This window comes from Lacerta agilis, chromosome 2 (genome assembly GCF_009819535.1).
Source record: "Lacerta agilis isolate rLacAgi1 chromosome 2, rLacAgi1.pri, whole genome shotgun sequence".
Taxonomy (NCBI): domain Eukaryota; kingdom Metazoa; phylum Chordata; class Lepidosauria; order Squamata; family Lacertidae; genus Lacerta; species Lacerta agilis.
The window spans coordinates 93,284,560-93,356,648 of record NC_046313.1 but is presented as its reverse complement, the minus strand read 5'-3'; the positions used below and the strand labels follow the sequence as shown (position 1 = coordinate 93,356,648).

Below are 72,089 nucleotides of genomic sequence, written 5' to 3'. Positions count from 1 at the left end.
AAGTAACTCTGGGGATATTTGCTACAGCCTCTTCTGCTTAGTTGGAAAGTTCCTGGCTGGAGAAGAATGGCACCACAACTCAAGGGCTCCAGCATCCCAGTATGGCCCACTGGCACTGATGTCCTTTGGTGGGGGTGGGGGTGGGGCTTTTAAATTGTTCAAAAGGATACACAGGGCACACTGAGGAAAATTCAAAATGGCACCAACCACTGGCACCATGTAGGGTCATAAGCAGAGGGCCAACTGACCAGGTAAAGGTAAAGGTAAAGGGACCCCTGACCATTAGGTCCAGTCACAGATGACTCTGGGGTTGTGGTGCTCTTCTCCCTTTACTGGCCGAGGGAGCCGGCGTACAGCTTCCGGGTCATGTGGCCAGCATGACTAAGCCACTTCTGGCGAACCACAGCAGCGCATGGAAACGCCGTTTACCTTCGCGCCGGAGTGGTACCTTTTTATCTACTTGTACTGCATGCTTTCGAACTACTAGGTTGGCAGGAGCAGGGACCGAGCAATGGGAGCTCACCCTGTCATGGGGATTCGAACTGCTAACCTTCTGATCGGCAAGCCCTAGGCTCTGTGGTTTAACCCACAGTGCCACCCGCATCCCTAATACAGATCTTAGGAGCAGTTAATAACTTTAATACCACTTCCAGATCTGTGTTTGGTACTAGATTCATTTAAATATAACCCAACAGGATAGTTTGAGAATCTTGTTTGTAGGCTTCCTGGAGGCACCTAGCTGGCTCCTGTCAGACTTGAATGCTGGACTAGAGGGGCTCTTAGTCAGAGCCTTATCAGATTCGAACCACCGACCTTCTGATCCGGAAGCCCTAGGCTCAGTGGTTTAGACCACAGCGCCAGAGGGCCCACCAAAAATCATTTTACTGGGAGGCCCCTCACCACTTGAGCTAGCCTTGCCCCTACCTCAGTCACCCAGTTAGGAGTCAATTGTGAACCCATGAGGGAACTGTGAACTGCGCTGAGGGAAAAGTGTGCTCACGTAAGATGTGAAATGCAAACACCAATAAACTATGCTGCAAGGGGGCATAATATGGAAATGTAATTGATGTGTTACTGTTAAAACTATCAACCAAATCACTCTGTCAACATGTTCTCTTAATATGTATACTCCCTGTCAGATTTCACACTTAATCTTGAGACCTGTAGACAGTTCAAGAGCAATGCTTTCAGAAGACGATTCTGCATCAATGTCTGCTTTGCTGTTATGTTCAGCTTACACATGTTTAGCCACAGAATACATGATAAATGACAGGAGCAACCATGAACATGCATCATTAAGAACTCTAATAAAATGCAATCGAAAAGGTAAGTAACACAGACTCTTGTGGCAGCCTTTGCCATTCTCTAGTCTTGAATTCCAGAAAGCATAACTGACATAATGAGGGCTGTGACATCTCACATACACACATCTATGGCTGTATCTATTAGCATTTTTCTTGGGGTGAATCTAACCCCAGGGAGTGTTGGAATACATTGCACAGACATCCAGCTGCTGTTGGACTCCAAGTCCCATCAGCCCTAGCCACCATGATGTCACTCAACCCTCATACAGACAAAAGAGAATGAAGAACTGCAAAGGAACAGGTCACCAGAGCCAGTGTGGTGTAGTGGTTAAGAGCAGTAGACTCGTTATCTGGGGAACCGGGTTCGCGTCTCCGCTCCTCCACATGCAGCTGCTGGGTGACCTTGGGCTAGTCACACTTCTCTGAAGTCTCTCAGCCCCACTCACCTCACAGAGTGTTTGTTGTGGGGGAGGAAGGGAAAGGAGAATGTTAGCCACTTTGAGACGCCTTCGGGTAGTGAAAAGCGGGATATCAAATCCAAACTCCTCCACCTCTTGCAAAAAGTTAGCTGTACAAATAGATACTATAAAAATGCATTTTGAGAAGTCAGTCTCCTTTAGTTTTCTGAGAGATTGCTTGGGGCATCTTCTCTTACCAATTTATTGATATTCTTTGGCTTAATAACATTCTGTGTTTTTCCATGGTTGACACATCAATTTGTGAACCAGCCCAATGTGTGCCTCCTATTAGGATTCTTAGGCTGCAATCCTAGAGACGCTTTTCTAAATATTGTTGACATCCATCTTCTCGAGAAACAACAGTGTGCACTGTGAAGTCAAACTGCTGTGTTAGCAGCACTGACGTGACCTCCCTGGGACACAAGCCTGGACAGTGTGTACAGAGGTCCTATGCTGCCCAGACAACAAAATCCCCCTCTTGGCCTTGCTGATGTGGTCCAAAGGAAAGCAGAGCAATAAATCCTGCTCTGAGGGAAAACCTGTACGCCTCCTTCTGGCTGCAGAAGGAGGCGTACGGGACTTCATCCACCTATCCTAGGGACTCCATTCTGGATTTGTGTAGGGTTTACTTCTTTTGCCTAGAGAGACATAGTGGATATAATTGATGTTAATAGTGTTTGCTTGCAATGTGCGTAGTTTTAAATTACTGAACACGCAAACTGTGGAGTCAAGGAAATAAAGCAGTTGCTTAAACTATGTTAAGTTTTATTTACTGGAAATACTCCTTCTAGTGCATTTCATCAGCCATTCTTTCAGATAAACAGAAATTAGCACTCAAACAAGGAATGTCTGTACCGAAGGAATAAGCAAAGGCTACATCCCTGCTGTGTAGCTCTTTGATCTTTAAAATCTGGGTGTTGCACTTCATGGGTACAGAGGTGGAATTCATTTAAGAATTTGCTAATATTGCTCTTATCCCTGGGTTTGAAGAATCACTTCAAGTTAGTAGGAGCCACAGAAACTATTGATTTTTGGACTATGGGATCATGAATATACAATACTGCTGGAGCTTAGAAAAGAACACATTCAAAGAAAGTTCTTTTTTCAAGAAGCAAATGAGAGTCTGAACAAGGAGAAATGTGTTGTGTCATGCTTAGTAAATAGGACCAGCTGGAAAAAGCTAAAGAAGACTCATGCTGTGTATATACGAATGCAGTGCAATTGATTTTTCAGAGGAAAGGTAAATTTATACAATTTGAGGCTTATAAACCTGACTCTGATGATAAGCGCTCTCTCTCTCTCTCTCTCTCTCTCTCTCTCTCTCTCTCTCTCTGTGTGTGTGTGTGTGTTTCTTACAGTTTCTGGGTCACTGATTTAATGAGATTATAGGAGATTTACAATATTATGAGAATTCACTAGGTTTGGCATGAAACTGATTAAAATATCATAGGAATACATAATACTCACTGATCTCTTTACGATGAGAATGATTTTTTCATGGTTCAGCACTAAACATACGGAAGAATGGTTGAATCTCTTAATTGTTGATTTTAAGGTGCCTTTAAGATTATTGTCATTTTAATGTAGAATTAAGGAATGATCAAATGCCGATATTCATTTCCCCTTTATGTGACAAGTTTAGTCAAACTGAAAGAATCACACTTTCAATTAATCCAATGGCTCCATCTCGACTGAAAGTTTAGGAAGGCTGTGATAAGGCTCTGACTAAGAGCCCCTCTAGTCCAGCATTTAAGTCTGACAGGAGCCAGCTAGGTGCCTCCAGGAAGCCTACAAACAAGATTCTCAAACTATCCTGTTGGGTTATATTTAAATGAATCTAGTACCAAACACAGATCTGGAAGTGGTATTAAAGTTATTAACTGCTCCTAAGGTCTGTATTAGGGACGCGGGTGGCACTTTGGGTTAAACCACAGAGCCTAGGGCTTGCCGATCAGAAGGTCGGCGGTTTGAATCCCCACGACAGGGTGAGCTCCCGTTGCTCAGTCCCTGCTCCTGCCAACCTAGCAGTTCGAAAGCACATCAAAGTGCAAGTAAATAAATAGGTACTGCTGTGGCGGGAATGTAAACGGCATTTCCATGCTCTGCTCTGGTTCGCCAGAAGCAGCTTAGTTATGCTGGCCACATGACCCGGAAGCTGTACGCCGGCTCCCTCGGCCAATAAAGCGAGATGAGCACCGCAACCCCAGAGTCGTCCGCGACTGGACCTAACGGTCATGGGGCCCATTACCTTTACCTTTAAGGTCTGTATTGCAAAAAGAAAGAAAGGAAGGAAGGAAGGAAGGAAGGAAGGAAGGAAGGAAGGAAGGAAGAAGCAGCGAACTTCCATGATTTAAAAAATGCCTGGTCTGATAGAATTTGGTCAATCATCACAATGATAAAATTAATGTATTTTAGGAGAGCTACTAATCAATAATCTAATGCATTTATGGAATATTGGTCATTGTATGTGTGTCCTCATGAAAACCCACCAGCATTTTCATGTACATGTCTAGTACTTTTCCCTATTATAATGCATTTTCAATGCTATTTTCACTAATATAGTCATTTTTATGCAGGCTTTCCTCAAATACCTGCATTTTGTGCTCATTTTTTGGGTTGGAGAACGACACTGACAAAGTTAAGAGAAGTGTCAATTTAGAAGGATAGCTGCATTTTGTTTTGCATATTTTTTCAGGAAGTGCCATTTGCTGTCTGTTCTTCCATTTTGGAGAGGTCCTTTTGGAACTTGTCAAATACTTCTTGAGTTTTCACCATCCATAATGATTTGGTGTTATCTGTAAACTTGGCTCCTGCAGTATCCAGAATTCCAGAAATTCACAAATAATTTAAACAGCACTAAGTTAAATCCTTTGGGGACAACATTGCTTACTCCCCTCCATTGTGAGAAAGAGCTATGATCCCTAACCTCTGTTTCCTGTTCTTTAACCATATAAGAGGTCTTTATCTTTTACCCAAGGATTATTCACCCTGAACACTTCGGTTCGGCACTTTGTTGAAAGCTTTCTGGAAGTCCAAATATACAATGTATACCAGATGACCCCAGCTACTTGTTTTGGTGGCGTGTTCAGAGAATTCTACAAGGTTAGCAAGGCAGGACTCCCCTTTGGAGAAGCCATGCTGATTCTTCCACAGCAAGAGTTGTTCTTCTATACGTTTAACAGTTGTTCCTTTGCAGAAAGATCAGTGCTTTCTTCTTTGCTTATAGCACATTGTGATCAAGTTTGTGGTGGAAAATGTACCTATGGATGATCCAGCCTGGGGCCAATACTGGTTTATGCTTTCCATTATAGCTTTGGCTCAATCATTCTGATAATTGCAGAAAATAATTTACTCCCTAACAAAATGCTGGCAGTATACAGCATTCATGCCAGCTTAAAAGTAAGCTTGGCAGAGCAGGCTAATAAATTTAGTTAAGATAGTTTTGGAAAAGTGGAGCTAGAGTGGCCTGCATTTAATAGGAGCAGAAACCTAGAGGCTCTTATTGCTTTGCAGGGCTTTGATTAGATAGGTTATTGACTTTGGCTACATAGAGAACAGTTCAGGTTCAGAAAACATCAAACTTACATTGTATAATACATTTAAGAGCAGTTGTGGTGTGTTGGCTGATTATGACATTCTTTAAAACTCTGGAAACAAGTTGTATGTATTGAATACTGGGATAACTTGATATTTTAAATGCTTCCGTGCTCAAAGTAAAATGCCTGAGTAGACTACTGGGAGTTTCATTATTTTTGTAACCAAATCAGTGAATTGACTGAGATCTACGCCTTTTGACCACTAAAACCTGAGTTTAATTGGGAAAATGGACCTAATGAGTATAGACATGTTTTGTGCAGATGTTGGAAACATATTATTTACCACTCATCTGAAATGAATTGGTTAGTTTCTTATGATGTAACCCTTGAAATAAAGTGCGAGTTGACTTTTCATTTGAATTTATGACCCATCCCAAACTCTTTAAAAAGCAAACCGTGTTAACTTTCAGCTAAAATCCAGTTGCATGACAAAATCATAGTGGCTAAAATGAAGCATAGGTGTTTCTTTACAAATGGGGCATGATCTAGACAAACGCAAACATTTAGGTCTCATTGGTTTCAATGGAAGGGTTAATTGCATAGGACCTACAAGTGCTTCAGTCTGGCTGGGCTGCACCCAAAGTGAATGAATAAAAAAGGTGGATGGGTAGACATGCTAGACATATAAATATATATGACAGATATATCTATATCTATATCTATCTCTGGCCTTGTTCGCACATGCCAGAAAGCCAAACTGTGGCTAAGCACAAACAAGCAAGCATAGTCAGAAATTTGTGGCTCATACACTCACCCTTCCCTTGCTGAACTACCAGGAATGAATCCATAGTTTGGCTTAGTCAGTGGCAGAGCATATCTAAATAGCGCCTGGGTCAGGCGTGCGGGGTGCCCCCCCAAAGGAGCTGGACAAAGAGGGAGTCTGCTGTGGCACCGGCGCACAGGCACACTCACACACCCCAGTTCAAGAGAGTCCAGCATTGCTGCCTACTTCCCTCTCTCCACCAGAGCTGCCAGCCAGCAGTGAGGAAGCAAGAGCTTCCTCACATGCCACAGCTTCTCTCGGCCCCTGAGTCAGGATTGACCCTGGGAAAGGAGGGCTGTGGCTGGGCATGCCAGGCAGGGGCAGGACACGTAGAGGGTAATCTTCAATCTCTGTGTTCTCCAGCCCCTACAACTGGCAAGGCATGAGAGGGGTCTTTGTGTCAGGATGTCCTACACACAAGTAGGAGCTTGGTAGAGACACATGCCTGACTGGCATGTTCCCTCCCTCCTAGGCGATCGTTCGGGAGCTTCAAAAGCATTCCTCAGCTCGAACATCACAGCGACTGATACCAGAAGACATCAGCACACTTATGGATCCGCAGAGTTTGCGCAGCTGCGTAACAGAATTCAGCAACTCAGCATTTAGGCTAATCTACTTTATTTACATATAAACACACACCAAGCTCTGCAACATGGCTCCTTCTCTCTCTAGCATCAGACAGCAAAGAGAAAGAACAAAGGACAATAGTCCCACTTCACAGAACACAGTAAGACAAACATCCTGTCTCCGTCACTTCCCATTCTGTGGAATGAAAACACATACCATCATGTGATAGACAACAAACCCATGACTGCACAAGGGGAATGAATCTCCAACACTGTGCAGGGGACATAGCTTCCTTTATAGACAACAATGCACACTCTGAGATTTGAATGATGCCTTGCATTCTTTTTATTGCAAGCATCCTTTAAAAATGATTCTGGGAGATTTAGTCTTGTTGCCCTAAATAGCTTCTTGGTGAGTTCACGGCAGGGCAACAATTCTTAAAAGACTCTTGCCAGATAAAATGTTGGAATTAAATGGTGGATTGAAGCTGCAGTCTCCTTTCCTTGAGCTTGTATATGTACGAATATGCTGAGCTGCTTAATTTACCACTGGAGCCCTCCTCTGGGTGCCCTCACCTGAAAAGGTCTTTGGGTAGAGACTGAGAGCTTTTTCTGTGTTTATTCTCTGTGATTGTACATGTCTCTGTTTTTTTGTCTGTACCTGCATTACCAATCACTTGCACCCTAAACATCTTCAATAATCTACATGGGGTCAAATACCATGATGCCTCACTAATTACTTTCCTTTAATGAAATAGGTCTGAAAAAGAACATTCAACTTTCCATATAAAATGTAATATATCATCAGAAATGCCCACCCCCAAATACCTCTCCCAATTGGTTTTTGTAGTGCTTATGTTTTTGTAGCTAAAACTGTTTCATGATAGAGCACTGAAAAACCTGTCATTGACAATGATGGAACGAGCATGATTTTTCTATATGATTTGCATCTGCCATTAATGTCCTGCAGGAAGAAATGGCTCCCCTTAAAGGGAGGGGGCTCACCCCTTCCTTCCTTCTCCCCCACCACTGCCCCCACATCATCTTAGCAATATTTTACTACTCACACTAAACATTATGGTCCAAGCTATATCCCGGATCCACAATAGCCTTGCTATTATTTATGATACTTCTGTGCAAGGATTCAGATGCCTTAAGTACAAGTGCTAATGATAAACAATAAAGTGATAATCAATGAGTTTTTCATCTGTAGTAAAGCCGACGATAAAAATGGCTGCGCTCATATTGTTCACGAGCCACAGTCAATAGATTTTTATTTCACCCCTCATTACCTCGAGCAGTAAACTTCCGTAAATAAAATCCCATGTAGTATCCAGCTTATTAGAGGGGATTGAAATGAATGCTTTGCAACATGTCATGTTGTCAGGAAGGTGAAGGGCTAAAGCTCATGGCTGAGAATCGGAGCCAGTTTCACACACATATGTGTACATCACTCCGTGTGACTTGACTGATGAGCATGTAATGCACCTCTGTGGGGAAGCGTTCCAAGTGATGGCAGATGAGATGAAAGCTGTCTGTTGTATTTGACTGTGACAGCTGTATTTCATACCTGTGCAGTGCAGTTCTGTGTGCTGGGAGCGTGGCAGAGCTCAGGCTTTGCATGCAGGAGGTCTCAGGTTCAATCACTGACACGTCCCATCAAGAAAATCAGTTTTCAGGAGATGGGCTAGGCGTTCTGCTCAGGACCCCAAGAAAACTGCTGCCTGTAGGGACCAGTCCCTCAGTCGCTCAAACTATCTCACACAGATGTTTTGCTTGTGTATGATGATACCACAATGTTCTAATAGGTAATAATAATCCTAATACATCCTGACAGCTAGCTCTCGAACAGTGTGATCATCAACGTGCTTATTCGGAAGAAAGACCTGGTTTCAGTGGCTCTAACTCACCTGCAGACATGAATAGGATTGTAGCCTGAGTGGGTTACATTTCAAAAAAAAGGTTTCTTGTCAAAAGCTGCTTGCCCTTTCTTTGTGCGCAAAGTGGCAGGATGAAAAATAGCATCGCTTGCCTGTTGGCAGGTGATTTTGGTCGAAGTAATTTGGTAAATGTTACAGGAAGGGGGGGGCGTTCTCAACATGTTCATGAAGCTTCTTGTTAAACAAACTGCGGCTATCACAAAACCCTTACAAAGGCTAATGCACACAAGCACCCAGTATTTCCTCCAGTGAAGTTTTCATCTGCGCATGTGCCGTCACCTGCACGTGTGCAAATGCTGCCTGAACTGCTCTCACCACAGTTGAGCCAGAGGGAAGCTGGATTTAGAAGGAAAGGTTCAAAGAGGAGGGTTTCTCAAAAAGCTGAGAGACTTCAAAGAAGTGTGACTAGCCCATGGTCACCCAGCAGCTGCATGTGGAGGAGCAGAGACGCGAACCCGGTTCCCCAGATTACGAGTCTACCGCTATTAACCACTACACCACATATAATACCGATTTAGTTGGTTCTCATTCGGGAACTGAATTTACTAAACAGACTTTCTGGTAGTTTGTTCTTGGGTAGTTTCAGCCAACTTTTCATTAAGTGCATTTATGATAGAGGTCCAGGTAAAATATTTTTAATTAATTTCAAGCAATAGCCATTGGACCAGTTTCTGGAAAAAGAAAGACATTTTTTTTCTCTCTCTGTAGTTGCTATTTCATTTAATTACTGCTCTATTTTTAAAGTTGTGCCATTAGCCCTGCCAGCCGTGGTTCTCTGACTCATATAAGAAAGGTTTTATAGTTCCACCTGCATCCATCAGAAGGAAAGGGGAACACAAATTTATTTTTAACGTCATAATCATACCCTGTTCATTCCGTGAAAAGGAGCACAAATGGCATCTGTTTATTGCTGCAGGGTTACTGGGCCTATTTTAGGCCAACCTTCACAGTTTCGTGTTTTATTAGATAACAGAGATTTTGGAGCAGGACTATGGATAATCAGAGCTTTCGATTAAAATGTTAGCTATTGAAACCAACCACTTTGAGCACTTCAGGTACAAAATCTCTGTGCAATGACTGGAGATCAAGTCAGCTGTTCAGTTGAGGGTGCTTGTTTTGTATTTCCCTTTTCTTAAAACATGGTAGATTTTATTGGCTATGGTAATTATGGTTGTTGAAAACAGCAGCTCAACATGGGAGCTGCAACATTTTGAAAGGTACTTAGATGTATTTCAGGCACTTTTGTAACTGCTACAAAGGATAGTGCAAGTATGCCCACTTTAAGGTCTCTGGGCCATTATTGCTTATCAAATACACAATAATCCAGTGTTCCTTACCAAAATTCATCAACTGGATTACCCCTGACTCTTTATGCTAGTCCCAGGAGCTATCATAAGCATGTAGTTGTGGTTTAGAGGCTCTCCGTGTAATTGGTGCATGCTGTGGGAGGTAGGGTGGCTGTTCAAATTTCACATCCCATACATAGACGTGCCACATGCCTCTGTTTGCAACAGTCTCTTTATTGTGGCTGTTAACTTTTTTTTATTGGCTCGCTGGAAGTTTGAGAAATACAAAGCCATTGCATGAACAGGATGACATCTCTTTTTTTTTTCTGTGCATCCCACAAACCCAGATCTGATCTGGTGTTTTCCCCAACCCTCAAGAGTTGATTGGGCAGGGGGAAGAAATGGATCAAGCAGAGGAGCAGAAGGTGAAATTCTGTTGCACAAGTAGAATGGCTTGGTTGGATTCAACTGAATGTACTCAGTAACTCTACAATCCAAGGCTTACTTTCTCCCTCAAAGACTGTCATAGCTTTACTCCATTTTTTTTTACAGGCCCTTTTTCCCTAGCATCAGAAGGACAAATGATTAAGAATTCCTGTTTATTTCACTGTGTCATTTTTGTATTATTATGTCAGGATCTGTGCAAAACAATGGCCTGCAAATGCCATGGCGCCATTCCTATAGCGAGTTGTGATTTCTGCTTGATCTGTAGCATTTCTTATATTTATAAAGGGGTGGGGGAGCCCACTCCTGATTTAAAACTTTGCATGATTTAAAGACTCACTTAAAGATTGGGGGCTGTTATGGGGCTTATCTTACGTGATATTTTATGTAGAAGGATGTTACAAGCTAAGGTCTGAGTTGGCTTCTTGGCAAGGCCTAGTTGCACCAGTGGGCCAGCGCTTTCCTGAGCTTCCTGGAAATACTCTTAACAAAATATGCCCCTGACTGCCTGTATCAAAAAGAATACAGTCATCTTCATGTTTCCCCATTGTTGTAGTATCAGCATAAATCTAGCGGCTGTCTTGTATTTATAACAATCAGTGGTGAACAGACTAATACGTCAATGCTGGTATAGCCTGCAGTTGGCATAGTGGTGACATGTTGTTGCTTTTCTTAAGATGGATGTATAGAAGATCTAGAATATGTTACTAATGTTCTGGCAGGGCCTATCATGTTTTGACAACTTAGAGAGGTGCCAACGCTGAACATCAATATATTTCCGAGTGGAGAGCAGGAAGACTGTATTGGCAAGAAAGGTTTGGTCTCTATCCTCTGTGCTGAGTGTGCATTGACACCAAGACTTTAAACCAGTTTAAAACCCATTTAGATGCAATAGGGCCTCATACCCAACCATAAGAACAATAAATTAAAATAAAATAACATATCCACTAAGATGAATGGCACTGCCCCTTAAACACTTTGCAATATTTATCCTCCTTCCCCAAATGAGCTGAATTTTCCTTCCCACTACTCCTGCAAAGGAAGAATAATCCAATGAAATTTCCATCTCAGTTTGCATAAAACTAGCTCTATACAAGTGGATACTGAAGTGAAGTTTGAGGATGCAAGAAATCATAGCAATATGTTACATTTACCTCAGAAATGATGCTAATGTTAGCTAGCCATCTGGGAAGATGCAATATCTCAAACTTGTCTGTTGATTTCAATTCCCATAGCACACATGAGCTAGATGTTTACTGTTGTCAACCAAATTACCAATAAAACTCCCCTAATTTGTCCCAGCTGTGAATAAATACAAAGATAGCTGGCAAAACTTATAGGCATCTTTACATATAAATTAGCACATTCAATTTTGTTGTTGTTGCAGGTGTGCCTCCCAATACTTTTAAGTACCTAACAACACACCTTCCTATTTCTGGTGCTTTCTAATTTCTTGCACTAATTTATTTTGTTTGCTTTATATTTATTTCATGATGCTCGTGCCCATGATGGCATTTAGGTTGGCTTTGTTGTTGTTGATGATATTTTTAATCTTACCCTGTTGTATTTTGTATTTTTAACAAATTTGTAAACCACTTAACCGATGAGTGGTCTAGAAATGAATCAAGTAAGTAAGCTAATACTCTAATGCAGCCATCCCTAACCTGCTGTCCTCCAGACTACAACTCCCATCAGATGTAGTCAACATGGCCAATAGTCAGGAAAGATGGAAGTTGTAGTCCAGAACATCTAGAGGGCACCAGGTTGGAGTATGAGTGAGAATTCATGAGCCTGCTTTTATCTTTGTACCCAGGTATTTGGAGGTCTTTCAGATGAACATATTTACTGGTACTGAGAGAGGCAGTTACAAGTTCCAGATGCTGGTCCATTTTACTGGGATCACACAGATGTGTTCAGCATTGGCATGAAAAATAGTTTTGCCAAACAGTTTATCGCGCCCGTGTGTGTGTGTGTGTGTGTGTTTATAGGTCAGTTTCTCACTATGGCCAGTGTCTGTCCATACTTGGTCAATACCATCTTTCTTTGTTTGCACTTTCTACAAATTTCCAAAATCTCGCTATTAGCAGCTGTATCTTCCTAGTTCTTTATTGTTGCCATATGCATTGGGACCATTTCAGATTCCCAGAACAAGTTCAGGACCAACATACAATGGATTTACTTATAGCGCAGTAGGCATTAGCATGGTTGCCAGTATTTTTAAAGGGGAGTTTACAAGTGCCAGAGTTCCAATATTACTATAGTTTGCCCTAAAAACCCAACTCAATCAGCAAGTTCAGTTTAAAACTGCTAAAGTGTAAAGCTTGAAATGACGGAACAAGTGAGAGAGAATGACCTAATGCTGGGACTTTGATTGGGGGCCTAAATAGCTGTTTAAATAGGGAAAGGTGGCTCGTGTGAAAGGTGACTTACCCCACATAGTAAAGATTGTCTTTATGCTCTGAAGCTTAGAAAAGTTCCTTGGAGAAACAGAAAGTGCTAGAGAGAGAGGCAAGCATGCCTTTTGCTAAGCACTGCTCGTTAGCAGTTGTGCTCATTCCTGAACACATGCAAAATGAATTAGGAGAATTAAATAAAATGAGACGAAAGGGTTCCCTTTTACATGCTCTAGCCTTGCAGAAATAAGATGTAAAGTAGGTAGCTGTGGGGCGCCAGATCTCAGGTGTTAGGAATATGATCCTGATGGCTGCCTGTAGTACAGGCTACAGGTAGAAAAATACTGTTTCTACTCCCAAAACCACACTTTTGGGATTATTCCAATCTCTCACCTGTGAAAGAATGGACAGCCTCCAATGTTCACAGGATAATTATATAAAAAATACATTTAGTTTAGATTACATGCCAGTCTCTCTCCTTATATCAGGGGGAAATGGCATGGCTCTGCACTTGTCTGGGTGGCTGGCATCTTGTTCATGGCATTAATATACCATTGCTGAGCAGTAGACTTTTGGGGTGATTTCCAGGGGATGGGATGGGACTTCTTCCTCTCCTGCCTCCTGCAGTCCCCAATATCTGTATTGGCTGAGGCTGATGAGAGCCGTAGCCCAAAATATATGGAGGGCACCAAGTTGGGGAAAGCTGCTCTGCAGAAATGATTGCCTTCCGGTGGCCTACAAACAGAATACGGCTTCTGTATTCCACCTTTACTATTAGCGTGTGATGACCCCCAGGAGCTACCCCATAAATAATTATACACATTATACATAATTTAGTTTTAGGTTATTGCCATAATTTTGGCCACAACTTTATTGATTACAGTTAGTGAGTGGTTTGTTTAGGCATTGGTTCAACTAGGCTGACCTCAACAGGACTGATGACTGGGCCCCACCATATCGTCAGTGCATGGGGGAGCATTGGTATGGGCACCATGGGGGAGCATTGGTATGGGCACGTGACTCAAACTCACCCCAAAATGCTCCCAGGGACTCTTGCATGGTCCTACCCCCTGAAAGGGATTGATAAAAGCATGGCGAGTCCCTGGATTCCTTTAAAGGAATTCATTTTGCCATTGGAGGGGCCTGGTTCTCCGACCTCCCCTCCACACCACCATTTCACCAACGCCTAACTGCCAAACCTTACAAAGTTGTGACGATTTGCTGCACGGCAGGTGAAACCCAAGTGGCACCAGCCAATCAGCCAAATGGGAAAATTCCTACTGGGCCCCTGCCCCAATGGCAGGTGACCCGCGATGGCATAGCAAGGTCAAAGCAAGACCCTAAATATAGGGAAGGGTGGGCCAGATCTGCCCAACAACCGAGGGACCTCCAATCGGGTTGTTGTGGCTATCCAATCGCTCCCACCCACACAACAGTGAGGTCAGTCCTGATGATCTCACCGCAACATGTGCTCTCTGTGAGGAGGACCCGATTTATCAAGCTTCTTGGTCATTTTACACAAATAAATCAATTTACAAATAAGAGTGAACTACACAATGCAACAGTTTATCCAATGAAATTATTGCACGCGCAGAGTAACTTCTGCTTGTGCAATACAACTTCATCTTGCTCTTCTCCCAAGGTGCCCCTACACTGCCCCACAAAGCTCAAAGCTGCTATTGGATTCCACCAAACCTCCAGAACGAATGTGGGGTTGTGGGGGTGAGGTGGGCGTAACATGGAGAAGATGGAGGGGCCACCGGATGTTGTTCTGCTTATGCAATGACTCTGTTGGATAAAGCCTATTAGAATTAAAAAATAAAGCACAGTGTGAGGTATTCAGGTCACAAAGCATCCCTTAACATAGATCTAAGCACTACAGAAATATATATACCACCAACTGCAGCAATGGACACTGTAGCAGTGATATCTTTTTATGAGACTTGCTATGTTTTGAGTCTTGCATTTTGAGACTGCTGGTCTTTGAAAAAGATACAAATCATCTCCTGTTTTGCAGACCCTCAAAAATAGCTCCCACAATTGCAAGCATTTCCATCTGCTTGATACAAAGGTGACACCCCTGTCAGCTGAATAGGTACCAACCTGCAAGATGACTGAAAAAAGGCTCCCAGTGTGATTTTTTCCCCCAGCTGGAATCCGTTAGAGGGGTGGAAATCGGTTTGGACTATACTGCGTTCCACGCTAAACTCTGCATAGTATATCTTTCATAAAGGTAGAATACTTTTTGCATGACTTCAGTGCTTGTGGATCAGTGCTAGGCTATGGACTATTAGATTTAAACTCTCTGGAAGCTCAACGACCATTTAAGAGGACTCCGGTCTTTTGATCCAAAACTAGCTGTCGTCAAAGAGATGGAGAGGATTTTGGAATGGGTTTTGACGGACTTGTATGAAAATGTATGCGGCTAAGAATTGGATTGGAATATTATAGATTACTTTTTTATGTTGGAATTGCATAAGTGTGTGGAACTGCATATGACTGGCTTAATGTAGCTAAAAATATACCTTGCGCATATACGTTTGGAAGGTAGCTGGATCTTTCCAGTTCCCTTGTCACTTTATAATGGCTTTATGATGTGTACTGGTTACAAGAAACTCTCTTTTAATAATAGAAGTCTGGATTCAAACGTGGAATTATAAGTGGTGGTTATATCATAAGAAAAGGCACATTTGATTCACAAGATGAAACCTGTGAAGAACAGCCTACTCATTTCTATAAAATGAAGTCAGATTTCTGTCAGTTATTTGGTCTTTAGGTCTCTTCTGGACAGACTGGGGTAAATTTCATCCTACCAGTGATTTTTTCCGCACTTGTACAACGGATTTAGTTTCATTAGGCTCAATGAAGTGTCCTTAGCATTACGGGGACACACAATTTAACAAGTTGAGAAACAGGACAGAGACAGGTGGGCATCCATGAGAATTTGAGAAATACCTTGCTTTTCCCATTATGTATCAACACTATTTCCCATCCATTTGTACATTCCCAATACAACCTATTTACACACTCCTATGTTCACACTCATTCACACCAATCTCACGCACATCCCTATTTACAGCGTTTACACACACAGTCCAATGATTGATCCCTGAGGGATTAATATCCCTTCCTTACCTTTCTGCACCATTTCCACCAAAACATCAAAGCGTCTTCTGCTTCTTGGACCTTGAGCGTTACTATATATATGCCAAACAACCTTAAAATATCAATGACTTCCCTTCTTCTCTTTCCATGGTTCATTTTGAATAACATAAATCGCTGTATATTTTATATAAACTAAACCATTCACTATTCCATTATTACATCCATCAAAACTTATTTACACTGTTGAATTTATCTTAATGCTGCCCATGTTTTCAAATATACACAATTTTCCTCCATATATTCAATAAACATTTTCCAATCTTTTTTAAATGTATGTTCTTCTTGTTCTCTTATTTTATATGCTAGGTCCGCAAGATGTGCATATTCCATCAGTTTACGTTGTCATTCTTCTTTAGTTGGGACTTTGCTCATTTTCCATTTTTGGGTGTCAGGAGTCCAGGTTCCCAGCTTGATAACACAGTAGGTATTAACAAGGAGGATGTATTGCAAAGCAAACAGATAGCTCCGGACAGCTCTAACAAAGCATCCAGCATCACTACTCAAGAAGACCCTTTTGAAGACTCCTTCCGGCGTCTAAAGAAGATATTGAACTTACAACCTTTACATCTCTTGTTTTGCTTCCTATCTAGCAGCCCTCCCAATCGCCGACTCTTCAGACTTAATGGATCAGCTCCAACCTTTTCTTTTTCAGAGAGGCTGTCCCTGAGTTTGTTTGCTCCGTTTTGAGCTTCCTGTGAGCTTTGGCCGTGTTCTAGGCTGCTCTCAGTTACTGCCTTAACAGACTGCATGTCAAGGTCAGGAAAAGCCGAAGTCTGCAGCTGTTGGCTCTCCCCTGTCTGGCTAACAGCTAAGCCTCTCTGTTCCTGGCTGCTTTCTGCCATTGGCTGCAACCCTTCGCTTGGAGCTGGCTTATTCCTGACACTGGCTAGGGTGGTATCAAAGACTGCAGGATATATATACATTTGGTCCCCTTCACCCCCTTTGTTGAGTTTCTTCTTTAAAAAGTATATGAGGGGGAAATGACTTTCTCTTTATCATGCTATGGCAAATGCCTTAAAGCAGGACCAGACTGTGTGGGGAGATACTGAGAGAAAGTGGTGTTGCTGTAATTATACATGATAGTTACCCATATACCTCATCATACTCCACTAAGTCACATGGTGTAACCTCAAATTTATTATTTTAACTAAATGTGTATTTATTTGCTATTATTCACTTTTACGCAGTGTTGTGAAGTAAATGGATTGGAGCCTAGTACTGATTTTAATTTAGGAGAAGCAAAGCAATCCTATGCATACCTACTTAGAAGTAAGTCCCATTGTGCTCATTCCCAGGTAGGTGGATTTGCAGCTTTATAGTTTATTTGGAAAATCTATATTTACTCAAATAAAAAAGAGGGAGACAATGATAATTCACTGGAACAGAAATGAACAAAGGAGTTTACCGTAAGGCAGCTGTGCACAAATTGCTTAGCTTTCAATACAAAATACAAGTATTTTCAGCCACAAAGGGATAAATTCGGCACGTAATGAAGCATGGATTTTGAAAGTATAAACAAAAATTACAGCTGTTTTCCTGCACTGTTGTTAACAATTCTTAGCCTCTTCCAAAGTGGATGTTACTTTAACTGCACAATTTTATGATACTAATATTGGATGTAAATCCTTTCATTTCTCATCTGCTATATACTAATGGAATCCTTTTTATGCAGTTGATCTAATAATATCTGCTGCTCTCTCCCCTTCCATTATTTCTAAGTGGGGAAAATGCACAGCAAAGTTAGGGAGGGATATTCATTGTGAATATCTTTCTATTGTTGCCTATGGAAATTTTTCTTGTTTGCTTACAAAATCGCATCTCCATTTGTATTGTGATCACTTAAAATGAGTATGGGGACATGTTGTTTTGCCAAAGCATCTATTATATAACTTCTCCTTCCTCACTAACACTGCAAACCTATGCTCATCTCTTCATAAGTAAATACTTGAGTTCCTTTTAATCTATACAGATTAGAATTATGCCGTTAGTCTAAAATGCCCTTTCAAAATGTGAACATTTCAGATGCCTCAGAGCTGGGGTAGGTGTCCTTCAATATATTTTGAACGGGGGAAGTCACCATTTTAGATTTGAAATAAGATGTAACCAATAAGCATATTGTATTCCAGTGTTCGTGTGTTAGGTATGTATAAGTTTCCTTTCTTCTTTAATGTTTATTCTTTTTTTTTCTTTTTGTGTTGTGTTTTTTAAAAAAATTGTATTTGCAATATGTATTTGTTGTTTATCTGTTGTTTATTGTGGAAAAATCAATAAAAACTTTATAAAAAACAAAATGTGAACATTTCAGATGCCTCAGAGCTGGGGTAGGTGTCCTTCAATATATTTTGAACTACGCTGGCCATGACCATTGACCATGCTGGCTGTGGACTTGTAGTCCAAAACATCTGGCGAGTACTACATTCGTTACCCTTGCCTCAGAGAGTTGTGGGCGAGGCCCGCTCCCATTCATAGTTTTGGGACAATGATGGCCAAAGAATCTGTTGCATGGTGACATTTGGTGTAATTCAACTAAGGGGGCTTTATATACATAGACATATTTTGTTGCTAGCTTCAACTTGCTGATGAAACCAAAGGGAACCAGAGACTGGATTTTTTTTTAAAATAGAGAAGGTGTTATTATCTGCAAAAAATATCCCTCTGGCTTGTTCCAAAAGCACTACAGTTAAGAAAGAGAGGCTGTCAGTCTTCTCCAGAGCTTTTTGTAACTGAGTAGAACATTCACACAAACAAAGGAAGTTTGGCAAAAGCCACTTTAAGAATCCATTTCTGAGGAGGCCATTCCCACCCTTCACCCCTCCATAGCACATCTGACTCATACACAACTATCTTAAAACACTGTTTATTTATCTTTTAAGAAGAGACAATAGGATCTTTTTCACCTAATAAATAAATAAATACAGTTGAAGATCAATCCTATAAACATGTACTCAGAAGTAAGTCTCATTGAGGTTGATGGTGCTTACTCCCAGAATGGACAGAAGATCCATTTCATTTGTCTCCCCACCAAACTGCTAAAAGGGGGTGGGCTGTTCATGCGCTTATTCAAATCCCAACTGGAATGCATATCCCCCCCTATAGATTTTACATTTGAAAAAGGAAGAGCAATCATCTTCTTAATACCGCTTCCAAAAGATTTCACAATTAGCTTAACATGGCAACTACACTTAAAAAAATATCTTTGGAAAAGAAAATACATCTGTTTGTGTCAGGATATTGTACAGCTTAAATCGTTTCAAGTTGTGGGTTCCTCCGTGGCAATTCAACTCCATTACGAGAAACATGTAAGAAATCTAGCCCTGTATTCTTTGCCTAATATGCTCCCTTTTCCAGCTAGTTTTGCAATTTGGATGGGGGGCTCAAACGTCCCCAAAGTTGCCTGTCAGCTTGTAGCAAGGCCACAATTGCTGCTCACTTTGCCCCTGTTATGGGTTGGCCGCTAAATTTCAGTTAGCGCTTTTTAGGAGAATGGATTTGGATTAGGAGATTCCAGTTGCTGCCATATGCTTTTTATCAACCAGAGAATAGACTTCAGGTGTTTTATATGAACACAGGTTATATACTCTCAATGAAATCTAGATACCTGAAAAGCAAACAACATCTGCAAAGCAGTTTATAAATCTGCCTTCGGAACAACTAACTTTCGCATTTCTCTTTGCTTGGTATTTCACAGGATTTTAGCGTTTTAATTTGTGTGACTCTCGCAGGTTCATTTCTTTCGCAGCTCCAAGACCCATTGGGGGGGGGGGGAGAGAAATAAGAATTTCCATTAAATCTCTCCAGACTGCAGACTTATCATTTTTAACAACCAAAAAAGTAAACAAAATGTATTTTCTTCTGCTCATATCTGGAAACTTTTGTCTAATTCCCACCAATATGTTGGCACCCAGAATGCTGTTATTGTCTGTCATATGGTCATGGGGCGGGGGGGGGGGGCAGGACGGGGCGATACCTGGCGAAAGGTTTTAGAGCAGCCTCTTCTTCCCGAAATGTGGCTTCATTTTCTATTAAGGCCAATCTCCACTAAGAAGACACAAATAGGTATGATGACACGTTACAATACAGTGAAAACTTCTGATGTGAAAACACAGTTGAAACAAACCTGAACACATTCTTTAGAACTCACTTTAGAAGACACCTTTGCTGTAATGAGTACCTGGTTTCTAATTCATTTAGTTTTCCTTGTGACCCAAACAAAGCCTGTATGTGTGTGTGTGTGTGTGTGTGTGTGTGTGTGTTGTAAAAGGTCATATGAACAAATCTTTAATTATCAAAGGATGTAGCATCATCCATTATTGATAATAACCAACAATGTGGAATATGTCTTTATATATAAAATCCATTAGGAAGATAATCTGACTGCAGTCCTAAAAATAATGCTAGAATTTCTCCTGCATATGGGGGGAGGGGGAACGATTGTCGTCAAAAATAAGAAAACAATTTTTTTTTAAAAAAAAGTTATGGTTCTACAGCTAAAAAGTTATGTTAGAATTCATAGCCTGCCTGCATATCTTTGCTGAAATTCACACTGCTGCCACATCTAGTGTCAATTTACTGTTGAGCTGCTGTGTTTTATTAGGGGTTGAATTATTGTGTGTGTGTGTGTGTGTGTGTGTGTGTGTGTTTAATTATGCTTTAGTTGCTTTGGGTGGCGGGCTATGCTACAAAAGAAATAATTTTACGAATAAAGAAAGTGTTGGGTAAAGAACTATTTTATTTCGTCTACCCTAAAACAACAAGCAATTGGCCTCACTGTGTAACCCTGAGAAAAAGATGACTTCTAACCACTTGCCAGAATTCTTCATATACAGTACCTGAAAATTTACCTCCTGCTAAAGGCATGGGATGTTCATCGAAGGCTCTTCACCTCCCTAAAAAGGTGAGGCAGGTGGTTGCTGAAGAGGGGGCCTTTTCAGTGGTGGTACCCCCGTTATGGAATGCTGTCCTGAAAAAGACTCGCCTGGCACTACATTAAGATCTTTCTAGTGCCAATTGAAGAGCTTTTTATTTCACCAGCCCCTTAAGAGATGCCCCATCCGACTTCCTGTTAAGTACTAGCAATCTGTTATGCTGCCTGCACTGGTTTTTAGGCGGGAAATTGAACTGATTGTGTGTGTGTGTTTTTAGTAATGTTTTAGTACATTGTTTGAACACTTTGAGAACCCTGCAGAATGTACTGATTGGGCAGCCAAAAAATCATTCTAAATAAAACAAACAAACATACAATTCATAAAATCTGTTGCAAAACTCTGAAGGCAATTTCACGGCTTCCGTTCTCTCCTCCACGCCCCCCAAGCCCCACAGCTCCAGCAGTTAGGAAATCCTTTAAAAAAAACCAGAACCTCCTTTTTGCTGCTATACAGAATGTACAAGATTTATAACCAGATGCATTGACACAACCCTGGCTAGCAAACAGGATCTCTTCACACATGTTGTTTATTTATTATTTACTGCTATTATTCTGCTTTAAACGAGTATATCCTTCGGGGAGCTAGGTCTGTTTCAGCAGGGATGGTTCTTGGACATGCCGCCAGCTGTTTTACATTAGTGATAACAGACTTGAGAGATCTCCAGGGCCAGCTCCAGACACTCGCTGGTTTCATGGCAAGATTCAAGGATGCTGCAATCAATGTCACAATCACAGCTGCAGTCGCCGTTGTTTGGGTCGTCGCCTGAGGTTTGGTAATATCTATGGGAAGGGCAGCACACATTGGTCAACCAATTTTCACAGACATCGGGCAACATGAACAGAAAGTCCCAAAACTGGCAGAACAAGCAGGCCAAGATGAGTGTGGCACATTCATCTGTTTTCAAAAGGAGAAGAGCAAGGAGTGAGATTCACAGGAGGGAAAAATTCATGAACATTGTTGCCCATTCAGTGCATGATAAAGAGAGACTTCCTGCACTTTCCCGAACTCAACCAGAAACTAAATTAATATTGGCTCCAGATACCCAGAGCGTCTCTTGTGGGTGTTATTATGTATGCATGCACATACACCCCTTAATTATTCCAAATTAGGGATGCCCGAATCTATCCGTTCTGTGTTACTTTCACATATTTCTTACCCATAATGTGCTTCCGTTGCATTTCCAGATCTATCGCCTCTTTAAAGCAAAAAACCCTCTCAAACTTTTACAAATAGTAATACGCATTTAAAGGCATGTTTTACTAGCAACATTTCGGTATGTTAAAATGATCGCAACCTGATTAGTAACTATGCTGCACTCTGCACATGCATCTGAGAGGTGTGGATCAAGCAGGGATGGAGCAGAAAATCAGTACACTTTGCAGGTTAAATGGACCCATTAACTTTTTTTTTTTAAGGGCTGTGACTGATACGATGAGAAGGATTATCACGAAAGGAAGAAATAACCCCATCTTTGGCAGTCAAAGGTGACATCCAGGGCATAGTTAAGATAGCTTAATTTTGCTGAATTGTGCACTAAATTGCACCCACATCTGTTTGGTTCTCTCACTAGGGATGGATGAAGCGATCAGTTTTGATCTCTCTTCATTTCTCTTTTCCCCACTCTTCTTCAGTTTGCAAGATTTTGGCATTTGATTTTGAATTCCCCACAAAAGTCCTCACAAAAAAAAAACCATAAACATTTTAGTATGCGTTTCTCTTAACATACACATCTTTTTGCAAGCGATTTCCCCTAAGTTGCATTTTCCTGTTATTCTCACTAGTGTATGCATTTTAACCATGCTTCCCCCTCCCAATGGATGTATTTTGGTACATTTGTTTTGGTTTAAAAGCTGCATTACAAAATTTGGAGAGGTGCAGATTTCAAGAAAAGGTGTTTTCTGCAATTTAGGGAGTTTACGCATTTGGAATTTCTGCCAAAACCATCTAGCTTTTGTGCCTGGGTAGGCAGCTAGGGGTGGGATGAAATGGAAGCAGACCACTGTCATATTGTGGCTGCGATACTGTATGTATGTATGTATGTATGTATGTATGTATGTATGTATGTATGTATTTGTATGTATGTATGTATGTATGTGTTTGTTTGTTTGTTTGTTTGTTTAATATTCACTTACCCAGAAATAATTCCTATTGAACTGCATGGTACTTACTTTTGTATATAGGGAAGCGCTGTGTGTGCACAAGCAGATGAGTATCTTGCTTGTGCCATAGGCTCATGGGGGGAAAGCTGTCCCATGAGCCCTTGCAAAGGGGAGAGGAAAGCCTATAGAAGCCTGCTTCTCCTGGAGCTCAGACCCATTTTGCCTTGAGAGCTTCCTGCCTGCCCAGCCTCGGGTTAGAGCCTTCACCGAGCAATTTTGGGTCACTGGTTGACAGGGCCTGAAAGGATTTTCTTCTTGCTCAACCCGATTGGCACTTGGCTGGGTTTTTCCATCTTTCCCTCAATGAAATTATGGCCTTCCTTTGTTAGGCAGAAGAACATTGTTTGCATGAGGGAGTGTAGGATCAACATAGTACATGGGGGGGGGGAGTGCATAAGTGGCCTGAGAGCAGGATGGACCACGACACTCCCAAGCTCGGGTTGGGGTATTTGCCTGGTTGGAATCTGCACCCTGGTCACCCAGTGAGACCTTGCTTGCTTCACTTGCACCATGGCAAAGTTCAACACTGACCAACTCCCAAGTTACAGGTTTGGGGCTATCCAAACCCAGCAGATCCATTCTATCAACATGGGGCTTATGGAATGATGAACTGATCCTGGGACCCAATGCCATACCAACCCTTACCTTGCCCGCTGCTGTGAGTAAAGATTTGGCCTTATTTTATCCCATCACCGTTGTACAGTCTGCTTATTTTGCTGCTCTCATGGGTCACATAATGCACCTGCCTGGGCAATTGCATCCCACCTAATGTAAGGTGGCTTATATTGTGGCTCTTTTTTGGGGGGGGTGTTATTGGGTTAATGTTTTTAATCTGATTTTATAAATTGTGGTCTTGTTTGTGAACTGTCCTGAGACCTCCAGGTATAGGGAGGTGTAAAAATTCAATAAATAAATAAAATAAAATAGTTCTTCCCCCGCCCCATTATATCCTCACAATAACCTCATGAGGTAGGTAAGGCTCAACCTTACCTGTCCCAAGGTCACCCAATAAGGTTCATGGCTTGAGAGGGGATTTGAACTCTCGTTTCACAGGTCCTAGTATGCCGCTCTAACCACTACGCCACTGGCTCTACATAGACAGAGTGTGTATATATTGCATCTTCTCACATCTATGAGAAAATGTCAAGTCATCTTATTTATTTGTTTAGGAGTCAATAATGAGACCGCCATAATGGGCACATTAATGTTCTGTTAAATTGGCTAATCTGCACTATCCTGCAAAGTGGTTAGAAGAATTTTAAAACACACCTGCACCCTTGTGCAACTGAAGAAGCAGGCAAATGGTATAGCGTGTCCTCCCTAAAAGAGGGCACGTGTTGCGGTGAGACCTGGAGACCGACCCCTGGTTGTGGGTGGGTATATTGGTCAGCCACAACACCTGATTGGTAGGTCCCTCATTGCTGGGTGCAATCTGGCCAATGGGGTGCAGTCTAAACGGGCCAAGGGACCTATATAGGCCTATACACGTGGATAGGGATGGAAGAACGGTCTCACCATCCCTATCTGAAGGGTATTCCATTAAAGGAATCCAGGGACTCGACTTGGTTTGGTCAACCCCTGAGAGGGGGTTGTGCCCGTGCCTGAGTCCAGGGGAACATCTGGGGTGTGTGTGAACAGAGTCTGTTTCCAGCTTTCCACCTACCTCAGGTGTTCACCCTTGGCTGATCTGTGATAGGGCTCTGGGTCAGTGCTACCTGCAAGGGTGCAGGGAGCTGGTCGAACCAGAACCTATGCAACCACTCGCTTTCTGTAATCAATAAAGTTGTGGCCTAAATTTTGCCAAAAAGCAAAACTAAAATTTGAGTCAAATGTCTCTTTATTTAGTGGGGAGGTCTCTGGGTCAGAACATGCAAAGTCTCCTGCTTTTTGCAGGGATATATAGATTGCCAAGTGGCGATATGCACACTACACCGTCTTGCCACTTGGTTAATTGTGATCTGTAATCACACTTTGATGTGCATTTATGCATAGAAGGTCTCATTATACATCACAATCTCTTTAACGCAGCGAGCAGTATTAAAGAAGAATTTCATCCCTAAGTACTTAAAAAAATAATAAGAGCCATGCAAAAGCTTCCTTAAACACCCCAAATGTTATATTAAAATGTAGTTTTACAATATCAGGTAATAACCCTAGAAGCACAGCATTGAATTAATTTCTATTAGTAAGCTATCACCCATAATATTATCAATTTTAATAGTTATCTAAATTTGTCAGGGATCTATTTAAGTTCAGACAAGCAAAAGTAACTTCCAAGTCAGTCCCGGAGAATGAAAATGACTAGATTTGGGAGATACTTAGTAAATTCATGCTTGTATTTTTTCTGAGTAAATGAACTGAAATAATTATCAAATTGAAACATTTTATAAGGTGACAGTGCTGCATTTAATTGTATGAATTTACAGTGTAGAAAATGTAATCATTTTATCCAGTAGTCCATGGTGTAATTAAGGCTCTTCTCTTTTAGGTACTATATATTTATGAAATTCTTCCCTCCCCCACACCCTTTTGCACCAAGATAGAAGGAATATCAAATTTGAAATTACTCATCAATTAGGGATCTTTTCAGTTCTTACTTGAAATGTAAGCTCTGTTTTCCTAATAATATGCACGATCTTCAGTTTATTAACCTTGTTGGCATCTGCATAATTTTAATCAGAGAATGGATATTGCTCTTAAGACTTTGCCCATTATTCGGGGGAAAGTACCACACAAAAAGCACAACATTTTAATAATAAAGTAATGTTTTAGCACATAGACTGTGCCGTACACTAAAGATGCTTTTAAATCCCCATCAGAGCACACGCCATGAAACCGTGCTAATGGAGAGAACATATTTTGCAAAATCTGCATGTATGAGCCTTTTTGCTTCCCCCTTCCCCTCATTTTAAGTGGGCGATGTATAATAAATAAAAGATATTAGCAATTAAGCATTCATTTCTATGCATTCGTTTATATATATGTTTGAAAATAAATTAGCCACAAATTGCAGCAACGCAGATGCAACCCTTATGTTTTCTCTTCTGCTTTCCAGACTGCTCGCAAAAAAAGGAAGACGTTATTGCATTTATCTCAATAAGAACAATGACCTCACCTCTCCATTGGTAGATTAATTATTACAAAAAGAACTATATTTAATAATGCTGCTGGTCTGACTTCACCCTACATTTCCATGCTCTCAGTGGCTCCTGGCTGTCAATCCATGCTTGATTTGTGCTGCTATGTAACCTGATCCAAATGTACAACATTGATGTAGGATTTTTCCAGTGATGTTGCTGGGCTGGAAAGTGAGTTGCCTTCTTGCTTCCAATTGTAGTGCTGGGCTACGTGCCCGACTTCAACAAAAACGCACTATTTCGGCACTTGTGTTGTGTATTAAGTGCATTTTAGTGACTGTCTCTAAAACAAAGATTTAAGTTTTCTTTTCTTTTCTTTTATAGATAGCCTTCTGCATGCATTGCAATCTTGAAAGGTTTAACCCCGAGGTAATGTTTTATCTCAAGATAATTATCATTTATCCCCATGTTTCATTAAAGGTAGGCTAAATCTGCCTCCTGATCGATTTGTCACATGCCTCTGGTTAATGATTTCCACCCCACTTGCTGCAACTTAAAGTGAGAGCAGCTGAATGCAACCGAGAGCCTTATATAATTCTCCTGATCTAGAGTTACTTACACACGCACACACACACTTTGATGCTTTCCTAGTGCTTCTGTATAGGCGGATTTCACTAGTCATTGTTATTCAACGGTAAAGGTGCATGTCCATTAGTGGAACCATTTGTGTGTACGGAGTTGTCCCTTCAATTTAAGTTAAAGTGAAAGCTGCCGGGTGAAAGGCAGAGAAGCCTCCAAGCCCCCCCACCCCCTTGCAAAGTATCAGTGCTCGAAGCATGTGCACAAGCTCTCTCTGGAAATCAATAGGTGCTTTCGGGTATGTGTGAATTGCTGCAAGCATTCAGAGGCAACATGTTTTAGCCAGAGATCCACGTTTGATAAGCTGAACATGTTGAGAATTATCTTTGCTGTGGTTTAAATTAAGCGGTCCACGAGGCTATGTTTGGTAGAGGGCATCTACATTTGCTGAGCCCGTTCCCTTAATAGTTGCCACAACGGTTAAATGTTTTCCTGTTACGGGAGATAGGAGAATTCCAATTATTGCGAGAGATCAGTCATAAAATAGATGCGACCCTAATGGTTGCTTTGGAGCATTGTGGTTTATTGTGCTGATCTGTACTTAGTACTTCTTCGTTCAAGGATCATTAATATGATAGATGTGACAAGATCCATCTATTTGATGGCAATCCCTTCCTAGGCTGCTTTATAAATTGCAACATCAGCAACTTTGCATCCAAGGGCCAAACACATCCCAGATGTTATACTGGGGGCATTTTATGCCTCTGGACTGTGAATGTTTAAAATTAAGGAATTAGAGGGAGTATAAACAAAGGCACACCACTCTGCAGGAGCTAAGGAGCACCGAGCTTCCATAGCACAACAGACTTGCATCTTTATACCGTATTTACTCAAATGTAATGTGCACCCTTTGAGGGGGCCAAATTAGGTCACGAAAATCAGGGTGCACATTAGATTTGATGGCACATTAGATTCGATTGCAAGCTTGAAAAACACCGCTGACATAGTGTATGGGAAACGACCCGGAAGATATTGTCACGAGGAGATAGGGTGGCATTTCTTGGAGTTCTCCCCATATCCGAGCCGCGCCCCAAACTTAGCTTCTGTGTGGATGTTTCTTTAAGGAAAGAGAGCTTGGATGTTTGACCACAGATGTTGCTAATTAAGATCAAGCTCTCTATAAAAGGCAGGTATGTGGGATGGAAAAGAGAGCCTTGTCACGGACCCAGGGTGAGGGTGCCGTGAGTCTGTTTGTGTGTCCTCGCTACCCATTTGAGGGGCTCCTGGGAGCAGATTGGGGACATTTTGGGTATGTATGTTTTGTTTCCCTTAATAAAGCTGTTTTGGTTCCCCTTTCACCTGCTTTGTTTATTTGCCCTGGTATCCTTGGAAAGAACTGCTGCATTTGGCAGAACACATAGCAAATACTTTTTTGGTTTAAAGGTTTTGAAAATTGAGGTGCGCATTAAATTTGATGACACATTGGATTCACGTAAATACGGTAGGTGTCAGAAACACAGGGAGCTGACTTATGCTGAGTGAGGCCATGGGTCCATTTAGCTCAGTATTGCCTACACTGACTGGCAGAGGACTTCCAGGGGTCCAGACAAGGGTTTACATAATTTTGGGTGGCAACTCGGGGTATGGGTAAACAGTGAAAGTCAGATGGAAAGTTAGGAACAAGGCTGTCAGGATTGATGCCACTTCCTGGAGCAATCCAATACCCATGTTAAGACATAGATCACATAGTAATGGCCAACAGTAAATACAGTGAAATACTGGTGTTTGTTTGTTTGTTTTAAACTGTTAAATCAGTCTTAATACCTTTCCAAGCACAATTCGAAGCGTTGGTGCTCACCTTTAAAGCCCTAAACAGCCTCAGCCCAGTATACCTTAAGGAGCGTCCCCACCTCCATCATTCAGCCCTGACACTGAGGTCCAGTGCTTGAGGCCCTTCTGGCAGTTCCCTCACTGCGAGAAGTGAGGTTACAGGGAACCAGGCAGAGGGCCTTCTCAGTAGTGGCACCCTCCTTGTGGAATGCCCTCCCATCAAATGCCAAGGAAATAAACAACTATCTGACTTTTAGAAGACACCTGAAGGCAACCCTGTTTAGGGGAGTTTTTAATTTTTGGTGTTTTATCGTGCTTTTAATATTCTGTTGGCAGCCGCCCAGAGTGGCCGGTGAAACCCAGCCATATGGGTGGGGTATAAACTCAGCCCTTTCCTTCTGCCCCATTGCTACACCTGGTGGCAGGCTTGTTGAAGGTGGAAACGGGGCGGGGAGCATTTTGTAACCTTGGGCAGGAACTCCATGCCCCCTGCAAGCTCCAGGATTGTGAGCAAGGCTGAGCTCATCACTCACTCACCAGAGGATGGGAGCACAATTCTCACGGCTGAGCAAAAAGATGGAAACCCGATGTTCCCACACAACGTGCTTGTGAGAACATGAAGTACTGAAGAAGAACCTGGTGGGGAAATGTAGCCTCAGGAACCAGGGATGTAGGGCCAGCTAGGAGCAGTGGAAGGCAGATGCAGCCCCAACTCAGTATAGTATCACTTTTCTTTCCACAATGGAGAAGCCAGGAGATAGGATGATAACGTCTTAAGAAGGGGTGGAAACCATTTTGGCCTGGAGGTTTTCATGTGTTGGTGAGCAGCAGATGGAAAGCCTCTCTCTCTCTCTCTCTCTCTCTCTCTCTCTCTCTCTCACACACACACACACACACACGTATGCATGTTCCCTAAGCACTTGCCACCTAAGGTGGTTGCCTCGCTCTTTGTAATGGTGGAAAGAGTGGATCTATTATTAGGACATTTTAATGTATTTTAATATTTGTTGGAAGCCACCCAGAGTGGCTTGGGGGACCTAGCCAGATGGGCAGGGTACTACTACTACTGATGATAATAATAATAATGGGACAAAGCTGCAGCAATATCCTCCTGGCAGAAAGGGGAAAGGTAGCAGTGAGGTCAGGGCTGCCCAGCGCCCCAGCAGAAGCACTGCATTGGCTCTATGCAGCCCTGACGATCCAGCTGCCTCACCTCTCCCAGGAAGCAGTGGCAGCTTTGCTTATAAAATGTCATCGTTCACGATCCCTCTCACAATCTCAGTGTGTGTGTGTACAGAGCATTTAAATGGATTACGTCTAGGGCTCTGCACAGTTTTCAAAACGTACCATTACTGTCCCTCTCATGGACTGATGCATCATCTTCAAGGTAGCTGAACTGTGTCCTGCATTTCTCCAGGGATGACAGTGTAGATGCACTAGATTCTGATAGTTTTCTTTCGTTTTTGGTGTCCTTGGATGGCACATCCGTGATGCCGAATTCTGATACTGAGCTGAGGACAATACCTTTCATAGGCTTCTCATCCTTAATTGCTAGCTGATTTTCTAGAGTGGAGAAGATAATAAAAATGGTCAGGAAGCTTAGACATTGAGAGATTGCGCCAATATATAGCACACGTGTCGTATGCAGTGCCCCAATGCCATCGACGAAATGACAAGATTCAGGTAGTTGCTGCTGTAGCTAACATAATGTAATGAGCTCATATATATTTTTGTAATCCAGAAACATTTTAATGCAGCCCTTTTATTGAGAAAAAAATCAAGGCTGTTTATTTAAGTAATAGTCATCATCACAAAACACAACAGAACAATAATCTATAAATCTTGTTACTCAGTGACATATAGACAAAGATCATGAGGCTAGCAAACTTTCACTTAGAGATGTCCTGGGATTAGGAAACAGGGAATTGACTCAGAAGTTCAGGCTCTTAACCTGGCACCTCTTACAAATTAAGCAAGGAAGCTTCAACTAGATTTCCCCTCAGATCCATTTCATTTGCACACAGTCATATATCGCTCCTGTTCCTTTGAGGCCAAGTCCCAGAGACCCTTCCCGTCATTGTTTTCAGAAGATGTACAGGTAAGAACAATGTGGCTCTGGGAAAATTTAGCTACCCTCAATTTAAACTGTAACCCCCCCTTTTAAAGCACACCCTCAAATTCTGTGCAATATCCAGTGTTCTCAACTATGGCCCAAGAAATGCACTTAAGCATTCAATGGCACTAGACGGAGAGAATCAGAAGGCAATAATCAGTAAATGCTAGATTAGCATTTGCTGTATCCACAAGCTGCCCTGCGCATCAAGCTGAGTTTTATCCTTCAAGTGCTGTTGGAGAGGAAATCAAAATGAGAAGTATAAAAGGCATAGATTTAACCTGAATTCCCCATTACAACACCCTCAAAGAAAAAGGGTAAGAAAAAAAAGCTGTCATTCAAGGACTTTTGTTTGTTCAAGAATGAAAATAGAGTGCATTTTACTGTCAGGCTCTTATTCTGAAAAGCTTCCACTAAGTAATGTTATACGTGTCTTGTTACAGCAAGATCAAGTCCTAGTACAATCACCATAACAAGCAACTTGCTATGACAAGCAGGATCCTGTCTTCCAGAAAACATTGTAGTCGAGAGAAAGCATTGCACAATTATAGGTCTCCATTTCATTTTTTTTTTTTAAATGCAATTACCCTCAGCTCAGCCATGGGCCCCATCTACATTGTGTCTTTTATCAATCTAATGCTTGCAGAACGTGCCTACAGAAATATAAAGGAAGCAGGCCAGCATGAAATCACATGGTTACCTCTTTCATTTAGAGTCCAGTATTCTATGGCTATGATAATAGGTGCGGAGCTTTTTGGGGGTGGGGGTGGGGGATGAAATAAATGAAGTCTAATAAACATGCAAAATATATAATGCTTGGTTGCTATTATTAATGGACAGTTTAAATGTTAGCGCAACAACAATTTAAGTTACAATTAAATGTAGCCAGGATGTCCAATTCCATTCTAACAATCAGAGCACACAGTCCAGCTTAACTGATACATAGCAATAACGGTCTGCAAACTCAGGAGTCAGATCAGCTTCCCTTCAACTGCTATTGACAGGAGTCAGCAAAACAATACTTAAACTAAGTGGCACCTTGATATGACTTTAAGCATACTGGTATTTCAAAGCCTTCCTTACTGGGGCTCACATATCCCCCCCCTCTGGACTTTGAGGTCCGCTATGTCCAGCTGAAAGTAGAGTTAACCTATTTGCTAGAGAGGTTTGGTTGGTTTTAATTGGAATTATAGTTTTATGAATGGTATTATTGTCTATTTTAATTGTTGCTTTAATGTGACTGCTAAAATGAAGAGCCACGTAGAAATGAAGTAAATAAACAAATTAATATAAAGAGTTGTGAACTTAAAAATGGAAAGCGTGATGCTGGTGGTCAACAAAAGAGGTTTAAAGACTCTCTCAAGGCAAATCTTAAAAAAATGTAGTATAAACACCGACAACTGGGAAACACTGGCCTACGGGAGCTCCAATTGGAGAACAGCCTTTACCAACGGTGTCATGGACTTTGAAGACAAAAGGGAGTAATGTGCTAAGAGGAAGGCACTTTTGGCAAATCCTCACTGTGATCAACTCCCACCCGGAAACCAATGTCCCCACTGTGGAAGGATGTGTGGATCCAGAATTGGCCTCCACAGCCACTTACGGATTCACCTTTTAAACCGTGTTTAAAATCTTACTCGGCTACGAGTGATCGCCAAAGAAGAAGACAGCCTCCCCGCTCCCCTTCCTTTGGAAATTAAGACTATAGGAAACCAAGAACATCTATACCACTTAGTGTGTTTTCAGCTTCTGGTAGCCTAGTCTGCAAACCATTTTGCCGGAAGGACACTTTCTGAAGAGGATTAGGAGCTCATGCTCGATGGCCGTTAGCCCCATGCCTGAAAGGGATAATCACCTTATTTCTAAGTTGCTTTAAACTGTTTTTAACATTGTGTTTTAATTGTTGTGACCCACCCTGGGACCTTAGGGTGAAGAGAGGGTAGCTAACTACAGCTAAATACTTTCCTCATCTATGAGTTGAGAATTGGATGCAGGGAGGCAATGCACTTCATATCAGATATTGCTTCAAGGCCTCCAGTGACCACATGAACAGCCTCTGAGACAACTAAGCTTACAACATTTCTCAAAAAGATTCCACACTTTAGAAGTTTTGTTACTGTCTAACTGCAGGAGCAATATCATCTATCAATCTTTACTGAGAGTATGATTCTCTTCTGCCAGATATTTATCCAGAATGATGGTTACCTTCTTTGTAGTTAAAAAGCAGGAGGTATGAAAACAATCAACTGTTTCAATGATGGCCTAAGATTGATATAGATGCAGGCTTAGGCTATAGGTACTGTATGTATGAGTGATTAAGGATTTGATTAAGACACTTACAATTAACAAATATAAATAGAAAATATAAATATGAGGGTAAAATGTTAAGAATGTGTCAATAAGGTATGATTTCAATTTCAATATATAAAGTATAGAAAACTACACGCAGAAGAAATAAAATAAGTGATAAACCAAAAAGGAAAGTTGGGGGAAGCCGGGGGGGGGGGGGAGAGAATAGAAATGTAAAATGCAATTTGTGTTTGTTTTTTTATTTAGTATTGATTATGGTAAATTTTGTTGCAAATTTTAAATAAAAATATTTTTTAAAAAAAGGTATGTGTGGGTGACATTATTTGTGGGACAATGCTACACAATGCTACACAATTATTCGTGTGTTTCCACAAACAGAATCTTACCTGGATGATCTGCTGTATTCAGAATTACAATAGGGAGAACTTGCAGAGGAAGGGAGTTGGTGCAACTGTCTTGGTGGAAAATCAAACAAGGATACAATCAACAAATGCTATTCAGCGGTCATTCGTTAAGAACATAATACTTCAGAGTAGTAACTATTTGTAATAAGGCAGGGAGGGCTTATTGGGTGAAATATTATTTTTACATTTATTAATGTTCCTTTAGCACACTCATTTTGTTATTCTGGGGTAACTCTTCTTCCTCAAAGGGGAAGTACTTTTGGCCAGGGCAATAACAACCCCATGGCAACTTTTGTCTAGGGCAGAATTGGCTGCTCAGTAGCCCTCCAGATCTTGCTGAATCCATCATTCCTGAGCATTGGCTACACTGCTGGGAGTTGGAGTTCAACCAATGGGTTTACATTACAAGCAAGGAGATTCCAGCTAAACACCAGGAAGAACTTTCTGACAGTAAGAGCTATTCAACAGTGAAACAAACTCCTTCAGAAGGCTGTGGACTCTCCTTTGCTGGAGGTTTTTAAGCAGAGGTTGGATGGCCATGTGTCAGGGATACTTTAGTTGAGATTTCTGCATTGCAGGGGATTGGACGAGATAATCTTCATGGTCCTTTCCAACTCTACAATTCTATGATTCCTTGATTCTACAAAAATATAGATGGCCACAGGTTAGCCACCCCTGTTCTAGACTCTAGACCTTTCTGGATTATAGATGGGAGGTCTCATCTGATTTGATTCAGGTCTCATCTGTAGCTAAATCTATCAAAGTTGCAGTTCCTGAAACAGCAGGTGAATCAAAACACAGCTGTCCTTTGAAATTCACACTTACTTGAATTTTTCAACCACCAAAAGCCTGACCAATAGTGTTGTCCAAGGGCCTGATACCAATCAATCAATCAATCAATCAATATTGCCCAATAGCAGGGGTGATAAATCCTCCCTGGGAGAACATACTACAGTCGGGACCACCACGGAGAAGATCCATTATCTTGAGGCAGAGATACAGAGAAGGGCTTCAGATTTTCATCTCAGTGTCCAAGTAGCCGAATACAGGGAAAGGTGATCTGTGAGGTATTGTTTATAAGGCTTTATATGTCAAACCTAGCACTCTGAATTGGGCTCAAAATCACTTCTACTCGCACCTGCAAGTTTGCTTCCACCTGCTTCCACTTGTCAGGTTGCAACATATGTTCACAGAAAACCAGCAAACCACTGTGGATACACCAAATTTCCAGAAAATACTTGGCTGCAAATTACAATTCAAGTGTGTATGCATGTAGTGTGCATGTGTGAGAAAGAGATGAAAGACGTGTGTGTAAGCACATAAGCAATGCGCTGGTCTCATCTTCAGCCTAAATACCTGTGAAATTCTGTAAGCTACATATTTCACATGGTGCAAAGAAAATAGAATAACAAACTCCAACAGAAACTAGAAGACTGAAATAAAGATGTGGTTGTGATCTGAAATTGAAAACAAATCATGATTTGTTTTCATACACTCACAACCTTTCTGTTTCCTATATTGAGGCAAAAGGATGTTAGGGGGTTTGGAAAGTGTTTATTTTAGTAGCACAGAAGCAGGAAACTGTACGAGCCTATAAATATACTATGGGTTGCTTATGACATCATTAAGCCACGCAAGCCTCTTCTCTTTTGATTTATGATGATGTATGAGTAATTCACATTGGTTTGAGTTTACTGGATTTGCTAATGCAGTAACAGGGAAGAGCTGATGGTGTGATCTTTGAAAGGAACGTTTAATCAGAAGTGAATTTTTGATCTCATGTTTTAAGTTCATATATGAGTGACTGGGTAGACTAGAATGTTTTTGGTGGACTTTTAACTTTTATTTTTATTATTTATTAAATTTCTATAGTGCCCTTCATCCAGACATCATGGGGTGGTTTATTATAATATGTTGCCCAGGCACTCTGCCCCCATCCAAATCTCACATCCCATTTATTTCCATTAACGTCATTGTTATTAAACTATATCCTGTGCACATGAATATATCCTCAGAAACTACCTCCCCCCATATAAAACTTGGCCTTTCAAATTATTCCCATCTTTCTGATGAATAACCAAAGCATGCTTAGTTTCCAAAGAGAAAAGTTCCCAGCTTTTGTATGTGATAAGAGCACTATAGCCAATACTGACCCAAAAGGCAAAAATTGCTGTAGTAGAGACAACAAAATGCAGAAATGGAGAGACTGTTGAAATCAATCAAAGAAAAGGAAAAAGAATTAAGAGGACATCCCAGATGTGTTAAAATCCAAAAAGAAATCAAATATTTGCAATCCCAATATGCTAATATAATGAATCAGGACATCGAATGGAAAGTGAAAATGATGAAACAAAGAACATTTGAATCGGCTAATAAGTGTGGAAAACTACTAGCTTGGCAATTGAAAAAAAGACAAAAGGCAAATGTCATCAATAATTTGGTAGTAAACGGGAAAAATGTGGAGAAACCGGAGGAAATCAGATGGTGTTTTCAAAGATTCTACAAGCAACTGTACAAGGAGGAGAAGATAGATGAAGCAGAAATAGACCGATTTCTGGAAAAGAACGGATTGCAAAAAGTCCCAGAGGAAAAATTAGTTACTCTCAACCACCCAATATCGACACAGGAGATAGAAGATGCAATAAATAACATGCAATTAGGGAAGGCTCCAGGACCGGATGGATTAACAGCAAAATATTATAAGACATTGAAAGACTGGCTATTGCAGCCGCTAAGAGAAATCTGCAACAAAATACTAGAAGGAGATAGGGCACCAGAGACGTGGAAAGAAGCCTTTATCACACTGATTCCAAAACCAGATACTGATAAGACTCAAATGAAAAATTATCGTCCAATATCCCTTTTGAATGTGGATTATAAAATTTTTGCAAATGTATTGGCTACAAGGCTGAAAAGAGTGTTGAAAGATTATATACATAGAGATCAAGCAGGTTTCTTGCCAGGAAGACAAATTAGTAATAATACGAGAATTATTGTGGACATTTTAGAAAAACTGGAGAGAAACATAAACACAGAGGCGGCACTACTGTTTGTTGATGCAGAGAAAGCATTTGATAAAGTTTCTTGGATATTTATGAAAAAGAATCTGGAAAGGATGGGAGTTGGAGAAAAATTCTTGAATGGCATTAAGGCCATCTACACAGAACAAAGAGCTAAAGTAATAGTAAACAGTGTGATATCGGAGGAGTTTGAAGTTGAAAAGGGAACAAGACAAGGGTGCCCTATTTCCCCTTTACTTTTTATTACGGTCCTGGAAGTCCTTCTAAATATGATACGAAAAGACAAACAGATAAAAGGAATTCGTGTGGGAGAGAAAGAATACAAACTACGCGCCTTCGCAGACGATCTGATGTTATCCCTGCAGGAACCGGAAAGCAGTGTCCCCAGAGCCTTGGAAATAATTGAACAATTTGGACTTGTTGCTGGTTTCAAATTAAACAAGCAGAAAACCAAAGTTTTAGGAAAAAATCTGAGTGCAGAACAAATTCAAAGAATACAGGAAGGCACTAGCCTCAATTTTGTCAAAACAGTAAAATATCTAGGTATCAATCTCACAACCAAGAATTTGAACCTGTATAAGGACAATTACGAAAAACTGTGGATGGAAATAAAGAAAGACATGGAGATATGGACAAGATTGAAATTGTCGTTAATGGGAAGAATTGCCGTGATAAAAATGAATGTCCTACCAAGGATGCTGTTTTTATTCCAAGCCATACCAATTCTGGACAAACTGGATTGCTTTAAGAAATGGCAAAAGGACCTATCAAAGTTTATATGGCAGGGCAAAAAGCCAAGAATCAAGTTTAAGATCCTAACAGACTCTAAAGAGAGAGGAGGCTTTGCCCTGCCGGATTTAAGACTTTACTTTGAAGCAGCGGCCTTTTGCTGGTTAAAGGATTGGTTTAAACTAGAGAACGTTGATGTATTGGACTTGGAAGGACATGATAATATGTTTGGCTGGCATGCATACCTTTGGGATGACAAGGTTAAGATCCACAGAACTTTTAAGTCTCATATAGTTAGAAAATCCTTGTATCAGGTCTGGATTAGATATAAAGATTTGTTAGAGAGAAAAACCCCTAGATGGATCTCTCCAGTGGAGGCCAAAGCCTATAAGAGACCGAACATGTCTGCAAACTGGTTAAGATATATGGACATATTGCAGCAGGAAGGGGACTCTTTTAAGCTAAAAAGCTACGATCAAGTGAAAAGCCAGGTCCCCGACTGGCTGCATTATCATCAGGTACATGAAACATTTAAAATGGACAAAAAAGTTGGTTTTCAAGTAGAAAAATCAAAACTGGAAACAGAACTGATAGATTCGAACTTTAAGAACCTTTCCAAAATGTATAATCTTTTGTTAGAGTGGCATACGAAAGATGAACTGGTTAAATCGTCAATGATAGATTGGGCGAAAGATGTAGGACATAATATCATGATGGATGACTGGGAGAGATTGTGGCAGAAAGGTATCAAATTCACTGCTTGTCATAGTTTAAGAGAAAATATAATGAAAATGGTTTACAGATGGTATTTGACACCAGTTAAGATAGCTAAGATGAATACCAAAATGTCAGATGTATGTTGGAAATGTAAACATGCGAAAGGTACCTTTTTTCATATGTGGTGGTTGTGCCCAGCGGTAAATGCTTTCTGGGATAAGATTTATAATGAACTCAAGAAGGTAATGAAGGTTACCTTTTGTAAGAAACCAGAGGCATTTCTTCTGAGCATAACTAATGAAGAGATACCCAGTCAGGATAGAGTGTTTTTTATGTATGCCACAACAGCAGCTAGAATCTTATTGGCAAGAACATGGAAAGGTGAAGAGATACCAACGGTGGAAGAATGGCAGATGAAGATGATGGAGTATATGGAACTCGCAGAACTGACTGCCAGAATCCGGGACCAGAGGGAGGAGAAGGTGTCACGGGACTGGAAGAAATTTAAAGACTATCTAGTTAGATCAGTAAAATTGAATATTTGAGCAGAATTAAATAGAACAGCGGCTTTAGCAGGTTTATGTTAGATAAAATTGTTAGCAAGATATTTTTGTGTGAAAGATTTCTTTTTGTTAGAAAATATGTTAAGATTTGGTGTTTAAGTTAAGATATGATTAAGTAAAGTAAAGTACATTAAAAATTGAGTAAATGTGAATAGAATAAGATACAAAGCTACCTAGAAGATATATATGATTTTGAAGACAGTGGAGGGAATGGGGGAAGTCCCCCAAAAAAGAGAAGATAGCAACAAGAAAAGTAAGAGGATAAGTGTTAGTTTAAAGGTTTGTATATGTTTCTTTTTATTGTAATTGTTTGATTATGTTTTGGTGTTGTGGTTATGTATTGTATTTCTGTATTGTTAATGTTGGTGTTTATGCTATGTTTTTCCTTTGTCTTAATAGAAAATAATAAAATCTTATAAAAAAAAATTGCTGTAATAGTAATAATAATAATAATAATAATAATAGATTGCAAAGAAAGTGTCTGACAACAAAGGTTTCATTTTATTAAGAAATTCAGTTCGTTTCATCTGTGTTCTATGTATGAAAAGCTGAAACTCAAATTAAACAGCTAAGTGTCTAACGCTGATGTTCCATTGTATTGCATTGCCCATCTGTATGCATAAACCTCAGTTATATAATGTTCATATAATATGTAAGGCCTGTAATGTGCAATGACCAACATGCAAGTAAAACCAAGCCAAATGTGAACCTATATGGCTGCCTTAGCTACAAATGGATTTTTCTATTTCTGGTCACTTATCAGTTCTTGTCCCATGAGTTAAAACCCTCCGACAGACAGCATGCATCAGATACCACGTGTGTAACTTTGACTTTCTGGAGTAATCTCTGTTGCATACATTTTCATTTTCTTTCTTTCTTTCTTTCTTTCTTTTTTAAAGAGCATGTTAACTTTGCACATCTTACAATGTGACATGTTAAAAGTATTAAAGGTAGACACTTGAGTCACAGAAGGTTAAACCTATTTTGAAAATATGTATCTTTTTAATAGGTCTCAGCTACTGGAAGTATTAGAATAAATATATGGTAGGGCTGACATTTGGAGCTCTTTCGTCTCATCTCCTCCGCCCCCTTTTTTTTCAAATAAAGAAATATCTCTCTTGGAAGACATTTTGTAGCCATACTTCCTACAAAAATAAAAAGTGGAGAGATGAAAGGGGGGGAGGGGAGAATGGCAGGAAAGGGAAGTTAAGAAAAGATTCTCTCTCCCACATTCAGTTTAATAAAATTAAAGCAATTTACGTAATATTGATATGTCGATATGTTTTTTCAATAATTTTTCCCCTGCAATTTAAATAAAACTCTCATCACTTCAAAAATTATAATTATATGTCTTCCTCCCACTTTGAAAATGGCAGAAGGTGCTCATTTGCAGAGTTCTACTCTTCAGATTTTCCCTGAGAATAGAAATGTCATGACTCAGTTAACAATGCTTTATTATTCACATTGATCTTTTTTTATAGTGTTCTTTATCTCAAAAACATTGTAAATCAGATAGCTTCCTCCCACTCTTTTGTTCATTTGCAAATTTTTATTATTCTCGTTTAAGAAAGCAATGGAGTGTCAAAAGTCACTATATATTGTTTATATTCTTTTTCTTCCTTTAAAATTACCTTTAACAATAAAAAAATAAAGCTTAGCATTTAGGGGGGAAATACCTGAATTTTTTAACAAGCACAGAGTTAAGAAAGGAAGGAGTAAGATTTGTAGTAGTGCATGTGTGTGTTTGTGAATGCATACATAACCAGCCCAGCAAAAGACGTTTTGCTGCCTGAGGCGAAGAAACATAAGAAGCTGCTATTTACATAGTCAGACCATTGCACTGACTAGCTCAGTATTGTCCACACTGACCGGAAGCAGGTACACACGGCTGCTGCTCACCTTCTTGAGAGCCCCCTGGCTTCTTCTAATGCAAACCTTCACAAACACAACTTATTATTGTGGGGTGCCAGGTCCTTGTCATTCTTTCTCCCCCATTTTGCTATCTTTGGCAAGCCAGGGGTCAGGGTGTGGTCAGGAGGTTATCATGGCCATGGCGAGCCTCAGAAATCATATTTTCCTCCCACTCCTCAACAATGAATGAACTTGAGATGCCTGGGATTGAAGATTGGGAGAACACAGCCCAGCAGATTGAGGAACAACTGGATATTATCTGGGACACAGCAAGAGGTTATCCTGGAGTGTATATTTTGAATACTTTGAATAATCATTATGTACATAGTTGGCAGACGGAGAATAGGAAGCCCTTCTCATTTCTTTTTCTTTTTCTTATCTTTTTCTTTTCTGTGACTTCTATTTTTCCTTTCCTTTCTGCTAACTCTATCTATAGTTATGTAAGAGGACGTGGGTGGCGCTGTGGTCTAAACCACGGAGCCTTTTGGGCTCGCCGATCAGAAGGTTGGTGGTTCAAATCCCCGCGACAAAGTGAGATCCCATTGTTCTGTCCCAGCTCCTGCCAACCTAGCCATTTGAAAGCATGCCAGTGCAAGTAGATAAATAGGTACCACTGCAGCAGGAAGGTAAATGGCGGTTCCGTGCACTCTGGCTTCCGTCACGGTGTTCCATTGCACCAGAAGTGGTTTAGTCATGCTGGCCACATGACGTGGAAAGATGTCTGCAGACAAACGCTGGCTCCCTTAGCCTGAAAGTGAGATGAGTGCCACAACCACATAGTCACCTTTGACTGGACTTAACTGTCCAGGGGTCCTTTACCTTTTACCCTTATATTTATGTTTTTTAAAATGTTTCCTACTTTGGGTTAATGAAGATACACACAGGAAGGTGATGGAAGGAAGATGAAGGGGCAGGGTATGGGGGAACTCCCAGGTGACAGCTGGGATGGCTCACTTTCCTTTGTGTGGAGTAAGGGTTAAGATGGGGACGACAGAGGATGAGATGGTTGGACAGTGTTCTCGAAGCTACTAACATGAGTCTAGCCAAACTGCGAGAGGCAGTGAAGGATAGGCGTGCCTGGCGTGCTCTGGTCCGTGGGGTCACGAAGAGTCGGACACGACTGAACGACTGAACAACAACAACAACAACAACAACAAGGGTTAAGATACAACCTTAAAGAGATTGCTCCATCTTCATGGACCACTGCCACCTGAGATACAACATGATAGAGTCCTTCCAGTTGTGGCATCTGGTATTTGGAATGACCTCCCCAAAGAAAGATGCCTGGCTTCATCCCTGCCTCTTTTTAGGTTGTGAAGACAATTTTCTTTTGTCGTGCTCTTCAAGAAGTTTGGCTTTACTGTGAATTGTGTTTCTGTATCAAAATTCTTGTGTTGATTGCTGTTTAATTTTTATCTTTTAACTTTATGTTAAATCTGTTTTCTATTTTGGATTATATTGTCTTGAACGCCCTGTGGAACGCCCTCCCACCAGATGTCAAGGAAATAAACAACTATCTGACTTTTAGAAGACATCTGAAGGCAGCCCTGTTTAGGGAAGTTTTTAATGTTGATGTTTTATTGTGTTTTTGATATTCTTTCGGAAGATGCCCAGAGTGGTTGGGGAGGCCCAGCCAGATGGGTGGGGTATAAGTAATAAGTTGTTGTTGTTGTTGTTGTTGTTGTTGTTGTTGAACATTTTGTAAGCTGCATTGTGTGCTCCCATTGAAAAGTAGTAAACAACAAACAACAACAACAAATGGCTGGTGTTTGGCGATTATCAACTTATGTTGGCCTCTTCTGACTGTAAAGAGTTGCAAGGAAGTTGCAGCAATTAGAAATCCTAGTGATTTCCTTGTTCCTCCTCTGCCCTGGGCAAAGTATATTGCTGGTTGGCTGCAGTGACAGCATCCCAGACAGCAAAAAGAGTTTGGCTGTTCTTTCAATTTCCAATGATGTCCCAGAATGCAATTTGTGGCATTGTGGGAAATGAAAAGGGTGGCTAGATCCAACATCTTGGCACTGCTTGGAATGTCAAGCTGGAAAATATTCATTATGAGTATGCCTGATGCTGGCACCAACCCTGAAGGCACAATCCCCACAAGTGGCTATATAGCCATGAGTTCAGACAGCAGGTACTACAGTCACTCAAAATCTGCTCAGCATATGGCTGCAGTACAAACTGACCCAGTATTGCCATCCAATTGGGCTGAAGGTCATTTGAACTGCTAGTTCTGCCTGCCGGAAACTGTTTGCTATATATTTTCCCCTGCAGCTTGCTGAAACCATCTTTCCTGAATGTGCAAAACTGGGCTGAGAAATCTAATGGGAAACTTAGCAGTTGCTCACAGTGCAGGCTTGAAATTGTCTTAAACTAGGCTTTGTTTCGTTGTGTGATACGTATATGTCTGGCTGGGGTGTGCTTATTTGACAGGAAGTAGTCCTTTTGAGGACCTCTCTAAGAGGAAGGTGTACCAGCTTCTTACTGGAAGAAAGGTGTCTCTTAAATTGTGGCCTGTATAGAGCTGTAACACCAAGGGAGAGTCATGCATAAGATGTAACTCTGCTTTTGTATCAAAATTAGGCAAAACCCACCTTTATTCCCACTTGAAAAGAGGGATCTTGCTCTCCCTCTCCCTCTTTTTGTATCTGCTATATATTCAAAGCAAGCACTTTTTGCTGTCAGTATACTGCTATTGTTCACGACTCCAAATGTATTAAAAACACAAGGGCATTTTACGATGTGTATTGTGCATGAGAAATATTGTTACATGACAAGCTCCAATTGGCAAGTGAAAAGAGGTTTTATTGAAGGAAATCGCAGCAGCAAACAGTGAACTATGCAGAATAATGGTAATTGTTCCTTTAACATTGGCAGCACACGTTCACTTAATATGACTTGTTCCTCTGTCTCTGCCTCATCAAGACCCAGAGGACCTGTTAGACAAGCAGCCAGCCACCTCTCTCTGGGATCAAGCTGTCAATGCAAACTTGCTTTCTTTTTCTTTCTTCGAGCTAAGCTATACCCCCAGAGCTCCCAAAGCTTTTCCTGACTGAAAGCTTTTCTGAAAGAAAAAAAAAATTAAGCGAGCTCCGTTCTAAATTACATCACATGAGCACTTCTGTTCAGATTGACAGAACAAAAGAGGTGTGTTGGGAAAGGGGGAGGGAGTTCCAAAAATATAGCCTGAGTTGCCTCCATTTCACCATAGGATTTGCTTCGTTGCCGTTGATCGGGGAGGTTGTTGTGTTAGATCTGCTTTACAAACGAAAAGTTCAGAATGGAAGTGTGAAATTGGTCAAATAAATGTAGCCATGTTCTCTACTTTATAAAAGACAACCCTCTATTTTAATGGCTATTGGAGGACAGTCCTCTGTTTGATGGGCTTGTCTGGTCCATGCCCAGTTTAAAGAGAAAGAACCGTAAGAAAGTTAGAGCAGGGGCCTTACAGACTGAACTGGCACGCAGATTTCCTGGTCACCTTCTTCCCCACTATGGGTGAGATGCATTGCATTTCTGTTTAAATTATGCTAATGATTTATATATTTGCACGATATTTATACAATCATAAGATGCCATTCCTATGCAAATCTGCATCCACTTTGGTCCTCTCTTGGGGTGATTTGTAAGACACACACATACAGGACAGTGCAGTCCCGTAAGTTCTTGGTTCACATCTTGCCTCTGCTACGAGCACAATGAGTGATCAACAGTTGGTTTTAATGCTACTTTAAAAAGTTGTAGTTTAGACTAAGGGCATAATCCTAACCCTAGATCTGCCGTGTTAGGATAGGCTCAGCCAGCAGGTTCCTGGCTCAGCTGGGCTATGCTGGTGTAAGACACCAACCTCAGCTCAGCCAGAGATACGATAGATAGCATGACACTTTCATCGTAGCTCAGCCAGGGCTAAGCTGAGACTAGCAGATCTTACACTGTGTTAAGCCTTGAAAAAACGGCCATTCCGTTTACCATTTTAAAGGCTTGTTTCCTCTCTACCAAACTTAGGTCGACTCAGTCAGCAGTAGATCAGTCGTCCTGCTGCTGAATCAAGTTTGGATCTGTTATACTTTGCATAAGTTTAAATTAAACCAGGATAAATTTCACTGGCTTTGCATATTGCTACCTCGTGATGTATTTTTGCACACACACACACAGTCTGGGAGCACGTCTAATTCAGCTCAGTGGAATTTTGTTATCCATTCACAGAGAGCACCTGTTAGATTATTGTGATGTGCTAAGTTGCCTGTGGAAACTGCTTGGAAACACTTAAAATAAATTCACCTCTAGTTTGCACTTTATGGTGTGATCCCCTGCCAACACTAATCCAGCCTCACTGCTTGGTGCCCATTGGATTCCATAACCAGGGGGGCATGACAAACAACAACAACCCCTGTCCTTTGTCACCACCCCTGAACCTCTGAACCACTTGGAGAAGGGTCTCAAGTGGAGACCCATGTCTGGGTAGATTCATGTCAGCAGAGGCATTCCATTAGGTACTAGTGTCCAGAGGCCAATATATATTATCACCAAATATTCAGAAAGGGTGCACCTTAAAATCTGCAATTACTTTGGTCTCCAAGAGATTGGGAAATAGGGTTGGTCAATCCTTGGGGTGGAGGGTGGGGGGGGAGAAAAATTACTAGGTTTATAAACATGCACACGTGAAGGCTCTCCATACTTTGCGAATCACACCTAGGCACCTGGAGAAGCAGAGATGTCTGGGTATCATGTAAAGCAGTGTTTTTCAACCTTTTTTGGGCAAAGGCACACTTGTTTCATGAAAAAAATCACGAGGCACACCACCATTAGAAAATGTTAAAAAATTTAACTCTGTGCCTATATTGACTATATATAAAGTAATTCTCTTGAATTTTTCAATTTTTCCCACGGCACAACAGGCAACATCTCGCGGCACACTAGTGTGCCACGGAACAGTGGTTGAAAAACACTGATGTAAAGGAACAACCCCTCAAAACACAGCTCAAAAGCAGCCTTCAAATTCTCTCACTGGGACAAACCACATTCTTTCTAACCCTCTTCAGCCAGCCAGTCTGTGCTTTGCTTGGGGTTTGGATAGCAAAAATGGGGTTGGGTGGTCATCAAAGTGCATCTCATGGGATATATTTGAAGATAATAGCAGTTTTTATGGAGCAGAGAAGGTGCAAGAATAATAGTGACAACAGTTTTCAATGTTGTCTTTGCTGGAAACATTTTTTATTTTTTTTTAGATTGCAGAATTGAGGAACCTTTTTTTCTCGATCTCTTGCCTCAAAATCCTACATGAGACTATATTGGGGTTGTTTTTGTGTGTGTCTTTTGTTCAAGGGAATGTATTGCTAAAGTCTGTTGAGGATTACTAGTGTGACAGTTCTCTTGCCATGAATCTACTAGGGATTTTATACCAGCGTTTTGTGGGAGGTCTTTGAAATGCCTTTCATGTAGCAATCATTTCCCCCTTTCCTTTGTTGCTCTGGAATGGTGAAGGTGGTATCCTCCCCACCCCCTGCAGCTGTTCCTCTTTAGAGTAGATACTAGATGGTCCAAGGTTTCGAAAATACACGGGAAGACACTTCATTGCTTGGTCTCCGATTTCTGTAGAGTTCAAAGCTGACATTCCAATGCCCACTCTCTCCATTACAGTTCTGAGGCTTAAGATATCACAGGGGAACCACTTTGAGGGACTGCCTGGACCCTGAGGAGCAGTGAGTGGATACTGATGAGTGGGCACCAGGAAAGGGGGCTTGGAGACTGACTAGGAAGAAGGGATCAGTTAGCTGGGGGACCCTGTAGTAGCCAGGAGATGAGAGGCAGAGGCAGGAGAAGCTGCAGGATTGGAGCATGAAGAACAGGTGATGGGAGAGGGAGAGAAAGAGTCAAGGGCTCCCACACCTCCTCCTACTGCCCCCACCTCTCCTGCTCCACCGTCTTCCTAGACCAGAAGACGATCAAAGTGAGAGGAGCAGAAGCAGGTTACACACAGGTGAAGTATTTGCCTGCTTGTGCGCAGCTCGGGTGGGGGAGATGCATACAATGAAGTCAGGGGTGGGGCCTCTCTGTTGTTGCAACTGCATCATTGAGTGCACACCTAGGAGTAGCTGGGAGATGTAGGACTGATAAACATGCCTTTCCCCTAACTTGTAAGTGTGCTTTTGACAATTTTTTGTTTGTTTGTTTGTTAATTCCTCACTCTGGACATCCCTTGCCTCGCAGTGCCATGACAACCACCCAGAGAACTTTCTGCAAATAGAAGGCATGCAAATGTTGTAATTAAAATATAGGAACAACGTACCTCCCTTGAAATAGGGTGCTGACAAAAACAACAACAACAACGGCAGACCTTAAACAAAATGAAGATTGTGCTGTTGAGGCTGCTTAGTAAAAGATCAGGAACTCTTCTAAAAACTGGCACACTGAAGAATATACACAGATTGACACAGAAAACCATCTGCATTCATAGATCTGTGTGGCAGAGTGTCATCTGAGCCTCTCTGCATGAACCAAGATTTATAAGTGACTATTGAAAATACATTGCTCAGTGGGAACACACACAAACACACATATGCCCAGATCAATTATTAGGTGAATTTTTGTCTGCTTTAAGATCTTCATTCATTCTTGTTCATGGGGGGGGGGGGGAAACGTATTTCTGGCATACTGCTTTTGCTTCCCAAGCAGGCTGCATCGCTCATTAAAGGCTGCTTTCTCCATGGATCGAAATATCAGCATTCCACCTTGAGCATTCTATGATGCTCCAAATTAACCAGTCACCTGTAGCCATTCAAAATAATGTTTGAGGGCTCAAACTGTATAGGGCAGAGCTTTCCATACTGTGTGTTTCCATACATGTTAGTGTGTTGACTGCAGTGTTTAAGTGTGTCACACGAACACTCCTCACGCTCTTATAATGGGTTAGTTTAACCCCCCCCCCCCCGATTTGCTAGTAAAACTAAATTACTGTGCCACGAAATGATGCATGTCTAAAAAGGGTGTCGCCAACTTGAAAAATTTGGAAAGCTCTGGTGCACTGCCCCCAGCACCCCCATGCATGCTGGCTGGTTCCACAACCATTTCACTAAGCAAAACCTTGCAGGAAGATTTTGAACATGATTAGAATCCTGAGTGCTCAGTGTTTCCAATCGCAGAGACTGGATTCCATGCTCAACTGAATGTGGTTAGTTGGAATTCCACTCCAGACTTACCTGGGTCTTGTCCTATCTTGGGCTACAGCTACCTCCTGTTATCACCAGGTTAAGCACCTTCTTCCATACCAACAACCCCAGGCCTTTCGACTGAGGTGAGGGCAGGGTGCAGTTGTCACTGAAGTGCTGGTGGGCTTGGGCTGCTGCACAATGGCGAGTGAGTGTTCTCCACTGTGTTTTATTTATTTTTAAATTAACGTGATTGCATATTTTGTAAATTCAGTAAATAAAGCCACCATTTTAGGGAGGCATATGAAATATCTTATGTGTACTATTGAAAAATGGAAGTGTTTTTGTTGTTGTTGTTCAAAAAGAAAGCAATTTGTGTCTACCCCAGGTCCTGATAAAAAGGCTTGAACCCTAGGTTTTTTTCTTCCATTCATGCAATGGTTGGGGGGAGGCAAGTGGTGTCAATTCTCTCCGTCTGCAGACCAATGCATCACATCCCACATGTTTCCATTTCCAACTCCCAGCAGTGCACGGAAATGCTGTTTACCTTCCCGCCGGAGCGGTACCTACTTATCTACTTGCACTTTGACGTGTTTTCGAACTGCTATGTGGGCAGGAGCTGGGACCGAGCGACGGGAGCTCACCCCATTGTGGGGATTTGAACCGCTGACCTTCCGATCGGCAAGCCCTAGGCTCAATGGTTTAGAACACAGCGCCACCCATGCCCCTTAAATGGTGTCCCTTAATTGGTTACAGAACTTTAATTAAAGGTAACACATGAACGACTTCATATTTTTATTCTGTGTAACCAACTGGCAAGAACTAAACTTCTGTGCCACAAATTAGAGCACAAGCTTGTTATTCTTTAACTTGCAGAAACAGTGCAGGTTGAATGTAATATATTTTATGTGTTGCGTGTGCTTTTCCCTTTCACTGTATCCACATCCAAGTCACAGGTAAGGTGATTTATATTTAATAGGAATCTTATGGGACCATCAAAAAGGGCATTTATTTGCTACTGAAATATCAATTAAGATAATATGCAAAGTAATACAGTAATCAAATAAACCTGATGGATAACATAAACTTTCTTTCCCCCCCCCCCACACCCCCAAAGCTGCACAGGCATGCTAACAAATCTATTTGATCAATATATGGGATGTAAAAAAAGAAAAGAAAAAGAAAAGACAAGATTGACTGATGAATAAAATGAAACTGACACAAATAGGCTGACAGCCAGTTTCAAGTCTCTTTAGGGCAAATGCAATTAACTTAGAATAATAGACTCAAATTTGATGGTTAGAAATGCATTTTTATTAACAATCACAGCCTGAATCATTATGTGAGCTTATGAATAAAATTGTACTTATATTTAGCATATGTGTGTGTATATACATATATCAAAGTATATATTAAGAAAAGGAGAGAACATTGTTTTTAAGCATCAGAATGAGAAGGGGGGTGAATAAATCTGATGAGATTTTAAATAAAGATGCATATACAACCGTATCTGTAAATATAGCAAGTATACAAGGATGTGGTGCTTAGACATACAGTATAGCATAGATCATCACCTCCCCCCAGCCAGCTAGTCCCCCAAACTCCTAGGCCTTTTGGGATATAGATCTGCAATCAGGGTTTTTACCAATTTCATTCTGAAGAAGAGAAGTCATTACTAGAAAACTATGCTCATTCTCTTTAGTTTAATAGCTTTTTAAAATGATTCATTTAAGGAAGAAAAGATTAACACTATATTTACCAAATGCCATCACAGTGACATTTTGTAATCTATATTTTTCTTTTCTTTTCTAAAAAGTAGTGGAAGGATTGGTAGTGTCAACATTTTTTTTTCCTATGGCGTGTTTGTCATGGACCCTATTTGCACAAATAATGTTCTAAAACAAAAATTGATGGATGTGAGAATAATAAGAGAAAGAGGATACGGGCTGAATATGATGTGATATTCATGGTATAATCTTCAGGGTATGACTATGGGTTGACGCAAAGGTGTTCCCACATTTTTTTTCCCATCTGGTCATAGCTACTTGTGCTGCAGCAGAAGTTACTCTTGAGGATCCTTCCCTTTTCTGAGGTAAACCTTTTAGATAGAGGGTGAAAGTAGCTGTGCTAGAAAGGGGTGGGTGGGATGGGATTATGGGTGTCAAGTCTTTACAGGATTCCAGGAATTGGGATTCCAAGATCCAGAGAGAGGTGGCTGCCGGTCCAAGGGGGCTATAAGCAGGTGTGTGGTCTCAGATGGGCAGAAGTTCCAAAACAGAAATCAAGGCTCAGATGGACTGGAAGCAAGTTTGCAGTCAAAACTAGGCATGGTTAAGTTCCGGAGCAGCAGTCAAGGATCTGGCAGACCAGGGGCAAGAACAGATTAAAAAACAGACAGGCTGGCAACATCCAGAGAAGTAATTAATGGCCACAGGCAAGCGGTTAGGTCTGCCTTCCCTAACTTCCAGGTTTTTTAGACTACAACTCTCTGAATTCCTGACCATTGCCCAATCTCTCCATCTACCAGAGCACCACGATCAGTCATCTGTGGGGCAGGGAGGGCATGAGTCTTTTGCCCGATCTATCCAGATTCTTCTTGTAGTCTTACATTCTCTTCTCCTTGTATGCTGCATTCCTGGAGACAATCATCTCCCACGACAAATGGCTAGTGTTTAATCCCTTCAGTAACGCCACATGTCATGAAGCCCCAAAGTCTTCCATTCCACTAGAAATTTTTATACAGGTGTGAATCTTTTAACTTTCGAATTTCTGCCTTATGTGCACAATGTACCAGAAGAGTATCCTTTAAAAGATTATTCTCTCTCTCCGCCCCCCAAAATTAATCAACTTAAAGGTTATTTCCAAGAGTGAAAGCAGTCAGTTACTTGACTAAATTGCCTTCATTTTCATGTTTACCTGCATAGTACATACACATAATGTCAGTTTTGTAATTTTAGTTTGCTATAATTTATAATTTACTTACCTTTCTTTGGTAATTTATCACCTGCTCTTCATTAGAATCAATGCCAGAGCAGGATATAACATAAAAATATATAACACGTAATAAAATAAAACAATCTTTAAAAAAAACACCCAGACAGCACAACAATAAATCAAATTTATATCACAGTATCACGAGAACAACAAAACATCTAGCCAAATGCCTCAGAAAATAGAAATGTCTTTGCAAGCACAAAATGAATTAAGCCAGAATGGTTCTAAACTAGTGGCTGACTTGAATACTGTGGTGTGCTGAAGGCTGCATACGCACATTTTGTTCTAGAATCAACGGAGGCTGATTTTTCTATATACACAATCTAGATCCACTGTGTTTTTGTTTTTTGTTTTTGCCCCTGAAAAGTGCTTCACAAGAAGCTCATTTTATTTCAAAAATGAAAGCAGACAGCAGATTGGTTCTGCATCACCCCATAATGTGTCCATTTGAAAGCAGATGCTCCTGGCAAGTATCCACACCTGCCCAATGGTGTTGTGGGTGGGCATCTACCAAGATCACAATTGCCACTTCCTTCTTCATTCAGCTGCAACATGTGCAGGGAGAAAAAGGTGTGGATAACCTAATCGGGGAATGTGTATTAAGTAACCACACCTATCCATGTGGACAGCAAAATCTAGAATCAACCTGTATTGAAAGTATCCAGTGGAGAATGAGTGTGGATGATACCAGACTGAGAAAAACAACATTTTTGGGTCCTATAACTGAGTCAGTTTGCATGGAGCCAAAGTCATAAACAGGGACTGGTGGTGCCTGCCTGATTACATTTCCAAATAATGGCATAAAGAACAAACCACAGGTGCAACAAAATCACCAACCCAGCACAGAGAGCAGGGTACATCATCACATCCTTCATTCTGATAACCACCATTCCATTCCATTTGAGCACTTGAGACATCCCCCCCCACCATCCAAGCTAAATGGTTTCCTAAATAAGCACAAGGCCAGGTGTTTCTGATGGAGGAATGGAAATAAATTCTAAAGCATCATGTGCAAATTTGGTAATCTCAGCTCATCAGTGCCAGCTACTGAATTTTTTTTCCATATTAAGAAGAGCAAAGTGTGAGAGACTAGGGTGCACATTTTAAGAAATGGTGCTTAACAGTCAGGTATCAACACCCCCTCTTAAAAATCTGAATTAGCCTCTGGCATGGTTTCCTCCCCCCCGCCCTCCCTAAGTATAATCAAGTTGAAACACAAGAAACATAAGGAGAAGCTTTATACTGAGTCAGGCTCTTGGTCCTTCTGGCTCGGTATTGTCTACACAAACTGGCAGGAACTCTCCGGGTTTCCGGACAGAGCCCCTACCTGCTGGTATGCTGGTCCTTCTTCAGATGTTTAGCCACTGAGTGGTGGCCCTTCAACTCTTACTCTTGGTTGCAATTCAAAAGTCATTTACATGAGATCCCTGTATTGTAAAGGGTTTCATTAGATTACCCTCAGGGTCTCTTCCAACTCTACAATTCTATGATTCTATGCATCTGAAGAAACAAAGGAAATCATGTACGCAAATAGAAATGTCTGTATTTTCACTCCTACATCCCCCTCACTCAACAAGTACAGTTCTCTTGCACACAACTGACTTCTCTGAATCACAGCCTATGTGAACTCTCCGTGTGATCCATAGCAACAAGCTCTATATCCATCTTGCATTTCTTACTGAAGCTGATATATGAAAAGGGGCAACCTAGGAATGGTGAGTAAAACAGGATTCTCAAGTTTCTGCTTCCTGTGTGTTGATAAGAACCCTGCTGAAGACTCCAGAACAGCTGGGGGAAGAAGAGCAGCAAAAAGCCAGCAGTGGGCAGATGCACCTGTGCTTCTGGAAAACCCTGTTCCTGCTGCCGCTGGCTTGGTCTCAATGATGCCTTGCAGGTACAAGCAGGCACTTGTGCTTGTGCAAGGCAGCCCTATTAAATTCTTCTGATTTTCCCATTCCCCAAGAGTCTCCCTTGCCCCTCAACTCAGCTGCAGGTGCTCAGGAGGGAGGAAAGAGGGAAGTTTCACTGTGTGAGAAGAGTTTTGCACCACTCTTTTATGGCTCCCACCCCGCATGTTTGCAGCTGCCTCTTCTTCTTCTGTTGCCGCTGCTGCTCCGTGGACTTGGTGTCACGCCTTTATTTCTGCTGCTGCCAAGTGTGAAGCGAGAGGCAGTCCAGGAAACAGGGCATCGCACTGGCACCAGAGTAATCCACCCCAAGTCCAGCAAACGCAAAGCTCTGCACTTGATTAGCCTTTCCTCCCCAGAGAATCTCAATAATATATGTGGCTTCGTGTGTTTTTACGGACAGAAGAAAGACCATTGTGATCATTTGATTCAATGGCTAAATAATACAAAGCACAGAAATCCATCCAGTAATTCTTGAAGTGGAGGGAATTAACATCGCTGAGTGCATCAGTGAACAATGTCAAGCCCAAAGAGTCAACGCAAGGCCAGTTTTGCATCTCACATTTAGTGCTCAATCCCTTTCTTGATGAAGCGAAAGAGGGGGATTTGCTGTTGACTTTGATGGAAGCAGGATCAAGCCCTTTCTTTGCGAGCAGTGACATGGAAGGTGGTGTTATGAAGAATGATTATATTTAAAATAGCTGTGATGTAATATCAATGTCAAGTCCATTATTTAAACAGATGTAAATTTGCTCTGCTCTTGAACTCTGGTGAATTTTGATGGCAATATTAAAGGGATACTATTAAAACTACTTAAAACATCTATTTGTTGGAGAGAAAGGAAGGAGAGAACATGTGTACATGGCATTGGTGGGGACCTGGTTCAAACTGCTTCCTTAATCACTTGCTGCAATTATTTATTTGTAAAGCTTCTTACATTCTAGTAAATTATAATATGAATAAGCAGCTAAAGGAGGAAACAGCAAACATATATAGGATCATGTGCATGTACTTAAAATTAGCTTCGTTAGGACAATTATTTTCACACATCTGTAGGTCTCCCTCCTTCCAATGAGCTCAGGGAACCAAGGATGGTATTATCCCATTCTGAGCTCACACAGCTATGGAGCCCACCCCCAGTACCAGCTTCTGGCAACTGCCAGCCCTACAAACTCTAGCCAGTTCTACCAGTATTGGGATTTGCCTTGAAGCCAATCCAGTACCTGGTGTTCATGTCAGCAGTTTTCATTTCTAAACTATGCCCCTGACATAGTGCCAGTCCATGGCATTGTGGGAAATTACAATGGCTGCCATCTTCAGCTCAAAGTCTGCTCAGGGATGATAGGAACTGGAGTCTTGCGACAACTGGAGCTGAAAGTTCTCCTTCCCTCCCTATAGCAATGTTTGAAGTTACTGTCAACAAAACGATTTGGGAAAGTGAGGAGGGGAGCAATGAAACTCTGACAAAGGTTGTGTTGCCAAACTCATAACCCCTCATATTCAGATCTTCTCATCCATTACAGTTGGCAGTTCTTTTAAGGATAACAAGCATATCTCTCTCAGTCCATTATCACAATGTTTTGAGGAAGGGAACTTGCCATTAATAAATGCAGAGCACACGGGTCAAAAATATCAATATGAAAAATGGAAAAATATTTTCAAGTATTACATTAGTGTCAAAACTTGGGCTGATGGAGAAATCTGAGGAAAGTAATGTGCAGTGGAACAATGGAGAGAGAAGAGGCTGTATTTTAGAAGAGCACATCGGCTCTCTGCATATCCTGAATTACAAGGCTAATTGCTTGTTTTTGAAAATGTGTGTGTGTGTGTGTGTGTGTATATATATATATATATATATATATATATATATATATATATATGGCTAATAGAAGGGAAGTGGTGAAGGTGCTCACATTTCCGAGTCAGATTGTACCATTAACAGATTTGGGGGCAGATCAGAGACTTCCCAAGATTCCAAAATTCCACAGCAGTTCCCCTCAAACTGAAACAAAACCAAGCTGACTGGTGAAACCCCCAAAACATAAGAAGGGAAGGGATGAAGTGTGTGTGAGGGGGGGGGGAATGAAGGAATGAAAGGAGGAGGGTGAAAGGTTGTTTTCTGCTGCTCCAGAGAAGTGGACACGGAGCAATGGATTGAAACTACAAGAAAGAAGATTCCACCTAAACATTAGGAAGAACTTCCTGACAGTGAGAGCTGTTAGGCAGTGGAATTTGCTGCCAAGGAGTGTGGTGGAGTCTCCTTCTTTGGAGGTCTTTAAGCAGAGGCTTGACAGCCATCTGTCAGGAATGCTTTGATGGTGTTTCCTGCTTGGCAGGGGGTTGGACTGGATGGCCCTTGTGGTCTCTTCCAACTCTATGATTCTATGAAAACGGACACATCTTTCCATCCCTAATAGGGAAGGAAGAATGAAGAATGTAGGTGCTTGGAAAAGTAAGGGGAGGAAGGGTACTGTATTGGGAAAAGACACTGCTGTCCCTAACCAGCAAAGAGGAAGGGGTGTGCCTGCAATTCTCCCTGTCGCAGCCACTATCTGCAAGGTACAAGACTTCATGCATTAATATTGTTTATGCTGCATTGTCACTGTGGAAGGGCCCTGTCAGTAGTGCCGGCTGCACTCTCCAGAATTGGCAGCGATACTATAAGGGATATCCAAGTTCCCATTTTTTTATTTTTTTTGCTCTGGGACCCAGACATTTTCCACTGCCTGAGTATTATATCCAATGGGATGGAAAGGTACAAATCAAGCCATTTTACACATAAAACTGTTTCATTTTAAATCTAGTTAAAATTATTTTAATGACTTACGTAAAGTGAAATATCAGGTTTTCCCTTTTCTTCCCCTTTCTTGGCTTTGGCGTCACGCAGGCATATTAATGATTATTTGTCAAAGTCACACTGTTTGCTTACAAGGTATGAAGGCTTTTTAGACACTATGATGACAGCTTTTGATTCGCTTGATAATATTTGGAGTAAGCCATAAAAGCCAATCTCTGAACGAACAGACCACTTTTATTGGCTTTTAGCCCCATTACTGCTATCATAAGTGGTAAATTGGCCTGATTCAAGTAATGCTGCTGTATCATACTGGAAAACCACTGCTGTGTTTTCAACTTTATTTATTTTTACATGGTTGAGCTTTAAGATAAGATGGTTAAAAACTAGTGCATCACAGCCCTACCAGAGGTCCCCTCTGGGGCATGGCTCCTAGCGGCCTGTGGAAAAGTGTGCACTCCTGGGTTGTGGTTCTACTGCTGCACCTATTTTGTGAATGAGATGTTCCCTGGTATAAAGCGTATCACAAAGCCCAGGCAGGAACATATGGAAAAAGTGCCTAAGTCAAGCCAGGGCTTCAGTTGCTGCCAAATTATAAGCACAGGCGGGCTTTGCACAACAACAGTGAACTGTACTGTACTCGATAGGCTGTCCCTCAGCTTTGGGCAAAGACCAGCAAAAGTACAGCTATGATTCTCTGCAGGGAACCATAGGGGCGGGGAACATTTATCAACTGCATTCCCTTATGAGCAACCACATTTCGGTGTGGTTTGATGTTTTGTTTTGTCCCTTTATATTTTGTGGGAAGCCACCCAGAGTGGCTGGGGTAACCCAGTGAGATGGGACAGGTTATAAAAAAGGAGGAGGAGGAGAGTTTGGATTTGATATCCCGCTTTATCACTACCCGAAGGAGTCTCAAAGCGGCTAATGTAACATTCTCCTTTCCCTTCCTCCCCCACAACAAACACTCTGTGAGGCGAGTGGGGCTGAGAGACTTCAAAGAAGTGTGACTAGCCCAATGTCACCCAGCAGCTGCATGTGGAGGAACGGAGACGCGAACCCGGTTCACCAGATTTAAGACGAACAAGTTAATAATATTAATATCCTGGGATATTAATATCTTAAGGAGGGGACACACCACTGCCTCATTCAAGACTATGGTGTCCCTCTTCTCCATTCAGTCCCTCCCTGGACCCACCCATTCAGCCATATGGCTAGCTGTAACTGTGACATCCTGCTCTGTCTGGATCTGAGTGGTTTTATGCCTCACAAAGTTGTTACAGTAGGACTCCCAGGGTGTCAGAACAATGCTCTTTTAGCTAGATGACAAAAGGCCATGTACCACTGAAAAAAGTTCTGCTGGACGGCTACTTGCAGGTGCAACAGTGTCAGAGAAGTAAGTTTTATTTACCGCCACCATGTGATGTGCATGATGGTGCAACCTCACCTGTGTTTGGTTAGATTTAGACAGAGTCGGTGTCGGAGCCTGATGCAAAAGTTCAATCTCACACAACACACACACACACACACACACACACATACACACACACACACACACACGAGTTTTATTTCAGACTGGTTTGTTTTAATGGTAAGAGATTAATATCATCTTTATTATTTATAGTCTAGAGAGTAATTCATGATTAAATAATATAAGAATCCAGGCTACAAATTTACCTCTTAATTATAGATGCGGCAACACTGCTAAATTGTGTTCCTGTGTCCACTAAGTAATCTCTGGAATCTCGCAGAAGAAACTTGGCACCTGAGCCATTCCATCAATGTCGAAAGAAAGTGTTCCCCTTCCTATTCAAACTGCTTGCAGGGATTTTCCAGCAAAGCTGAAGTGAAGTCTAATTTGTGCTAGTAATTAGTACAAAGATGCATTGTCAGCCATGAGGCCTTTAAGAGAGAAAAAATTGGCCAGAGAAGCCCAAAACACCCAACTACTTCTTCCCTTGTCTTTTTAGTAGAATGAGTTAGAGCTCTCTCCCTCTCTCCTTTTTCTCTCTCCTTCTCTCTCTCTCCCTCTCTCCTTCTCTCTCTCTCTCTCTCCTTTTTCTCTCTCCCTCTCCTCTCTCTCTCCCCCTCTCCTTCTCTCTCTCTCCCTCTCCTTCTCTCTCTCTCCCTCTCCTTCTCTCTCTCTCTCTCTCCTTTTTCTCTCTCCTTCTCTCTCTCTCTCCTCTCTCCTCTCTCTCTCTCCCTCTCTCCTTCTCTCTCTCTCCCTCTCTCATTCTCTCTCTCCATCTCTCTCTCTCTCTCTCTCTCTCTCTCACTCTCACTCTCTCTCTCTCTGTCAGTTTCAGGTTCTTCTTTTACTTTTGTTCTTATATTTGTTTACTTGCTGCTTCTCTTCTTAGATTGCAAGTTGCTTTGGGATGCTTCCACGTCAAAAGTGACAAAATAACAACAACAATAGCAGCATCAGCAGCTTTGAATCACACATGGCTCCCATAGTGGTGTGTGGTCTATTTCATCCCGATTTCCCATAATGAAAAGAAAACAACAACAACCTTTTAAGCCTCATCTCTGCCAATTTTGAAAATACTGTGCCTGTAAATGTTGGTTGATCCTTCACTTAGTTGCAGTGTATCCTCTTCTAAGTACTACAGTGTTATAGGTGTACAGAGAGATGTTTTTAGTCTCCTTCCCTGCACCACAAGCCTCCTAAAAGTGTCTCCTGAATAATGTGGAATGGGGTGCAGCTGTATCGTACAGTAGCAGTCAGTGGCATTGTCACCACTCTGACCTTCCCATCTTCCTTCCAGTAAGGTAAAAGGTAAACGATCCCTGGATGGTGAAGCCCAGTCAAAGGCAACTGTGGGGTTGCAGCACTCATCTCGCTTTCAGGCCGAGGGAGCCAGTGTTTGTCCACAGACAGCTTTCTGGGTCATGTGGCCAGCATGACAAAACTGCTTCTGACACAATGGAACACCTTGGTGGAAACCAGAGCACACGAAAATGTGGGTTACCTTCCCGCTGCAGTGGTACCTATTTATCTACTTGCCCTGGTGTGCTTTTGAACGGCTAGCTTGGCAGGAGCTGGGACAGAGCAACGGGAGCTCACCCCATCGCGGGGATTTGAACCGCCAACCTTCTGATTGGCAAGCCCAAGAGGCTCAGTGGTTTAGACCACAGCACCACTCGCATCCCTGGCTCCTCCCATTAGGCCTCAGCAATGCTGGTGATGGGAGGTCAGCTAAGCGTCATCCGAACCGCTACTTCCATGCATGTGAAGAATATTTCAAAATGTGGGCGGGGGGAAAAGCTTTCCTTCTCCAAACTTCCTCCCATATCTTACTATCCAAGCCTACCATTATAAAAAGTTGAAACAGGTATTATCAGGGAACCTGTGTGAACAGAAATACTCTACTGGGAAGATTAGTTATTTCAGGCCTCCTCTGGTTCCTTGTTCTGCTGGAAATGGCAAGATTACTAAGGAAGGTTAATGATTTGGAAAGGGCGAAATGTTTTTGCAAATGAGAGCTTAGACGGTGTTTTAATGCAAGCTGAGATGAGGCAAGGCCAGAGAAAAGCACACTGGACAGCTCCATGCAAGGCTCAGGCATGTGAAGAGAGCCCAGATGTTGCTTCAGAAGCAGTTCCTTTCAGGACTGAGCCTTATATAGGAGCTACAGCTCCATCTCAGTAGCTGAGATGTGCATCACTATGTAATGCATATCATTTAAAAAAGGGCCCAGTCATCGCTAGCAGAGGCTTGTTCCTATGGAGCGGGGAATACTTTAGTTGCACTGGGGTTTCTGGGGTGCTGTCCTTTGAAGACATAATGCAATGCCTTTGTGCCAGAGGGGTAGTGGCCCTGAGGGGTGTGGGCAGATGCGCTGGGGAGACAGTGACCCCCAGGACCTCCGAGCGTCTCCCGGTAGGCATGTCTCTGGAATGGCATGTCCCTTCAGTCCAGAGTGCCTTTCTGCGACACGCACACAAGTCTTCTAGCATCACGCAGCAAGAAGAAAGAAACATCCATAGATCTAAACTACGTTTTACAATATTTACATTCTATACAGAGAGTCCATAATCATGTCTGTGTTCTCCAAGCTCTGGCAAAACAGGCAATTGCATACTGCAAAAGTGAAAATACAGTACAATAACACGCTCAGATGGAAGAGATAAGACAGTCTTCCATTCCCACACTCTTCTCAGACATCTCATGTGATTTATACTAATCACACTAGCCAAGCCTAACCAGCATCGGCTATGTAAAATCACAACAAGGGGAATCCCCCCTCCCACTGGTTCCTAGCCACAAAGAAGGGGAGTATGATCCCAGGGTATGGAAGATTTTCATAGGGACCATGGCAAGTGGGCTGGCTAAATCCCCATCTGTACCCTGGAGCACTGGACCTGATCAGGAGTGGGGAGCGTAGAGGCACTTTTTACATTTCTTAAAAAAAACACGCACACAAAGGAGACAAATTTAGCATCAGATGTACAGGTAGTTTGGCTCAGAGCCTGGGAAATGGAAAGAAAAAGGAAACACACAAACCTATGGGCAGTATAACCAACAAAGCAAGTGTAGGGATTTCTATTTGTGCAATAGAACTTCCGCTTTGTCTCTGCTTCCCATACACCCATGCGCTCCCACCCTCCACCCGTCTGCTCAAGACGGTTGGGGGAAAGCCCAGAACAAATTTAGGGAGCATGCGGCAGTAGGGCATGTTGAATTATTCAACTTTCAAATTCCCAAATGGAGGGGTGCGATAAAGTTGTAACACGACTTAGGAATTCGAAAGATATTTTGGGTCAGATTAATATAATTTAGTTTTGCTTGGTAAATAAATTGTGTGTAAAATTGCATAGAAATCATTAAAAAATGATTGCCAAGTGCTTAAAGTTATTATTATTATTATTATTATTATTATTATTATTATTATGCATTATTTGACATTTTCAGAAGGTAAGATTATTGTTATTTTGATTTTCTGGCAGCAGTTTATGTGCTGCTTCATGGAACGTAGACTTACCAAGCTAAATGTTCTCCAATCACATAAATAATAGCATATTTGAATTCCTCACATCCAATGCATGTTCCAGCCAAGCAAAAGCACAAAAGGCGTGGCTGAGGAGAAAGTGCAGCCTGGGGAGCGTCCTGACGGTTCCCTACCCATGCTGTAATTCCTGAGCTGTTCAGTGAGAGTTAGATGGAGCCAAAAGAGTTTTAAGAGTGAAACATTATTTAAAATAGACAGCCAGTATTGGGAAGTCAAATGAAGAGAGAAAGCAGCATTTCATATTTTGGAAAAGAGGAAGATAAGCGTGTGTGCGCGTGCACACACACACACACACACACGTGCATAGCACTTTTAACCCACTCTTCAGCCAAAAAAAGCTCCCAAGACAGCTTACACACAATCAGTTGGAATAGGACAGTCCCTGCTCACAGGCTTACAATCCCAAAGGACATAGCACAAAAGAAAAAAAGGGATGTGGAGGGAAGAGGAGAAAGCGCAAAGCCATTTTGCATTATATGAAACTTTTAGAAATTTAATTAATTGGTTGCTGTTTTTATTGGTAATTAAGTGGTATATAAGTTTTGCTGAATCATCAAAATAAATACATCATCATGGCAATGCTCTTTCTCTCCACTCCCAGAAGAGCAGAAACAAACCATAGATGAAGTGTAAACCGGCAACAGGCATCAACTACAAAACTTGTAAACTGAGCTCAATGTTAATTTTCCTGCTGTTTATCAGGATGGACAGCACAGCTGTCTGTCTGGTGCTGTCCTAACAGAAGCATTTCCTCCCAAGTTACTGTAACATTGTTTCTCTGAGTGCATTTGAAATCCTTCCCTTCCCAGGAGATTGCATTGCAGAGTTCAAGAGCCACTCAGCTTATAAAACTGCAATTAATAGCAGCAAGCTGGAAGTATGCTACATTTGATAGACTCTGTGCCCACTGGAAGGGAGTCTTTAAATCTGCTTTTTTACAACTTAAAGGAAGGGTTGCATTGATTAATTCACTTGATCATAGGCCTGAAGCTGACAAGGCATCTTCCAGAGACTTTAGCCCTCTGGGATTGGCATCATCACTTTTCGGTCACATTTTGCCCGGATCTTTTAAAGTGGAGAGGAGCCACCTAAGGTTACACAATTTGTGTTTTAAATATTTTACCTGATGCTCCCATGAATAAGTAACTCTGCCACCAGCAATCTTTTGCTAAAATACATCTCCGCTCCAAACTTCAGTTAACTAAGAAAGCAAGCTGGTTAAAAACGAGGAAAAGACCTGCCTCTTTCCTCTGAATGACTGGCTGCATGCACACACTTTCCCAAAAGCTCCAACAGTGTCCACAGGTCACCACATTTTGTCAGGAAGGGTCATAGCTCAGTGGCAGAGCATATGCATCGCATGTAGAAAGTCACAGGTTCAATCCCCAGAATCTCCATGAATGGCTGGGAAAGAGTCGTTGTCTTATTGAGCTAGATGGACCAATGATAAGACAGCTTTATATGTAAAAATCCCAATGCTACTGGTCCTCCTAAATTTTCTACCGCATGCCCTCCTTTAAAATAGCACAGGGGTGCCTTCCATGTGTGGTTGGACTACAACCTCCATAATCCCTGGCCATTGGTCATGGTAGCTGGGGTTTATGGTAGTTGTTTTCCTACAACATCTGGAATGGAACACTTTGCTCGCCCCTGGAATAACACATGTCAATGGTTTGTTAGGAGACAGACTGCAAAACACCTAGTCTCTATAATTTCCCCCATTTAGAATCTGCCCTTCCAGCAACAGCAGCTTGTGCCAATGGGAATTCAAAGGGCTTAACCTTGGCTGGATTGTGTCCTACATTTGTGGCTACGATTCTTCTTCTTCTTCTTCTTCTTCTTCTTCTTCTTCTTCTTCTTCTTCTTCTTCTTCTTCCAGGGGCTGATGCTACTGGAATCAAATATCAAACAACCTCCTCGAAAAGTGCATGGATAAATATCCCTCTGTGTTCGGATCAGCATTTCCTCCACGGATTAAGTGGGTTATGACCTTATAGCCAATAAACACTTAATGGATACATTATAAAGATCACAACCTCTTACTAGTGCACACAATGATGGCACTCGCAGCACATAACGTATTATTTTGCAAAATGTTTTGGAAGCTCTGAGGGCGCAAGGCACTATATAAAGAGCGCTACTACGACATATCTTTATGGCATATTTCTTCCACTGTGTGGTTCACGGTTGTTGTTTTTAGAAGGCACAAGTAATCAATACAAAACCAGGAATAAAAATAACTTTCTTTAAAATTGGACGCTAAAAGAACATACTGCTTTCTTTCTTTTGCAGACAGGATCAGGTTCTACTATGCAACTCACTCTTTTTGCTGAGAGACCTGAAAACTAATATTTTTAAGTGGTGCAGAGCAAAAATAAATAAACATAAAAACCATTAATAAAACATTGGGGCAACAGAGAGGGGAATCCTGTTCATCTTTCCACTAGCTGCTTCCTAAGACACCCAGTGCCCCCAAATCATCTGGTTCTATCCCTGCCTTCGCATTGATGACTGGTAGCTTGCTGTCTATAGAGAAGCCAGAACTACATCTCCCTTTCCCATCACACCACAGAACTATGGGAACAGACAAAGCTTAGAGGTGGAGCTTCTGCCATTTATGCAGATAGTCCCAGGTCCAATCCCCAGCATCTCCTTGTAGGCCTGGATGCATCCCGTATCTGAAACCCTGAAGAGCTGGATGGACCAATCTCTTATTCAGTATGTTCCTAAAACAAGTCATGTGTATTTCAAGACCAATAAGCCCAAACCAGCCTCTGTTCGCCTAGGATTAGGCATCCAGGAAAAGCTTCCAGGTAAGACACGCTGGTATCCAGTGGTGGTACACTGCACATTTCACGTTACAAACTAAGCAAACTGGAAACAGCTAAGTGTTACTGATGACCACTCTGATCTGCAATGCTAAGAGGGCTGTACATTCATCAGGGGTGGGGGACCAACAGTTCAAAGGGGTTCGAGGTGGCATACATAGTTCTACACCTCCACAACAACCTGTGTGGTAGGTTACGCTGGGAGACAATGGCTGACCAAAGTTTACTTGGTGAGCTTTATGGCTGATTGGAGATCTCCCTGGTCTCCCAGGTCTTAGTTCAATATTGTAACCCCTAGGCCTTACTGACCTGTTTTGGGGCACCATCAGCAGCAGATTCCCATGTGCTGCACCTGCCATTGGCACAGTGAAAGCCTCTACAGTGGTGGACCCCTCCACCAAATGCTATTCCCCCTCCAGTGGCAAAGATAATGGGAGTTGCTCTCTTAGTTAGTACACCTATTTCACAGGAGTAATTGCGCTAACGCCACTGTTGCAAAAACAAGAGAGACCTGTGGCATTTTGAAGACTAGACTTTGTCTATGGTGAAAGGCAGTCTATACATACTGGCAGTGCCGGATTTATGTATAAGCTAAACAAGCTATAGCTTAGGGCCCCACTCACTTGGGGGCCCCAAAAAAATTAAAAGAAAAAAAACTGGATGTACATTTCCAAAATATAAGATAAAAAACAAATAAAATAAAACCTACATACAGCAACAGTGTTTTGTGTTGTGTAGGCTCCTATGATGTAAGTAATGGGCCCCACCTGCTATATAAATGGCCCCATTGCCTTCAGTAGCTTAGGGCCTCATCAAACCTAAACCTGGCCCTGCATACTGGAAATAAATAAATACATCATGACATTACTTTTCATAGACAAAAGACTTATTCATACTATGTGCACCACGAACGTTCATTGCTGCTGCTGTTTACAACCAGGATAGCGCTGTCATCCTCTCAGTCTAAATGTGTTAGTCTTTTGGCAGCCACAGTTTAAAACTCTGTTGTTTCCATTATCATGCAGATGTGAGAACAACATGCAGCTATGTCGAAACATTGCGTATTTTTGAGACAAAACATGTTCTTCTCCTTTGCTCCTTCTAATACTAGTGTATTTTTCAAATTAAAATGAGCAATAGCAAACCAAACGCCACCAAGACATGCATCCATCTTCCATTAAATCTTTTAATGTCATTATTTGTGTTCCAGCCATACACTTTTTGCCAAGCACAATTTCGCAGATACCATTTCTCTTTCCTGCATTCTTACTTTATGTCAGATGCTTCAAAAATTCATTTTGACTGATGGGTGGCAACTATGGCTAACATTTAGATCTAGAAACTAGGCCCACTTCCAATAGGGCACCTGAAACTTTCCTTAGATTTTTTTTGTTTTTATATATACTCAGGATGAAAAATTTGATTACTGAAAAACAGGACTCTCTAAACTTTAGGCCAAGCCCCAGAATAAGCAAAATGCACTTGCCACTGCTGTAGAGTTAGGAGTTAACCACTGTTGAGTTAGACTGCGTTGTGGAGTATTACTGTTATTAGGAAGTATTTCCAGTGATAAACAGTACAACTCACCTTCTTTCAACAACGTTGAAGTATTTTGCTGGTCATTTTCAAAGCTCGGTGTTGTTCTAATTTTCACTTTGTCTGTCTCTGCTTCTGACATCTACGTAGTAGGAAGTAAGATAGTATCAGTAAGTTTGAAGTTTGAACGTGGTGAAAACAATCCCTGCAAAGTTAAAACACTTTATGCCTCAAAGATTTGTCTACTCAAAAGTCCCATTGAGCTCTGCAGTGCTTGCTCTCTGGTATGCAGGTATAGGATTAAAGACTTAATTATATCCCATTGTAACCCATGCAATGTGCAGTGTAATCATAAGCATGTCTACTCAGAAGTAAGTATGTCCCACTCAGTTCAGTATAGTCTCCTCCCTAGCAACTGTGTTTAGGATTGCAGCTGTATAGCACAACCTTATTTCTGGGTGTCTACTCAGAAGTAAGTTCCAATGAGTTCAATGGGAGTGACTTCAGGTATGTGCATACAGGATTGCAGCCTTAAAAGAATGTAGCTTTGGGTGGGTTTTTCCCATTCTCTATATTTATATACTAAGAGGTTTGTGCCATGTTAAATAAAGAACATTTCCCCTTATTTTTCTAAAGATGCTGTATGCTGTAACATCTCTTGCATTAAACCAATATGCATTTTCGCAGCGCTTTATTAATATTATATGCGTTCTTCGATGGCACTCCTATCAATTTCACATTGAGTTGTATTAATAATACTTATGAGTAAATTACAGCACACAGATATGCCGTGCTTGGGTAGGATGTACCCCTCTGCCTGCTTAATGTGATTCTAAACAGCAATAAAGCAAGCTATTAAGCTGCTCACAAATAAATATCAATAAAGAGAAGTTCAGCTAAAGTGTAACCAAAATTTTCTTTACTACCATCCCCAGCCATTTAGCTCTCCTAATGAAAATCACCAGCCCCCAAAGCATGAAAAATTACAGTACCTGGGAGTATTATGTGTGTACATTAGCCTGCTGAGTATTATCTGGATTTCCTGTTGTAGTTTACCTCCACGGATAGCTAGGAAAAAACAATAACACTGGGTTGTCCAGTCTTCTTCTAATTGATTTTCATCCTCTCAGAGTCCAATTAGCTCAAACATTGCCATAGGATTACTTGTACATTCCAAGCAAAAGAGGTGAAGATAATGAGGTCCAGGAGCCTTTGCTTAGTCTGCAGCCTCCCAGGTTGTGTAATGTCCAGCATTCCCTTACACTGACAAAACTAAAAAGATGAGCACGGCAGTCTCTGTTTCCTCTGCTGTGTAGTGTCAGATTTGACTTGCAGCCAGAATCAGCCAACTTAGTGCTAAAATGATTTTATATATATATAAAAAATCTTTTCTAGTTAAAAAGTTGGGTTTTTTGAAGAAACTACATAACGACGCTAAGAACAGTCCAGACCAAAAACTGCAATTCATCTGGCAGTGATTCTGTATAAAGGAAGAGACACGTGATCAGCTGTGCCCAATCTGAACGTTGTTGACCACTCGTGGAAGCTGTGGCTCTCCTTGAGAATGCTGGACTACAATTCCCATCATCCCTGACTATTAACCATGCTGTTGGCAGTCATGGTTCAGCAACATCTGGAAGCTCCTGTTTTCACAAAGTGAAAATTAAAAGTAAATGAAATGGGTGGTATTTGAACAGCTATCTGAAAAACAAAGATCCTGATCAAGTCAACTATCAGGCCGTTGTGTATTTGCATGACACCATTGAAATCAAGACTGGACCTGGATTATCTGCAAGCCTTCCATGCAGCCAGTATGACTTACGGCGTGTATACAGTTAGTTCCTGTTTTAAGAGGAAGTGCTTGAAAGTGTGTGGGAGGAGGAAACCAATGTGGGCCTGGGGGCCAATCATCATCATCATCATCATCATCATCATCATCATCCCCCGCCTATCTGGCTGGGTTTCTCCAACCTAGGAGAAAGCAGGGTTCCCTGTCTTACTGTATTTCAATAAAGTTGTTCATGTTTGAGTTTACTGAAGCAGCTAGAGTTTGTTTCTAAGAAAGGCAGCCCTACTCGTCAAGAAGACCGATGGGTGTGGGGCTTGGATGGAGCAACTGTCAGTCACATGGGCAGGAAGGGGCTTACAGAGAGTCCATCTAAGCAGTCTGGCTGGAGAGCTTCTCAACAGTTGCAAATGAGATGGTTATTTTACCCCCACAGCTCAAGGACTTTCCTGAGCTGTATCCTGTGGGCTAGTTTAGGGGGCTGCACAAGTGGCATTAAAAACTAGCTTTGGGGCACTTTTCTCCTCTCACTTCTTTCTAGTCTCTGCACCTTTGACAAAATAATAATAATAATAATAATAATAATAATAATAATAATAATAATAATAATAGATAATATTGGGGTTGTGGAGGTTGAAAGCACACCTTTTGCATTTCAAGAATTATCCAAACGAAAAGCCTTTTGGCTCGGCTCTATTAAATCCAATTAACATATAGATTTAAAAGTAGAATTCAACCCAGACCTAATGCACTCTGGACAGAAAACTGGAAGCCAGCAATGGGTTTACTTCTTACTGAACAACTGCATAGAATTCTAGCCAATCATGGTTCATCTTATGGATGTAGGTAAATTGGCTGGGGACTTTATTCTGTGAATTGCCCTGAGACCCCTGGGTATAAGGCAGTATAGAAGGGGAAGAAATGGAGGCAGTGAGAGATTTTACTTTCTTGGGCTCCATGATCACTGCAGATGGTGACAGCAGTCCCGAAATTAAAAGACGCCTGCTTCTTGGGAGAAAAGCAATGACAAACCTAGACAGCATCTTAAAAACTGGAGACATCACCTTGCCGACAAAGGTCTGTATAGTTAAAGCTATGGTTTTCCCAGTAGTAATGTATGGAAGTGAGAGCTGGACCATAAAGAAGACTGATTGCCGAAGAATTGATGCTTTTGAATTATGGTGCTGGAGGAGACTCTTGAGAGTCCCATGGACTGCAAAAAGATCAAACTTATCCATCCTTAAAGAAATCAGCCCTGAGTGCTCACTGGAAGGGCAGATCCTGAAGTTGAGGCTCCAGTACTTTGGCCACCTCATGAGAAGAGAAGACTCCCTGGAAAAGACCCTGATGTTGGGAAAGATGGAGGGCACAAGGAGAAGGGGACGACAGAGGATGAGATGGTTGGACAGTGTTCTTGAAGCGACTGGCATGAGTTTGGCCAAACTGCGGGAGGCAGTGAAAGATAGGCGTGCCTGGAGTGCTCTGGTCCATGTGGTCACGAAGAGTCGGACACGACTGAACGACTTTACAACAACAAATAAATTAAATAAATGACTAAATAAATAAATGATTTAAAAATAAAAAATTAAAGCTGAAAATTAAATGACACTTAACAGGTTCCAGTTATAATAATGTTTGACTGCTTACAAAAAACTAGTCTGCTTCAGCAGCAGAGTCCAATATGTTGCACCTAACTGTCTATTGTCCAGTTTCTTGTCTCTTGTGATCTGTGATGACTCCTTGAAGGTCAGATTCAAGGTCATATATAGTGGACTGCTCTTACACCTTCTTTGAAATTCAACGGGAGCTGGATCAAGTGCAGCCAAACAGAAAGCAAGCACCAATTCTCCTTTGCAAGATGTGAGTTTTGTAACTATTTATCGTGGAATAAATTCAGTGTTATCTTCCTGCAATATTTATAAAATCCTGTATGGCATTTGTCGCCCAATATTGTAATCCCAGTTCCATGTACTGATGTTTGTCCAATAAATAATAACATATTCCTTTTGTTATGACAGAAGCTGCTTCTACTCTCGCATCACATGTCATTCTCACTCGCAGGGAAAAAATGTTTTTTTCTATGTGTGTATGTGTGCATTATTTCTTTCTTTCTATAACTTTATGGGCAACCTACTACTATCTCTGGTTAGTAGTAAAGTGTGTGTGTGTGTGTGGTGAAAACATTAGAGCAGCTGAATTTTTATTTCGTATCATTTTTGACATGCGAACAATTCGTGCAAACTCAAGCCTGTAGTAATATAAGTCCCTGCAGGATACTTGTACTTTCTCGCTCTCTCATTCTTTCATTGCCCAGTACAGTGGTACTTCGGGTTACAAACACTTCAGGTTACAGACTCCGCTAACCCAGAAGTAGTACCTCAGGTTACGAACTTTGCCCCAGGATGAGAACGGAAATCGCACGGTAGCGGCAGCGGGAGGCCCGTTAACGAAAGCGCGCCTCAGGTTAAGAACGGTTTCAGGTTAAGAATGGACTTCCGGAATGAATTAAGTTTGTAACCCGACATACCAGTGTATCAGCAACTGCTCAAGTGAGCTGAACTGAGTTGATGGATTATAGCCAAGTTAGATAATAACCTGATCCTAAGCACACCTACTGGGAATTAAGTTCCATTTAGATCAATGGAAGTTAATTCCAAGTAAATGTGTTTAGGATTAAGGCAAATGACTGATCCTATGCTCTTCTACCAGATGAAAATGGAGCATAGGAATAGAAACAGATCCCTCCCTCCCTCCCTCCCTCAAGGATGTGGTGTCTTCTTGCCCTGCATCTAGAAGCAGACTTTGGCCTGGTTCAGTTGTAGTGCTAAATTATCATTAAGTGTTGTATGCATGAATCTCTGGCGCACGTGTAGTTTACCCACTGCTTTCCTTCTCTGAACAAAATAGGAAATTCTTTCCAGTAGCACCTTAGAGACCAACTGAGTTTGTTCTTGGTATGAGCTTTCGTGTGCATGCACACTTCTTCAGATACCAATCTCTGAGACATTCCCCCCTTCCTCCTCCCTCTACACACACACACATGTTATGGGTTTCCCACCAACCCTCCAAAGCAGATATATAGGACACATGGAGGGGGGAGAGAAGAGGAAGTCCCATTGCTTAAGTGGACCTTGTTCCATGCATGCAGCAACTGAGTTGAATCCTAACGCTTATGCGTGGTATAAATCCCAAGCATAGCATCTGCTTTGTGGTACCATTTTCTGATACATTCTGCTTGTGGCCCAACATAGTCCTAGCAATCGAAGTCTAAAATCCCAATCATCGGTACTCTTGCCATCAACATTCCTGGTCCATGGAAGCAGCCTCCTAATGGACAGCACCATCCATTTTTCAAGCTTTTTTTATTTTAGGTGGGAAATATTTGAAGTGTGCATTTTAGAATATCTGCTTGGCTTGTCTGAATATCTTTTAATAATTAATGGAAATTCAGAGTTAAAATATATTGATAATGTGCTTGAGGTGGGGTGGGGCAGCTATCTTTGCACATACATTTTGAAGAGCTTCCCAGAGTACTCCTTTTGAGTGTCTGATTAACTTCCAAAGAGGAAACACTAATCTACTTCTCGATCAATGACTTAACAGCAAATTGTGTTTTCCAATTTATTCCCAAGGCTCATGTTTGTTCTGAGTTCTATTACTGATGCGGAGAAAGTGGTTTGCAATAACTTTTTCCTTCAGTCAAACATTGCTGCAGCACATTATATAGTCAGTATCATCATAACAAATGTAAAGTTAAAGGTAAAGGGACCCCTCACCATTAGGTCCAGTCGCGGACGACTCTGGGGTTGTGGCGCTTGTGAGGGATCCTATTCCCTCCCCTTTCGACACTTCCCCAACCGAGACTCTCCCTAAGTTTCACTGTCCACTAGGATGAATCCTTCAGTGGTTACATGGGAGTATCTCTGGGGTACCTCAGTGCTTTACGTTCGAAACAACTCTTGCCACCTTGGGATTCTCCCGCCCTGGGTTCCCAAACTACTGCAGCTTGCCTTCACTTTAGGCAACTGCATGGCACCTTTGGCTTCCCTGCCCAGTCCTCTGTATGCCAGGAAAATAAGCCACCCGTTCCCTCTATCACAGGAAACCCTTAGTGCTTTTCCCCTCAGCCACACCTCTTGAGGCACTGACGCACTGCCACAGTCAGCGAACGTTTAAACACTTTTAACTTTATTAAGGTAACTTGAAAACATGGATGTATTGAGTTATTACTGGTACAAATCTTCTTATTTAATTCAGCTCAGTTATAATCTTTCCTGCATCCTGTTAGCAATGGTAATGACCTTTCCTCCCATTCCCCAAAGCCTAACCTCGCAGTTTCTCTTTCTAAACCTCCACACCCAACTGCCAAACCCCCAACTGCCTTTTAAGGTTGTTCCCCCTCCTTTTAGAATGCCAACTAGCTCCGCCTCCCAGGGAACACCTACTTAACATGGGAGTGATAGGTTAACCCATGAGGAACCAGGCCTTATTCCGCCACATTCGTCCCACCCCCAAAGTCATTGCATAGGCATAGTTATACATTTTAAACAATGCCGAAGCAATGTATTGGAGCTTAATCAAAACCAACAACATAGTATTTCCCTTTTGTACACAACTTCTATGTTGCAACATAACTTAACAAATAATTTACCTTTTCCTGTATCTTATTTTCACCATAACAACTAATTTGGCACTTATACACATTTCTAATTTGGAATAACATTTGCTATCACTCTAAAGAGTCCGTCCCAGGAAACCTCGAGCTTCCGCTGTCGTCTGGGCCTCAACACCAGGACTTGGTCACCAGGTTGGAAATTCCGATCTCTGGCGTGTGCGTCATACCATCTTTTCTGACGTAGTTGTGCTCTTTTTAAATTACAGGATGATAGTTCCTTAAGTTCCTGTAAATCACTTTGTAGATCCTGAAGATAGGTTAAGACGTCTGCATTCCCAATGGGTTCCTTTCCAGTCCCATTCCAGGCCAATAAAACCACGCTTTTATTCTGTCTCTGGTTTTATTAATGCCTAGATAAGCAGCCATGGGTGACTCCAGTGCCAACTGTAAAACTTGTAGTCGGTATTTCCGGGGCAAAACCAACTTTTTTTTTTTCATTTTCCATTTGGCTGCACCTTTTCTCCTTTTGGCTATTTTCATTTTCCACTTGGCTGCACCTTTTCTCCTTTTGGCTATTTTCATTTTCCACTTGGCTGCACCTTTTCTCCTTTTGGCTATTCTATGACGTCTCCCTTCTATTGCAGTAAACTGGCAGGGATTCTCTAAAGTCACTTCAGAGTCAGGACCCTGCACCTTATCCCACAAGTCTCTCAGAGATTCATCCTCCTTCTGTTCTACTAAAAACTGGGTGCTAGATTCCTGTGCATTTGGTAGCGTACTCAGTACTTCCTCTCCCACAGGCTCTGTGGTTGATGCATTAATGGCAGGATTTGAACCCACAAGGGCTTTTGATTCCGCTCTTGTGATAGCATGTATTTGAGGTCTCCGTTTAGCTAGGTCGTTGCCTATCAGGACAGGAACCTCCAGATCATCCCAAATACCCACTGTCCACTTGCCATTGAAATCTTGATACTGAATATTCACTTCTGCTACCTGCACCTCAAACTCCGGTCCCCATATACCTTTTATGCTGTAAGAGTGGTTTGGGAGATATTGTTCCTTAGGAATATAACTAGGTCTCATCAGAGTAACTTCCGACTCAGAGTCCTGTAGTCCCACTAACTCTTGCCCATTTACTCTGACAGTCTCCATAAATTCCTTAGTAACCTCTTCCTCAGATCTCCAGACCTGCATAACTTTTGCAGAAGCCTCTGTTT

The 72,089-nt window shown here is 41.6% G+C and overlaps 1 protein-coding gene across 1 annotated transcript; it reads right to left on the bottom strand.

The window, feature by feature from the left end:
- Positions 1-21,342: 21,342 nt before the first annotated feature.
- On the bottom strand, positions 21,343-65,785 carry MDFIC2 (MyoD family inhibitor domain containing 2). The gene is made up of 6 exons (XM_033142571.1): positions 65,464-65,785; positions 64,523-64,613; positions 44,820-44,858; positions 33,295-33,363; positions 29,833-30,048; positions 21,343-21,734 (listed from the first exon to the last, which is right to left on the bottom strand). Exons 2-6 carry the CDS (start codon positions 64,611-64,613, stop codon positions 21,475-21,477), a joined length of 675 nt encoding a protein of 224 aa, XP_032998462.1. The 5' UTR covers positions 65,464-65,785; the 3' UTR covers positions 21,343-21,474.
- Positions 65,786-72,089: the final 6,304 nt, after the last annotated feature.

Excerpts from the sequence above, each read along its gene's own strand:
- MDFIC2 (XM_033142571.1), bottom strand. The coding sequence starts at position 64,613 with ATGTCAGAAGCAGAGACAGACAAAGTGAAAATTAGAACAACACCGAGC. Across the intron at positions 33,364-44,819 it reads CCAATCTCTTGGAGACCAAA|ACAGTTGCACCAACTCCCTT; the intron begins GTAATTGCAGAT and ends TTTTCCACCAAG. Across the intron at positions 21,735-29,832 it reads CCATGAGAGGGACAGTAATG|ATGAATGTGCCACACTCATC; the intron begins GTACGTTTTGAA and ends TTTTGAAAACAG.